Below are 72089 nucleotides of genomic sequence, written 5' to 3' on the forward strand. Positions count from 1 at the left end.
ATTTCTCTTCAACACCACTGCCATCCCCTATTACCCCATGTTGACATTTTATGGATTTTACACTTGTTCATTTGTGTTCATGATTTTTTTTCCCTTCTGGTAGTAGAATGTAAACTCCCTGAGAGCAGGAATTTTATTTCTTTATTTCTCCAGTGCCTTACACATAGCAGGCATTTAAAAATATTTAATTGAGTAGAATTTTCCTTTTTTTGTTTATCTTGAGAAAATATGATGCCCTTAAATCTATAATATCTAGAGCAAATAATGTAATCATGGATATAGGAAGAAGAGTTGTACCATTTTAATTTCTAAGATATCCATATGAAGTGTTGTTGAGATATCAGTCACTTACCTGGTGTATTTGCAGTGATGTTAACAAAGCTTGGATTCTTTAAATTCATCTCTGTCTTTGCATCCTTGATTTTAGAACTCAGGGGATTTATGAGAATTGTGATCACCCTATAATACATCAAGACCCCTAGAGGGAGCACAATACTATTATTGTTGTATCTGAGGGAATCGAGACTTAACTAGGGTTGTGTAGCTTGGGTTTTGTTTTAAGGTGCTGAAATTTAGAGGGCTTTGGAGGGTACTGGTAATACCTGCTCTTCTTTAGCAGAGTAGAAACAACTGAGCTTAGCACATAGTGATCAAGAGTAATTAGGCAGAATGGGAACCTACCAGAATGTGCTTACTACCCGAGGGCACCATACCCCAGGTGAATTTTTCTCTGGCCTGCTTCTTCTTCAGCCTGTTCTCTATTATGAAGGGGAGGGACTGAAAGGATGAATAACCTTTCCAGCTATGTCTCTGCTCCTCTCCACAGTATAATGTCTTGGAGTCTCAGTTACCAATTGAAAGTAACTTTCAAAGTTGATTTGAGGACATATTTAGGCACCTAGCTTCAGACACCCAAATTGCTAATTATCACTCGGTGCCAGGGCATAGAAGGGTATTTAGGAAGGCTGCAGGACATATGTTACTATTGTTAGGAAATCCAAGGCAGGTCCTAAATATTAAGCAGATCTGTTTGCTCCCAAGTAGGTATAAACTTTAAACAGAGGGCAAGACCATTTTTCTGTCCCACTCCTATCCCAACCCCTGTTCTGTCCCTTGGAAAATACTTGGTCTGCTAAAATTCTTGATGTCAACAGAACCTATGGGGATTGTTCCTTTGGAATATGTTATCTCTTTGCTCAGGGCTATGTGGATTTACCTCTTTAAAAAAAAAAAAAGCAAGGTAGAAAATGAAAGGGAACAAGGTTCCTAGGTGGCTCTGTGCAAGGTCTTATGCGGGGAGAGCATAATACATAAGCATTGTTCTTTGTCCTCAAGGGAATCTTTGCAGAGTTCCTTTCCCTCCTTATGCTAGCCTCCTAGTTGAGAGCAATTGTTGTAGCATCCTAGGGAATGGACTTAGATTCCTTCTCGCTGCTGAGTGCCACAGTTGACTTCCCCCGACCCCCCACCCACCTTGGTATTCCAACAATGGATTCCTCCAGCAACAGAAACAAGAAGAGACTATTTTATTAGTGGATTGGCTGAGCCTCTTGGACTAACACTTCCCTTGCAATTCTTTCCTTACATTGTGAGCCTCTAACTTTTTATGGTTGTTATTTTTAAAATAGATATTCTGAATTTATGAAAGTCCCATACTTTGAGAGGACCCTTATTGCTTTGCAAATTAGGCCAATAGAGCTGGCCAGTCAAGTTGAGTCAGGGATGAGAGAGTGGGAAAAGAAGACCCTGGCAGTTGGTGCCAAAAGATCTAAGATGCTCATATAAACAGGCAACACATCAGCCTCTCTACCTGGTTAATGGCACTCTTACCCTTATTTCCATACTTGCCCTTCTCCTTGGCAGCTTCTTTTAATGTTCATTTTCATCAGATTTTATCTACAATAGAAGTCTTATAGTGGGGAGATGGGAAAAGACCCAAAATGGGTCTATCTTTAAACCTTTATGGTATCTTGTCTTCACAGGTTTCTATCATTCTTTCAACTCTCTACCTTTTATTTTTAATAAGATTTATAAATCTGTATTGCTTTTGCATCCTTCATTTGCATTCCTAATTCCTCACTACCTCCCCCCATGCCCAACACACATACCACAGTTGGGGGACCCTGATTCTAACAAAGAAAAAATATTTAAAATTAACTGGAATAGTGGGATATCTAACAATATATACAACACTTTATTGCATAGATCCCTGCATCTCAATCAGAGGTCTTTTTCCCTTAAAAAAAAATTTGATGTGTTGTTTTTTGCATTGCATACATTTATAGATTACTCTGACTTTATGAGAGGTCTCTTCTAACAAAGTAAAAACAGTTAAGTAAAATTAATAATGCAATGATTTCACCTGAAAGTATATGCAACATTTCATATCTCTTCTTGTGATATATTTCATATGCTACTTCTCACCTCTTTATTAAAAAAATTAAGACATCTTTTTCTCTCCCACCCCCAACTTCAATGCAAGAAAAAAAGGAAAGAAAAACAAATTACTTTTAACAAATATGTGTGTGTGTGTATGTGTGTAGATAGTCAAACCAAACAAATTCCCTTCAATGGCTGTATTTAAAATACATATGAATGTATCTCTACACACGTATATACATATATATGCATACATATATACACATACACATACATATACATACATGTCTCATTCAGGACTCTAAATCTGCCATCTCTCTGTAACTGAGCACATGTTTCATCATTGCTCCCTTGGAATCATGAATGGTCAATGTATTGATCATAGTACTTTTAGCTTTTAAAGTTGTTTGTTTTCATAGTGCTATTCTTGTATATATTATTCTCTTTCTTCTAATCATTTCTTTCTTTATCAGTTTATAAAAACCCTCCAAATTGTTCGTATTCCAGATATTGTAACTTGAATTGCTCTTATGCTTCCGCTTACTTCACCCTGTACTACTTCATATAAGTAGGTGGGGTACTATCAGTTGGGGAATGACTGGGCAAATTGTGGTAATATGAATGTAATGAAATATTGCTATTCTCTGAGAAATTGTGAAAGAGACAGTTCCAGAGAAACCTGGATGATTTGTATGAACTGATGAAGAATCAATTCAGCAGAACTAGGGTAAAAATGCGTAACAACATTGTAAAGACATGCAACATGAAAGACTTAAGAACATATTGAGCATAAAGGATTTCAGAGAATCAATGATAAAACATCCTTTCCACTCCTAACAGAGAGATAAAGGCCTTAAGATTCAGAATAAGACATACATTTTTATATATGGTCAATGTGGAAATTTGTTTGCTTGACTATGCATATTTGTTACAAGGGTTTCATTTTTCTTTTTGTTTCTCAGTGGAGTAGAGGGAATGTGGGAGGGGAGAAAATAGACTTTGTTAATAGAATAAATTAAATTTTTTAAAAAAGAGAATAGGTTGGATCATATTTGGGAAACTGTAGTGCTCTCAAGAACAAACGGTGAGCTGGCCCAGGGATGTTGTAAGATTGCAAACTCAGAACACCTTAATATCTGAAGACTCAAAAGTTACAATAGACCTTCAAAGGGCCATGGAAAGATGTGTGGTGGGTTCAGCATATTTCCAGAAATGACCTACGTACAGGAAGTGGCATTAGGAATAATATTAAGGAGAAATATAATTGGAAAAGGAGGTGGCCCAGACACAGCTATCTTGATACAGTGAGAATGAGGAAGTACCAAATGGAAATTCCAAATGCTGCATTGGTATCCCTGAAGTATAAAGAGGCTAAGAGATGTGTTAGGGGGTTCTTCTGTGGAATTTCTTTTGAAGAACTTTAATTAGAACCCCACAGGATGATATAACATGGATGAGTTGTAATCTGGGCTAGGGGAAGTTGATATCTATTATCAGTGGATATAGGTAACTCTTTTCAAATTACTTGGACTCAGGTTTACCTTGTTTATCAATTCTCTAGCATAAAGCAATGTTAGGAAAGAAACCTTAGAGTTTTCTATGACTCTCCCCTTTGTCTCTATCCTCATGTCTAGTCAATTACCAAGTTCTGTCAATTTCACCCAATGTACCATTTCCAGCATCTCAGTCATCACTCTGGTATATGACCCCATTACCACCTATAAGGACTATCACAATAGCATTCAAATAGGTCTTCTCATTTCTTTTCTGCCCCAGTCCAATCCAACTGGACGTGTCACTACTCTGCTCAAAAATTTTCAGTGGTTCCACTGTCTACTGAATAAAATTCCTTCTCCTTTCCTGGCATTGAAAACCTTCTGTAATCTGGCTCCACCTGACCTTTAAAACTGTATCTCATATTACTTACCTCTACATAGGCTACAGCCAATCAAACCACACTGTTCTTTGTTTCTCTAACACACCTGTGCTCTCCTCCTCCTCTGCTCACCTTGTTCCTGAAGGTTGAAATATTTTCCCTTTCTTTGCCTTCTGAATTTCTACCCATCTCTTAAAGATCAACTCAAATACTTCCTATGAGAACCTTTCTCTGATCACCCTGGTAATATAGTAAGGGAAGGCTGCCCTTAATGGGAGCTCTCTGACCTGGACACAGTGCCAATAATAGTGAAGACAAGGGAGCTTCTGCAGGATAGTAGTCTATGGGAAGCAATAACTCAAGATAGGAAAAAGAACTTGCCATTTGGGGACATAAAATTTGTCTCCTGATGTTGAGAGAGATAGAATTTGGAGCTTTACAAGGGAGTACTGTACCTGACCATTACTAATCCTACACAAGTTACAAAAAAGGCAGTTGGTGTGACCTAAGGGACTCTGATTCCATGGTCATGAAGGCATACTAGAATAATTTAGGACAGTTAGATCACAAGAGAGCTTTGTGATTGAGACAAAACAAATCTTATTGGCTTAGAATGGCAGTGAACATATTTCAGAATGTGTTTCCAGTGTTCAAAGTAAAAAATGTTACAATTTATCTGGAGATTATAAGGACCGGCAAGACTTTGGAGCTCTAATGTTTATATGAGCTTATCTATGGAGAGAGATAGGAAGAAAAAAAAGGCAACTCTCTGCTGGTAGCAGACCCTTTCACCTGGTATGCACCCGCCTATAACTGAGAACCCTAATATTTGTTATCTGTTATATGTACATTTGGCCCATGGTATGTAACTTAGCTCCATATTCTTCAGTCCCTCCTTATCTATTGGCTCCTTCCCTACTGCCTAAAAACATACCAGGTCCCTCTTATCCTTGTGTATATTATATAAGGATATAGCCCCTTCCAGGGCTACTTACCAAATTCTTACTCTTACTGCTGGGTCAGGTCCCCATAGAGGCAACTGAGATGTCAATTAGGTAAACCTGAGGGGATGTTTCTAATACATTTGCTCATGAGCCCCCACTGGAATACTTAACATTGACTATCAGATAAATAATTAGCTTTTAGAAAGTATATTTACTAAGCAGGGACAGCAAGGGCAGTTGTTCCAGAAACAGTCCCCTAAACCAGTGGTTCACTCTCCCCTTACAAGGGCCCTAGGGAGAATGGATACAAATTTACTGTAAAATGGTAATGAGGCATGAAGGGAACTCTTATGGCAAAAGGGTAACACAGCTCTTGAATCTTGGAAATCTTTTTCTTCTTCTACAGAGCTCGCATGAAATTCCCCTTAGGTGTAGCTCTGTCCTGGTCTTCTCTAGGGATTTCCTGGGCCCTCAAAGAGTTCTGAAACTATTTTTACTTAGTATATTTAATTTGTCTTCAGTGTGTCCCTCATTTCTTGATGTAAATGCTGCCTCCAGTCTCAGGGATGCTGCTATCAGCACTACCAGTGCTGATGAGACCTTCAAGTTATCCTGTCTCTTAAAGTTCGGAAGGTAGTAATATGGTCAACTCCATCTCTGGACATTAATTTACCTTTTATCAGAACTTTCATTTCTCTTCATCATGCCTCTATTTACTCTCAGATGGTTTCTATTACTAATAGTTGTCTACTTTTAGTCCAGTTTCTCCTATGGTCAATGGGGGAAGGGAGAAGATAGAGGGAGATAATTTTCCTCCTCCTCAAGAGCATTGCCCTTTTAGGCACCTGAATTCTTCAGCTTTTGAATTTGGAATCTTCTCCCATTGGACGGACTAACTGAAATAGCTTGCTGAGTTTTATGTACCCCAAGAGGTGTGATTTAATCTTCTTCAATCAATTACAAGGTGTTTTTCTGAAATATTATTTGTCTTTATCAAAAGACCCAAGTCCCCTATAATCCTTTAACAGTGATTCAAAATTATTCATACCTACGATACTTTTGATGGACTGATTCCGTTGATATGTTGTACTTTCTGTGATTAATTTAAATGGGATTGTACCTTCATCCTTACATTTTTAAAATCTTAACTAGGATCTACCACTCCTACTAGCCATCATCTTATATAACTTCTTCTCTCAAAATTCCTTTAGACAGTCATCTACATTCAGTGCCTAAAATTCCTTCCCTTTCACTTCTCATCATTCAGCTGAAACTGCTTTCTCCAAAGTAACCCCCAATCTCTAATTGCCAGATCCAGTGGCTTTTTCTCAACCCCTATCCTTCTTGACCTTGTAGTTGTTGACATCACCAATCATGCCCTAACCCATTTTCTGCTCAGCCGCCAAGATGATCTTCATAAAGTGCAGGTCTATCCATGTCAAACCCTTCCCTCCCCCATCCCCATTTAATGAACTCCACTACCTTTCTGTTTCCTCCAGAATTAAATATAAAATCCTGTTTGTTTTAAAACCCTTCACAATCTGGCCCCCTTCAGACATAATCCATGGTCAAAGCTTACTTGCACAAGACATTCCTCATTGGTAGAGATTGATTATTTCATGCATCCTGCCTACTTCAGGGACAGAATTGGCAAAATCTTGGAAGAAGAGAGATTAATTAGCCTTGTAACTTCCAGCTCTGAGAAAGAAGACACAGATTTCCAAGTCCAGACCCAGATTTCTCTTCAGGTCTCTGAAAGGAGAGAAAGACTCTGGAAAGAAGCCAAGGTGTAAAGTCAATCATGTCTTTATCCACAGATTATTACTATTAGAGACTTCAGGAAATTTCCCTTTGGGTGAAATCTGAGTCTCTCTTTTGTTTGAGCTGAGATACATGGGATCCAATGGAGGAGCTAATTAACTCTGTGTATTATCTGGTACATTCTCATCTGTAAACAGAAATCTCTAATTTCTTTTGCTATCAACTTAGATAAATGGGGTTTTTTACATTCAATATGTGTGATAGTCTATGTGTAGCTAGATTAGCATTTGGTGGGAAGATTGTCAAACCTTACACACATAACTTGGTGCACTCTTTCTCTATTAAGGGATAGTAATCAGGAGCACCACTTGAATTTAAAAAATATTTTCTTTAGATAAAACTCTAGTCTAGTATCTTTTGTTTGAGAAGAACAGAGTGGTCAGACTCTGGCTCCAACTTCCTGCTTCCTTTCCTGGCACAAATCAGTCTCTTTTGGAGGAGGGTGCATGAAGGAGACTAAAGATTTCTATTCATGCATCTCTTTAAGCCTCCTTTAGACAAAACAATGTGGATATGCATCAACTACATTGGCAACACAACACAGAATTCACACAGCACCCTTACATTACCCACAGGTTCTTCTTACTCTTTAGTTCTTTTCACATACTCTATGATCTAGAAATACTGGCCTTCTTACTGTTCGTGGTATTGGATACTCTACCCTCAGATTCCATTTCTTTTCACTGGTTATTTCCCATGCCTGGATTACTTTCTCTCCTCACCTCAGACTTCTGGCTTCCCTGAAATCCTTCAAAAACAAGTTCAACTCCCACCTGTCCTTCCCTACCAGGTGCCTTTTCCTCTGAAATGACTTTCGATTTATTTGTTCAGTTATTTGCATGTTTGCTCCTTATTAGAATGTAAGGTCCTTGAGGGCAAAAACCTTTTTTTTAAACTTTCCTTAGCACTTAGCACAGTACCTGATACAAATATAGGAAGTACTTTATAAATGTTTTTTGACTCTTTCCTAAATCCTCTACAATCTGACTCCCAAGTTCATCACTCAATTGTTGTCTCCAAAATTAACAACGTTCTGTTATTTGCCAAATCTGATGCAATTTTGTCAATCCTCATCCTTAACATCTTTGAGCCTTTGATACTGTTACCCACCTTTTCTCCTTGGATATTCTCTCTTCTCTGAGATTTCATTAATAACTATGCTCTCTCTCTCTCTCTCCCCCCCCCCCTCTCTCTCTCATTTCTCTAGCTCTCTCTCTCTCTGTCTCTCTGTCTCTCTCTCGTTTCTGTCTCTCTCTTGTTTCTGTGTCTCTGTCTCTCTCTGTCTCTCTGTCTCTCTCATTTGTCTCTGTCTGCCCCCCTCTCTCTCTTCTCTCTGTCTCTCTCTCATTTCTCCTCAAATATGACTGGTTCTTCTCATTCCCTTTTGCTGAGCAATCATTCATGTCATGACCACCAAGGCCCTATTCTCTGCTCTTCCCTTTTCTTTCCATACTGTTTTATTTGGTATCCGCATTAGCTCCCTCAAGTTCAATTATCATCTCCATGCAAATTATTCCAAAATCTATACGTCCATCCCAATCTATTTTCTGAGCTTTAATCTCACAATTCCAGTTGTGTATTTGACATTTCTAATTGGATGTACCGTAAACATTTTAAACTCAACTATTTCTAAACAAGAATCATTATCTTTCCTCCAGATCCCTCTCTCTCCTCCTTTGAATTTTCCTGTTAGTGTTGAAGGCACCACCCTCCTCAGATCTGAAACCCTGGTGTCATCCTTGATGACTCATTCCAACTCACCCCGATTATCCAATCACTTGCCAAATCTTGTTCTTTCTTCCTTCGCAACATTTCTTGGAGATATCTACATTCACATCTATATCTATTTCCTCCTATACTGCCATCACTCTGATTCAGAATCTCCTCGCTTCTTCCTGGACTATTGAAATATTTTATTATTTATCTGTGGATAGAGTGCCTCCAGTGGCCTGGAGTCTTCCTGAGTTCAAATCTGACCTCAGATACTTCCTAGCTATGTGACTACCTGGGCAAGTCACTTAACCCTGTTTGCTTCAGTTCCTCATCTGTAAAATGAGTTAGAGAAAGAAATGGTAAACCACTTCATATCTCTGCCACGAAAACCCCAAATGGGATCACAAAGATTTAGACATAACTGAACAACAACAAAAAATTATTTATCTCTTTACCATCCCACTCATCAATTCCTAAAGTGATTTTCTCAAAACACACTCTGACCCTATCACCTCAACAAATTCCAGTGGCTCCCTATTACCTCTAAGAACAAATATAAATTCCTCAGTTTGGCATATAAGCTTTTTACATTCTGGCCACTTCCTGAATTTCCAATTTACTTACATATTATTTCCCTTGCAGCATTCTCTGATCTAGGCCTACCTGATATTCTTCACGCCCAACACTCCATCTCCCATATCTGCACCTTTATACCAATTATCTCTATACCTGGAATGTTTTCCCTCAACTCTTGGGATCACTAGAGTTCTTGAAGAATCAGCTCAAGTACATTCTGCATAATGCTTTTACTGTTTCCCATCTTTCCCTTTTCAGGCTCCAATGCCTTCTCCTCCAAGCTTACCTTAAATATGATTTATGTATATACTTATATATACACATGTTGTCATATACATTCGAATGAAATCTCCTTGAAGTCAGGGCTTATTTTTTAAATTTGTATCCCCAGTGTTTAGCACTATATCTGGCATATAGTAAGTGCTTAATAGATGCTTGTTCTCTGGCAGCTTGATTGAGCTCTCTATATAATATCCTGTGTACTTGAGGAAATTACCTATTATTATGCTAAATGTAAATTAATTAGTGTTTTTTATGGATGTATATGTGCACCCAGGGTGATTTGTAGGGACTGAAATTTTTTTAGTTGGAGAGAGAATGTGATGGGATAAGATGCCCTTAATAAATATTCTTCTGCCTGGCTTCAGTTACAACAATGGTCGAATCTCAGAGATACTATTAACTTGGAGCCTTGTACTTAGAAAAGGAATCGTTATCAAGTGAACTGAATTTAAAAAGGAAGAAGAGACAGAAGTTCATGGAAAGGGAAATCCTGGGGGTGGGGTGGAGTTTCTGAGCTTCTGTGAATAGAGAGAGCCAAAGTACAGGAGTTCCTGCTAGAACTATAGGATTGTATAGAGAGAGGGTCTTACTTTATTTTTCTTGGTTTTTTTTTCTGTTTTCTTTTACAACTTGACTAATATGGAAATATATTTGAGTATAATATATTTCAAATTGTTTTCCTCTCAAGGAAAGCGCAGGGTAAGGAAGGAGACAACTTGGAACTCAAAATTTTTTAATATGAATGTTAAAATTTGTTTTTACATGTAATAGAGAAAAAATTAAAATAAAGTGAAGCTGCTTGAATTCAGTTTACCAATCATACATTAATCAGGAAGCTACAGGTAGTTCCTAACTATAAGTCAGAATGATTTTTCTGACAGGGACTTTGTCCTTAGTGTATAAGAAGTGGAAATTAAAAAATAGAGGCAAGTCTGTGGGCACTAGCTATCTGGGACTATCCTGTGTTTGAAAGTGCTTTAGTGTCTGGGTCAAAAAATCTTTTTTGGAAAGGAAATGCCTATTTGATACAAAGCTCTGAGAGTAAACAGAGAGAAACATCACTAAACATTTTCTCCTAATTAATTTTCCATGCATTATAGGGTTTTTCTTTCCCTTTTGGTTTTTCATGTCTTTTGTATTAGTTTTCATTATTTTATTTTTAATTTATGATGAGCAGGTAGACTTCAGAAAAATCTGAAAAGACTTATATGAACTGATGCTGAGTGAAATGAGCAGAAACAAGAGAACACTACGCAGTAGCAACTACATTGTTCGATGACTAACTTTGATAGACTTAGCTCTTCTCAGCAATGCAAGGATCTAAGAGAACTCCACAAGACTCATGATGGAAAACGTTATCCACATCCAGATAAAGAACTACAGTCTGAATTCAGATGGAAGCATACTATTTGTTCTTTGTGTTTTGTTTTTTTCTTTCTCGTGATTCCTCCCATTCATTCTAATTCTTCCTTACAACATGGCTAATGTGAAAATATGTTTAATAAGAATGTACATGTAGAGCTTTTATCAGATCGCATGCTGTCTTGGAGAGAGGGGAGAGAGGGAGGGAGAGAAGAGGTAAAACTCAAAAGCTTATGGAAGTGAATGTTAAAAACTAAAATTAAATAAATTAATTAGAAAAGAAAATATAAAAAAAGAAATATCTGCATTGTAAATAGCTCAGACAAAAGAAATAAAAAAAGATGATTGTACATGAAACTGCAAATCTATTACATACAGCTTGTTATTCTTTTTAAATATATAATAAAGTTCTCATGTAAATTAGTTTAAATCTTATGCTTTAAACTTAAAGAGAGATTTTTAGAACTTACTCTTCCTTTTAGGAGCAACAGGAAGCATCTCATCTGAGGACGGCAGGTCTATAATCTCATGCCCAATAGAGTTGAATGGCAATGACTATAAATCCAGTAAAGCATCAGGAGGCAGTAGCCCCCACCCCACCCCCTCTCACACACAACCAGCAGAAACTACAGACCTCACCCACATATCCAACAGAGACTGTGTGTCTAACACAGACTATATATCTGGAAGAGAATAGATACCACTTGAGATCACTGGAGAGTGGGCCAGGCAGGAGCAGCATAGTGACATCACCAGAAGATATTGGGAGTCCATGAAGCATTAGAAACATGAGTTGCTCCCTTCACATCTATGACTTAGCTACATATGTGCTCAAAGTGTATATTTTCTCTATACATGTACCTTGGACTTCCCTGCTCCTTATGTTTGTACTTCTCTATGTCAGTTCCCTATATTTATCTGCCTTTTTACCTGATGGTGTATATATGGATACTAGATTCTAGATTTATGGGGCAAATAATTAACTGCTACTTTTCTTACTATGCTATTTCATTAAAAGCCTTTCTTTGAAATTGTGTTCTCTGGCTGACTTATTGGCAGGATTCCTAAATTTTAATTTTGAGTGTATAGAGACCCAGTGAGTACCTTGAACCCAGGTTAGCCTTGTTTGAGGGACTCATTTTGTGAGTTGAGGGGAATGGGCCTAGAACTATACTTATATGGGGACAGAATGAAGTGATTCGACTTGAGGAAGCTCAGGAAAACTTTAGCTCCCACTTTAACTTCATTTAACTCCTTCGCCATTTTAGGCACCCTCCCCCATATATCTTTTAAAATGAAATCTCCCTGGGTTGGGTAAAATGTTAATTCCTTAGCACCTGAGTGTTAAATTAGATTCCTTTCTCCATAGATGATAAGAATCTATTGGGAGAATGAAATCAGAGAGTTAAAGCTGGTAAGATCATTTGGTCTAATTTACTCATTTTATAAAAAAAGACACTGAGGTCTCTAGAGTTTGTTCACACATGGAATAAGTAGCAAAGAATTTGAACCTATGGTCAGATCTAAGTAAGTGGAAAAACATCTATTGCTCATGGTGGGCTGAGCCAATATAATAAAAATGACAATTCTACCTAAATTAAATTACTTATTTAGTGCCATACCAATTAAACTATCAGATAATCATCATCTAGAGCTGGAAAAAATGATATCAAAATTCATCTGGAAGAACAAAAGGTCCAGAATATCAAGGGAATTATGAAAAGAAATGCTAAGGAAGGTGGCCTAGCACTACCAGATCTTAGATTATATTATAAAGCAATTATCAAAACTGCTTGGTACTGGCTAAGAAACAGAAGGGTAGACAAGTGGAATATGTTAGGTACTCAAGACAGTAGACAATGAACATAGCAATCCACTGTTTGCTAAACCCAAGGACTCCAGCTTCTAAGATAAGAACTCACCGTTCGACAAAAATTGCTGGGAAAACTGGATAAAAGTGTGGTGGAAACTAGGCATAGACCAATGCCTGACACCATATACAAGAATAAATCCAAATGGGTAGACGATCTAGGTATAAAGATTGATACTATGGACAAATTGGTTGAGCAAGGAATAGTATATTTATCAGATTTATGGAGAAGGGAAGAATTTTTGACGGAAGGAAAGATAGAAAGCATTATGAAGTGCAAGATGGATAATTTTGATTACATTAAACTGAAAAGTTTTTGCACAACCAAATGCAATGCAACCAAAATTTGGAGGAATGGAGAAAACTGGAAAAGAATTTTTACAGCTAATGTTGGTGATAGAGGCCTCATTTCTAGAATATATAGAGAACTGAGTCAAATGTACAAAAATAGAAGTCATTCCCCAACTGATAAATGGTCAAAGGATATGAACAGGCAATTTTCAGAGGAAGAAATTAAAAATATCTATAATCATGAAAAAATGCTCTAAATCACTTTTGATTAGAGAGATGCAAATCAGAACAACTTTGAGGTACCACATCACACCTATCATATTGGCAAACATGATAGAACAGGAAGATGATAAATGTTAGAGAGGATGTGGGAGAGTTGGAACACTAATACCCTATTGGTGGAGCTATGAACTGATCCAGCCATTCTGGAGAGCTATTTGGAACTATGCCCAAAAGGCTACAAAAATATGCATACCCTTTGACCCAGCACTACCGCTTCTAGGATTGTATCCCCAAGAGATCATAAAAATTGGAAAGGGTCCCACAAGTACAAAAATATTTATAGCAGCACTCTTTGTAGTGGCCAAAAACTGGAAATCAAGGGGACACCCATCAATTGGGGAATGGCTGAATAAATCATGGTATGTGAATGTAATGGAATACTATTGTGCTCTAAGAAATAATGAACAGGAAGACTTCAGAGAGTCCTGGAAAGACTTATATGATCTTATGCTGAGTGAAAGGAGCAGAACCAGGAGAACTTTGCACACAGCAATGACCACAGTGTGTGAGAGTTTTTTTCTGGTAGACTTGGAACTTCACTGCAATGCAAGGACTTAAAAAAAAATCCCCAATGGTCTTCTAAGGCAAAATGCCTTCCACATGCAGAAAAAGAACTATGTAATTCAATCACAGAATGTAGCAGATCATTTTGTGTGTGTGTGTGTGTGTGTGTGTGTGTGTGTGTGTGTGTGTGTTGCATTTTGGTTAGATGATTTCTCCCACTCATTTTAATTCTTCAGCACAGCATGACTATAGTGAAAATATATTTAGTAGGAATGTATGTGTAGAACCTACACAAAATTGTATGCTGTCTTGGGGAGGGAGGGAGGAGGGAGGGAGAGAAAAATAATAATCTAAGTTATATGGTAGTGATTGTAGAACACTGAAAATAAATAAAATTAATTAATTTAAAAAAAAAAGAATTTGAACCTATGTTATCTCATTCTGAACCCAGCACTCTTTCCACTATAACACATTGAGTACATGATCTTCTGGAGAGAAATGGAAAATTGGAAGGGGAGAGAGAAGCAGTGAAAGGGCCACGAATACCTGACTTATTTGACAATTTTGCCATGGGCCTGACCCCATCTGCCAACTAAATGCCTGGCAACGGAAACGATGACAGCTAGTACTTATCCTGCACATAAGGACGCTTTGAGTCAATCTCTGATTTCTTTGAGGATCTGTGTATGTCTGACTTTGACCTGGTCAATGAATCTCTTTGACCTCCATATTTCCATCTGCAAAATGGGAATAAATAACTATCCCCCTTGCTTCCTGAGGATAATGTGAGGATAAGCAAGAGCTGTAAATAGAAAGTGATTTTGATTCTTCAAAAGACAGAGTCCCATGATTACTACAATTTTCAATTGTTTTTTAAGGTTGGAGCTAAAACTTCAGATATGAAACTAGTTGTTGTTGACTGAAGAGCTTGGAGGAAGAACATTCTTCTTTGGTGAAAGCAAGAGCTAACCTATCAGTGGGCTGATACATCTTGGAGGCATTTGGGTTTTTAAAAGGAGTGGCCAGGCCTACATTCCTGTAAGAGTCCTCGTGGAAAGCCAAAGTGAGGTGTGGTCTCCAGTTTCTCAGAACAATCGAAGGAGATGAGCCCTCTGAGGTTTTCTTTTGGTAATCCAGAATCTCCAGAGAGCTGAGTTCCCATATGAGTTCACAATGAAAGTACTTTAGGTTAACTCATGGTGATAGCTTGAGGAGAGTCTCTGACCTTGGTCCTAAAGGTCACAGACTCAAAATCAGCCTGTTAACGGCAGTTACTGAGTAACTACAGCAAACAGACCTCTTAATGGTGGGGAACTAGGGCAAAAGATCAAGGAGCAACACCTGGTCCCTCCTCCAAGGAATGACCATTTTAAACATTAAACTTTTTATCTAATACTGATCTCCCTAACGTTTTCTAAGTTTGCACCACACAGAAACTGCATTTTCTGCTGGAGAATGGACACAGAAAAGTCAAGCAGCACTCAGTCACATAGCAGGATACCCAAGACAGGGATGTGTTGGTAAATGTTTAACAACTGGCCTTGGGTGGGGGGAATACCCATAAGTTTAATCCACTTTATTAATATTTCTTTCATCATTTTCTTAAGTGTAGAAAATCAACAACACAATAAATCAAACTAATTTGTAGCATTTGCTGATTTAAAAAAATTTAATTAATTTATTTTTAGTTTTCACCATTCACTTCCATAAGATTTTGAGTTCCAAATTTTCTCCTCATTCCTCTCCTTCCCCCACTTCAAGATGGTGTGCAATATGATACAGGCTCTACATATATATTCATATTGAATATATTTCCACATTAGTCATGTTGTAAAGAAGAGTTAGAACCAGTGAAAGAAACCACAAGATAAAAGAAACAACCCCTTGCCCCAAAAAGAGACCAAATAATATGCTTTGTTCTGCATTTAGACTCCATAGTGGGGCAGCTAGGTGGTGCAGTGGATAGAGCATCAGTGCAGGAATCAAGAGGACCTGAGTTCAAATCTCACCTCAGACACTTGACACTGGCTGTGTGACCTTGGGCAAGTCACTTAACCCCAACTGCCTCATCCTGGGTCATCTCCAGTTATCCTGATGAATATCTGGTTACTGGATTCAGATGGCTCTGGAGGAGAAGTGAGGCTGGTGACCTGCACAGCCCTCCCTCACTCAAAACAAAGTCAAGTGCAAGTCACGTCATTATTTCTCTGATGGCATGGTCTTCTTTGGCAACAAAGGACAAACACACACACCTCCTTACCTATATAGACTCCATAGTTCTTTTTCTGGATTTGGATAGCATTTTCCATCATGAGTTATTTGAAGTTGTCTTAGATCCTTGCATTGCTAAGCAAAGAGAAGTCTATCAAAGTTAATCATCGCACAATGTTGCTGTCACTGTGTAAAATGTTCTGGTTCTGCTCACTTCACTCAGCTTCAGTTCATGTAAGCAACTGCTGATTTTTCAAGCACAAAAAAAGCTAAGAACTCAAGCCAAATAAATGGATGACTTATAGGTTCTCTTGAAAGAATTTAATAAAGGCATTGGTATAGTTGGTTTCACCTTGGACCAAAAGCAACAACAAACATTATTTCTTGGAACATTTGATCTATCAGATTTTGAGCTACTCCTGACAAATATTGGCATGGGGACCACTGGAAAGATGATTGTCTCTTATGTATCAATATCTATCGCAGCCAATGAACTAGAGAAATTCTATGAAGATTATTCTACGTAGCAAATTTTTTCTTTTTGTGTTTATAAAATCTATGCAGTATATGTAAGCATTCATTCAGGGGGTATGAGAAACTTCGAAGTACTGTATCCGTGAGGACAAGGACAATGTCATTCATCTTTATGTTCCCAGAATTTAATACTGCCTGTTGCTTAACAGGATCATAACAAAGTTGTACTGAATTAAATGCCAATGTATGTATGTAACCTAGACTCCACTTTTATAGAAAATAGAAGAGGAAGAAGAGAGGACAAAGACAAGACACTTCATTTGAGTATAAGTACAGCTATGTTTAATGACAGTCATGATTTGGTATTCAATTAAATTTCTAGCTCAATGTGCTTTCCCAAATGTTACTACTTATTCATGGGAAGAACTTGTGGTATAGCTGAGACCAGAACAAAGAGATGGCATGGTACAGGGGAAGACCACTGGATTTGTGTCAGAAGACTTGGGTTCAAATTCCACCTGTGTCATTTACCAATTATTTTACCTTAGGCAAGTCTTTCACTTCCCTGGTCTTCAGTTTCCTCATCTGTGAAATGAAAGGGTTTAGGTTAAATGGCCTCTAAGGCCATTTTAAAATCAATGATCCTAAAACCTACCTACTAGCCATGTGCTTTCCAATGTGTACTCTTCAATCCAGTGATGCTGGCCTCCTGGCTGTTCCATGAAAAGACTCTCCAGGCATTCTTTAACGCTGTCCCCATGCCTAGAATGCTCTCCTTCCTCCTCTCTGATTACTAACTCCTTGATTTCCTTTAGGTCCCAACTGAAATCCCACCTTCTACAGGAAGCTTTCCCTAACCACTCTGGATTCCAGTATGTAATGGTAATTTAAATGGGAAGATCTTTCCCATTCATTAATAAGCCAATGTGACCTGCTTAAATCACATGGAAGACTAAGTCACATGTAGTAGAAAGAGCTTGCTGAATGGGTGGAACAGGTAGCATGGAGCAGAGGTATGAGGAAGTTGAGGGGGTAGGGGGTTGGGAATGGGGAATGATTTTGTCCACTGCAGTGTTAATGTGTATTGACTTCTTGGTTAGTATGACCAGTTTGGCTTTCTGGTTTGGGGATTCCACTTTCTGGGGTCTGAATAAATATTTTTCTTCTGCCTTCTATATGGAGAGTCTGTTATACTTTGTGATTCAGAATTATGCAGGCATATTCATGGTTGCCCTTGGTGCTGTGAATATTGCCTGGGCCGTACACAGTGCCTTCCCTCTGTTATTTTCTCTTTATCTTGTATATAACTTGCTTTGTATATATTTATTTTCATGTTGTCTCCTCCATTTCATTGTAAGCTTCTTGAGGGTTTTGCCTCTTTTTGATCCCCCAGCACTTAGCACATTGCCTGGCACACAGTAGGCACTTAATCAATGTTTATCAGATTGAAGGTAGGCTTAGTGACATGATAAGCCTTGTTTGATTTTTTTTTACATAGGTTTCTTTCTTAAATAAAATGGCTTCAGGACTACTCATCTTTAGTGTCTTTGTGGCCATTTCATTCAGAGCCAAGACATCCTTAGGCCAAATTCTGACTCATATTTTGAGGAGGCCAAATACTTACTATCAACCTTTTCAAAAAGTTTATTCAACCTTTACTTAACTCCATCTTGAAAAGACAAAGGATCATGAATTAATGTGTTAATGAGTTAATGAGCGATCTTTCCTGTAGATAGTTTTGCAAAAAAAACAAGATTGCCAATATTTTTTTTTGACATTTCCAAGACTGGCAGTTGACTGGGTTCAAATCAACTTAAGAGAAAGCAGATTTTGGATGCAGGCACATATATAGTACTATTCATTGTAACATGGCATGTTATTGTATGGATTCAGCTAGAACATAGGCTTGATAGGCTCACAGATGGCTATAACTAAAAATGCCCTTAGGGGTCATCTAGTCCCATGCTCTTATTTTCCAGATGAGGAAAACCAAGGTCCATGTCTAAGATTATGTAGTGACAGAGCTGGGACTTGACCTCAGGTCTCCTACCTCCAGTGTCCTTTCTATTGTAACATGGCATGCCTCTAGAAACAACTACATGTAGTAAGCTTTACTTAATACTCATACTACAATACAAGAGACCTCCAATCTTGTCCCCTAATACCACAATCATTCTGGCCTACTACTTGCTGCTACATATACAGATATTCTATCTTTCACCACCATGCCTTTGTATTGTCTCTCCCTCCTGACCAGAATTTACTCTTTTCTCACCTTTGTCTCTTGGAATCACTGGGTTTTCTTCAAGACTCAGCTCAAGTACTTCTCCATAATATTTTTCTTGACCTCAACTCTCTCTAGCTAATAGTATCCTCCTCCCCCAAACAACATTATATTTAGTTTGTGTCTACTTTGTACACACTTACATAATCATATATGAGGCTATAGACTTACTCTCTATAATGGTAATTATGAGAGTTAAAGATCTTCCCCATCCATTGATGGGCCTGCCTATTAAGGGAAGTCTGATTAGGGGAGGCCCACACCTTTTCTTAATTTCTAATGAGGCACTGGTTCTCAAGGGTTGTGATGACCTCTGGCTCTAAAAAGTGTATAAATACTCTGAGGTGAGGTTTTACTTTGGGGCTTACTCATTGGAAGTGTTTATTTGGCCAGATGAGACTCTGGGCAATAGCTAAAGAGCCCCTCTAGCTATGAAAACCCAGATGTTGATGTTTCTCTCTCTGGTAATTAAGTATGTATGGTCAGACAGTTGGATATGTCTATTGATCTGCAGTATATATATTGCTTATCGTCAGATAGTTGGAAGCCCTGTCTGTTGATCTCTTCTCTGTATTTTCTCTGAAGTTCAAGGTGTTGACTTTCTCCCCTAAACTAAGTGAATGATATATGTGCTTGATTAAAATGATTGTTAATCCATCAAAAGTTGTTTTCCTTTTAGAAAAGCAGATCTAAGAAACTGTACAGCAGGCCTTCCTGTGTATGCTGGGGTCCTTGCTAATACATTCTCCCAAATCCCATATGCATTAGCAAGTCTTGTTCCCAGAGCTACTGCTTCTCCTTAATATTCTTGGGGTGTCCCTGAATGGCTGAGGTTCTTCTCTGATGCTATCAGTTTGAACCCCTATTCCAGTGTGTTCATCTCCCTTATTAATGAGCAGTTACAACTAGTATCTTCTCAGTATCATTGATTGATCCAATTATTAGTGCCCTAGTTATTAGTGCCTAATTTAATCAATTAATATTAATTAGCTTTTACAAAGGAATATTTGCTGAAAAGAAACAGCAAGAACAGAAGTACAAACTAGACTCTATACTACCTCAATCCAAAGGAAGATTGAGCTCAAATTTAAAGCAACTGCTCTAAAGCTTCTTACCCCCTCTCCCTGACATGTCACTTCCAAATGCAGCATATCAGAGAGATGGAGTTACTTCCTAGGATATAGGACCTGGAGTCTTGGCCCATCAATGGGCTGGGTCCTGATACTCCTCTCAGCCTGAACCCCTGACTTGGACTTGGCTATCAGCTGTCTACAAACTCTCACACGGACCCTAGCTCTAGGACCTCTGGTGGCTCTCCTAGTCTTTTGAAGATCACAAGGTTAATAGCCTAGTCCAGAGGTGGGGAACCTGTGGCCTCGAGGCTACATGTGGCTCTCTAGGTCCTCAAGTGCAGCCCTTCGACAGAATCCAAACTTCACAGAGCAAATTTGGTACTTGAGGACCTACACGGCCACATATGACCTCAAGGCCACAGATTCCCCACCGCTGGTCTAGTCTGTTCCATCTTCACTATTATTTCACCTAAGGCAAGAAAGAGCAGACACCCTATAGTGTCTGCACAGAAGACAGAGCAGGGCCATGTGTGCCCAGCTTCCAGTCTGCCCAGGTGGGGCCTACCAACTTTCCCTATCCATGCTGAGACTTGAAAGAGTTCTAACCTCCTCACTTGAATGTTGTTGTTGGTCAGTCTCAGTTATGTCTGACTCTTCGTGACCCCGTTTGAGGTTTTATTGGCAATGATACTGGAGTGGTTTGACATTTCCTTCTCCAGCTCTTTTTACAGTTGAAGAAACTAAGGCCAATGGAGATTAAGTGACTTGCCCAGGATCACATAGCTAGTAAGTGTCCGAGGCCAGATTTGAACTCAGGAAGATGAGTCTTCCTGACTCCAGGCCCAGCACTCTATTCACTGTGCCATAAATGAGAAAAATGAGGCTGGGATGATTTAAATGACTTTCTAAGCGTCACAATAACTCTGAGACCACAACACATCCCCAGAGAGCCTCTCTAGAACTGCATAGATCTTGTCCCATATACCTCAATGCATTAGGCTGAGAAAACATATGCATCATCTCTACTCCACCTCCCACCCCCATTTCATATGGAATAGGTTTAGAATTTTGAACTTGAAGAGGAAAAAGATTAGAAGAGCCACTGGGGTGAAGATTTCTCTACATTTGAAAGAATATTGCTTTGGCTAGTTAATATCTTTTGAATGCAAATCAAGTTCCAGCTCACCAGCCAATCCAAAGTCTATTTCTTCACCAGTTATCAAAGTAAATACTCACATGCTCATAGTCCAGGTGTACATGAGGACTGCTTCATGTCTAGCACATCACACATGCTCACAAGGGCTCAGCTCTCATTCACCAGTTCTGTAATATTTATAAAGATAAATATTTCCCTCATTGGAATAAAAGCTCCTTGAGGGCAGGAACTGTATCACTTCTTTCCTTTGTATCTCCAGGGCCTAGCACAGTGTCTGACACATGTTAAACAATTTAATAAGTGATTGATTATATTAATATCATCACATACTATCTAACTCAAAGGAATCCTAATATAGCCTTACAGAAAGCACAGCAATTTATTAGTTGCCAACTTATATGACCTTCATGATGGCATCCACTTATCTTAGAGGTAACCTGAACAAAGCAAGTGTGTATCTAGTTAAATTTTCCTGGTGGCAACCTGGATAGCCACAAGTAGACAACAGAAGAGGGATGATGGTAAGGATTCAGATGCCTCCTAGATGGAATGAAGTGTTTGGGGCTGGTTGGAGGTCATCCTCTTACCTCTTCCTTCTTTTTTCTTTCTTTCTTTCTTCCTTCCTTTCTTTCTTTTCTTCTTTTCTTTTTTCTTTCTCTATTTTTCTATGTATCTATCTGTCTATCTATCACCTATCTATCTATCTATCTATCTATCTATCTATCTATCTATCTATCTATCTATCTATCTATGTATCCATCTATTTATTTATTTGTCTGTCTGTCCATTCATTCGTTCGTTTGTTTGTTGCATTGAATCCATCACTCCATTCACTGATTAGATCTGGCATAACGGTTGAGATAATAGGACACTAAATCCAGAAGGCCCTGCTACTAAAGGGTTGTTGTTTAACTTCTCTGAGCCTCAATTCTTTATCTGTATGTAGTGGGAGATAGAGGTGATTTTTATCAAAGAATAGCTGATTTTTCCCTAGCCCAGTTAGTGATAGTATAGGTCCAAAAGGATTTGTTTTGTGAAGTTTGGATTCAATGAAAGGGCTGCACCTGAGGACCTAGAGGGCCACATGTGGCCTCATGGCTGCAGGTTCCCCACCCCTGTTATTGGATGTTAGGCTGGAGGCTTGAGGCCATCCAGATTTTAAAGGAAATGTAAAGAAGCGTTAATGCTTGTTATTCCTTTTGGAGTTGTGAAGAATTTCTTTAATAAACTTTGATGGAAATGTAGGGAGGCTAGCCATTGACTGGTGGAAGGATGAACCACACCCCCAGAGGCCTTTAAAAGGAAAAAAAAAGGTACTCTTGAGGAAGGTAGTCAAGGTAGGAGACTGCTGTGAGGAGTATGAACTCTAGCAGTCAAGAAGATAGCCAGTTATAGAAAAATCCAGTCCTTGGGAGGGAATCATTCCTTACCATTTGGAAAGATATTGATGAAAGATATTTCTCTGCTCCCAAATCAGCTATGATATCTTGTGATGGATTCAAATCACCCTATAGTAAAAGACTGGATTCAACAGAAATTCTGTGTGTCCTTGGGCAAATCACTTTGCCTCTTTGGGTCTCAGTTTTTTCATATGAAAAAGGAGGAGATTGGACTAGATGGCCTCTAAAGTCCCTTCCATGTCTAAATCTATGATCTGATGAATATTTCACATCATTTTATAAGTCTGCAGTGCTTATAAAGATTGTTATTTCTCCCTTTCCTAAGCTTCTAATGCTGCCAGATGTTCTGTGGCATATTTAGGCACTATATACTCTGTTGTTTCCAGGAACATCTGGAAGACTTCACCACCTACAGGGAATCCTTCTACTTGGATATGGTCCATGACAAGCACTCATGGTAAACATCTCTCTTTTATAACTTCCTTGATATTGACGATGATCAGAGGATCATTAAACAAAATGATTTCTCTTGTTCCATCTGTCAAGGAATCTGGTATGATCTTAACACATGCATGAGAAAAGATGGAAGATGGCCTTTAAAAATGAATTTTGCTCTGTTGAATCAAATGCTCTTTTAAAAAATCAACAAAAATTAACAATAGGATCTTATATTCTTCTGTACCTTTCATTTAATTATGTGACTGTGAAAATGGGAATTGCTATTGAAAATAATTTGTGGCAGCATGTCTTTTTGCTTCTCTTATTTTCATCAACAATATCAATGAAAGTGATGTAGATAATCTTTTTTTAATTTAATATTTTATTTTTTCCCAATTACATGCAAAAATTTTAGTATTCATTAATATTCTTTTTTTCAAAGTTTGAGTTCCAATTTGATATAGGTTATACTTGCACAGTCATGCAAAACATATTTCCATGTTAAGTCATGCTGTAAAAGACAAAAACCCCAAGAAAAATAAAGAAAGTAAAAAAAAATATTCTTCGATCTGTGTCCAGATTTCATCACTTCTTTCTCTGGTGATGGATAGCATTTTTCATCATAAGTCCCTCAGAATTGTCTTGGATCATTGCATTGCAGAAAATAGTTAAGTTATTCACATTTGATCATTATGATTTAAATCATTTTCTAAAGAGAGAAAAAGTAGACATAAAATGGCAACTATTGATTGCCCTGGAAGCATGGCAGAGTGGAAAGCATGGTGGATTCTGAGTCACAGGACCTGGATACCAAACCTGACTCTGCCACTTTGTATTTGTGCTTTCTTAAGCAAGATATTTAACCATTTTGAAGTTGGTTTCTTAGCCAATTAATTGAGGAGGCAACAGCCTATGTTGCCTTTTAATTGCACGGTCTTGATAATCATATGATCAGTGATCATTCTGCAGATGCTTAGAAGTTTATCCTCATTCAGATATCCCAAAAATTGATTTTTCCAATACTTCTATTTAGTATGGCTTTCTTCTGGGTGTTCTGGGTCTGCTTCAATTCCTCTTTCCATCTTCATTTTTTTTAATGCCATTTTTACTTCCCTATCTTGCACAACAGGGTTTCATTGTCATACCATGATGAAAATAGTTTTGTTATAGAAATGCTGACAAGTATCTTCTATTTTTTGTCTGTTGTCCTTTTTCCAATTTCAACTATAAATGCTCTGGGGATGAATTAGCTTAGGTCTTATGTCAAGCTTTCAGCACGCTAATTTTCTTTCCTACTAACTCCTTCTCATTATTTTGTAGAGTGATAATTTAATTTTCCAGCATGATTAGACCTTACTCTTATATAGTGCTTGAAGGTTTTCAAAGTATTTTACATACTGCATAATATTTGATCTTCTCACCAAACCTGTGAAATAGGTGCTAGTGTTATTCCATTTCACAGATTGAGAAACTGAATCTTAGAGGTTAAGTAATTGACCTGTAATCAAACATCTAATAACCATCAGCCTTGGGATGTGAACACAGTTCCCTCCTGACTTCAGATACAGTATTTTTTCCATTCAATTCAATTGTTACTCCATTCAGCTCAATTCACTTCAATTCAGTGCTAAGCTCTGAGCATCCAAATACAAAACCCAAAATTATTGGTGCCCTTAAGGACATTCTACTGAGCTTTTAGTATCTCAGTTAGAAAAGGAGGCAGGGAACTAAACCTGTAATTTCCTGGGTATAAGGAGGTCCCTGATGAACAAACTCCCTTCACCATTACCTTCTCCGCAACGTTTTGTCTAAGAGAATTGTTTAGAGCTCCAACAGGTACTGTTAAATTTCTGCTTTATTTGGGGCATGGCAAATCTCAGATTTCTTACCATCTTGTATCAGAGCTCCTAGGTCCTTTTCCTGAAGTAGACTGCTATGACCCACTCTACATGACCTATTTTACATTCTGGCTTTTTGAGTCCTATCTCCTTACTAGATTGTAAGCTCCTAGAAAAGGTTCTGATTGAATCTGCTCCTTGGGTTTAGAGTTAGAAGAAACCTTAAAGGTAATTTAATTCAATGCTCTTATTTTACAGATGTTGAAACCAAGGACCTCAGAGATGGTGTGTCTTGCCCAAGGTCAAACAGACACCAAGTAGTACAGCCAGAATATGACCATGAGGTCCTCAGATTCCAAGACCTTTTGAAACTTTGCCCCAATTGCCTCTTTTTTCTTTTTAAAAGATTTTATTTAATTTTTAGTGTATGGAAAAAAACCAAGCATTTCCATAATACAGGAGAATAATAAAAAGATGATTGCACGCAAAACTACAAATCTATTATGTACAACTTGCTATTCCTTTTAAATAATTAAGTTATCCTTCCCCTGACCATTAGACACAAAAATGTGTCTCTCTATACGTATATATTGATATATAAAATCATTCTATACATACTGCTATTTATCAGTTCTTTCTCTTGATGTAGATAGCATCTTCCTTCATAGGTCCTTTATAGTTAATTTGTTTACTTAAGAATAATCAAAATGACTTCTTCACTCAAAGTTGTACTTAAACCATATTGCCATTACTGAATATGACATTCTCTTGGTTCTGCTAATTTCACTCCTTATTATTTCATGAAAACATGATTGGCTTCTATATCTTTTAACAATATATTGTATATAATATACTTGTATTAATGAATGGATGAATGTAATTTCCTGAAAATTTTTAATATTAGGGAAAGAGACCTATGATTTCAATGATAAGCATGCCCTCAAAGAGCTTCCATCCTACTGAGGTTTGGGGGAGGAGAAACAAAGATCTTACTTTTTAGTAAGGGCGATGGGCTGGAGTAGGGGACTGGACCAGTGATTTCCTTCCTATCAGGGTATATTCGAGCCAGTTCAAACTCCCCAGCTAATTATGAAAATTTCAATATAAGTATTTATATCTTGGAAATCAACAAATATTAAAAATCAGGACTCAATTTATTGTCTTGTTGATTGCCTAGACTTAAGAAAGTGATGGAGACAATTCTTTAGAACTATAAATTAAATGAATATACCAAGTACATGTCAGATGGGACTTGAACCCAGGTCTTCCTAGCTGTGAAGGTGGTTCTTGATCTACCATGCCTTGCTGTTCTTTCAATGCCTTAATGATTAATTTTATCCCCTATCCTATCCTCTGTCCTCTCCCAAAACCTTGAACTGAAACTGGGACTCCAAGGGGCCCCTGCCAAGGGCTCCTGGACCCTCCTAGCTTTAGAGTCATTATCAATAGTAACTGTTGCTGTTTCCCACCCAGCCTGATGTCTTTGTTTTTCTTGACCTTATTAAAGGGGCCATGCCCTGGCTACTGCTTAAACAGGTCTATTCAATGAATGGGCATTGCCTCACCCTAAGTGAGTAACTGCAAACACCTTGGGCTAAAGGGCCCAAGGTCTCCCAGCGCATCGGTGCCCGTCTCCAGTCATCCTGAGGAATATCAGATCAAAGATGACTCTGGAGGAGAAGTGAGACTGGTGACCTGCACAGCCCTCCCTCACTCAAAACAAAGTCAAGTGCAAGTCATGTCATCATTTCTCTGATGGCATGGTCTTCTCTGGCAACAAAAGACAAACACAACCACAACAAATTTTAAAATTAAGTTTAATGTACCAGCCCCTTATATTTTTCTCCTAAAAGCAAAATTGGGGGGATGGGATGAGATATCCTAATAATTGTGACTTAAGTCGAAATAAGTCACATTCATCCACTTGTTGTCAGGAAAAAAGAGGGGATGAGAATAGGATTCAGTAAAAATATCAGGACAAAAGGGGATACTGAGCAGACCCATACCTAAATAATTACGGGACCTAGCAGATAAGGAGAAAAGCCTTATCATCCCATCAACTCCCCATGCTCCTAACTATAAGGCAAAAGATCAGTCCCTCCCACTTAGAAGATGCCAGACTTCTGCTTTGTGACTTTCTTTTCTCCTTTTAAAACTTCCCTGAATCCACATTTAAACTTTTGACCCGTGCTACAAGACGAGGGTTAGTAAAAGGGGTGAATGATTGGAATAGGAGTGGGATGATGACCCATTATCATTTACTCTGAAGCCTTTTCCCACCCCCACCCTCCCAGGCACTGCCTTGCCTTTGAGTCCTGGCACAGTCAACTTTTACCAAGCTTTCAGGAGATGCCAGGTTGATAGTGATCTGCCCTCACAAAGTCAAACTAATCTTATGTAATCTAGCCCAAATACTGACTGGGCTCCACCTAGGCGTACCCTCTATGGAAGGTTGAGCTGTTCTTCTACACACCCATAGGTGTACCCAGAGGGTAGGTCTTCTTTCTTCTTCTCCCCACCCACCTCAAGGCCATGGCCAACGATAATGCTCTTCTCAGGGAGTGCCTGCACAGTCATTACCAAGCTCTGTGCCTGTACCTGTCCATGCACACACCCATGCTCTCAAATTCCCTTTGCTCTATCATAGGTTCTGTAATGAGGAAGTCTAGGCTAATAGCCGTAACCACTGCTTGACCAAAGCTTTCCCTTCCCTCAGCTAAATTCTAAACAACCAGCTTATCAATGAATCTTTTGGATTGTAAACCATTTTAAAAGTTGAGAACTGATGGTTCCATCTTTGGATTTCAATGTATTATGTTATTTCCTTAAAGATCCTGATAAAGCAAAATCTTACAGCTCCTTCCATATTGCAAAGATGAAATCTGCTATCGTATTTGTCATGACAAGATAGTCACGTAGATTTTAAGGGCCTTGTTTTCCTGGGAAGCCACTGCTGAAGTGTTGCCTTGCATGTGTTAGCAAATATAATTTCTCTTTGCCCTGAAAAGCATGAAACCTTGAGGAGAATGTCAAAATGAAACCTCTGCACTCTTTTTTTGAGACAATTGGAGTTAAGTGACTTACCCAGGATCATGCAGCAAGTAAGCGTCTGGAGCTGGATACTCTCAGGTCCTCCCAACTGTAGGGCTAGTGCTCTATCTACTGGGCCACCTGACATCTGCATATTTAAAGATGTTCACACAGATATCTAAGGCTTAATTTTCATTGCAAGTGGGGTGCATAAGAAGGAATTAAAAGATACATTATGTTATATTCAACCCAAGTCATTACCTGGGACAAGAGGTTCAATCTCCTCTTCCCATGAGAACATCTTTCTCAAAGCTTCTAACAGGTAGCACTGTTGATTAATCTGAGATCTACTTCACTATTTCCTCAAGTAAAAACTATGAGCTTCTCAGAGCCTAGTTTCCTTTTCTATAAAATGAGAGGATTCAGCTGGATTATGTCTAAGGTCCCATCGGTCCTGTCCAACTCTAAATCTATGAGCCAATATTCTTAGAGAAGCAGCTAAGTGGTGAGTGGGATAGGTTTAGTGAAGACTTCTCAGATTGTAATTCTTCTCCCAGGGGTGAGGTAAGGCCTAAAGGCTCAAGGTTACAATATTTTTAGAATAGAATAGTTCCATATAAGGATATAAAACTGTGTAGTGTATTAGGGTCTCAATGATTGGACAAAACTCACATAATTCCTCGATGTATTCATTTCAAAAAGGATTGGTTAGATTTCATGTCTAGAATGTAAGATCATATTCTCAGCTAATGAGGATAATGGTCAGTGGGGGGAGGAGGGACTTGCGTTAGGGTCTATATAAATCACTGCCCATTTCTTTGTCTTGGGCTTTCCTACTCCTACAGGTGAGCCCCGCTTCTCGAGAATCGAATAAATCTCTTTTCTGTCATCACTTTGAGAGGCCTCTGAGTAATTGATTTATGTAGGGACCTGAGCCATCCCACACAGTGGCAAAAAGGATAGAGAACTAGATCTGGAGCCAGAAAGTCCTACTTAACCTATGTCTCTTTTAGTCTCCTCATCTGTAAAGTGGGGCAATAACCGTACTTACCTTCCAGGATTGTTATGAGAATCAAATGAGATAATATTTATATTATCTTAAAGTACTATATAAATTCCAGCTATTATTAGTGCTTATTATTATCATCCTGCTCCTACCTATTAGCCGAGATGCTAAAAGTGGGTGAAAGGGCCCAAAGGAAGGCAGAATAAAAGAGAAGGCAAAGAATTTTACAAAATGGACCATCAATTATTAAATACAATTTGGGACAGCCAAATCAGAACGATTAGTTTACCTGGGTGGACTAAGTGGTGCTTGATGCATAGTCATGATTAATTAAGCTTTGGAGTTCCTATTGACCAAGATCAGAGAAGAGTCAGAGAGTCAAGTGCAGCCAATGTCATATATCCCAATGCAGATGGGTACAATGGGCTCAGTGGCTGATGGAAACCAATATTTACCTCCTTGAAAGCCTTGTAATCCCTAAACATGGTATTACCAACCCACAACACCAAAAACAAAGACACAATCAAGATGTGGTGGGTAGAGCCATAACTCAGGTGGGCCAACTGGGATTTCCCTCCAGGGTACTGAATTTAGAGAACATTGACCTGGCCAGCAAATCTTCATCAGTGTAGAAAAAATAGAACTTAGTTCCTAGAGAGTAAGGTTAATGAATAAATCAACAAGCATTTAATAAACTGTTACTATATGTCTGATATTAGGCTAAGCCCTTAGGATACAAAAAGACAAAAATAGTTCCTACCCTAAGAAGTTCATATTCTAATGAGAGAGACAATACGAAAATAAGTACACGTAAAATAGATAGCGAGTAGAGGAAATTTTCCTTTTCCTTAAAGGGCAAGGAAATCAGCATTTATGAAATATTTGTTATGTGCTAGGCACTATGCTAAACACTTTACAAATATCATCTCATTTATCGGGCAGCTAGGCAGTGCAGTGGATAGAGCACTGAGCTTGGAAAAAGGAAAGCTCATCCTCATCACTTCAAATCCAGCCTTAGACACAGTAGCTATGTGACCCCAGTCAAGTCACTTGGGCTTAACTGCCGTAGTTCTTCATCTATAAAATGAGCTGGAGAAGGAAACGGTAAACCACCCCAGTATCTTGGCCAAGAAAACCCTAAATGGGGTCATGAGGAGTCAGACACAACTAACACAACTGAACAACAATGATCCTTGCCACAACCCTGAGACATAGGTGCTATTATTACCCCATTTTACAGCTGAAGAAACTGAGTCAGACAGAGGTTAAATGATTTGTCCAAGGTCTCACAGCTAATAAGTGTCTGAGCTTGGCTTTGAACTCAGATCTTTCTGACTTCAGACCCACGTTATCCCATTTATTAAATACTCACTATCTGTCAGGCACTGTGCTAAGTGCTTTACAAACCTCTCAATAATAAGAACTGGGAAAAGTTTCTGCAAGAGCTAATCTTTTATCGACTCTTGAAGGGGATCAGGGATTTTGACAGGCAGAGATGAGGAGGGAGAGGGTTTTAGTCATGGGAAATAACCAATGTAAGGATAGTGAGAAGGGAAATAGAGTGTTGTGTAAGAGGAATAGCAATTAAGCCAGTATTATGGCATAGATTCTGTGAAAGAGAGTAACAAGAAAGAAGATTGGCAAGGCAGTAAGGGAACAACAGGTTGAGAAGAGCCTTTAATAAATGACAAAAGACTTTATACTGATCCTAAAGGTAATAGTAAGCCTCTGGAGCTTATTTCAGGATGGGATCACATGATTAGACTTACATTTCAGGAAAACCACTTTGGCAACTGGGTGAAGGATGGATTAGAATGGGGAGAGAGATGAGGCAGGGAGACCAATGGGAACAATACTGTAATCATCCAGGTGATAGGTGACAAGGTCTGATACCAGGGTGGTAGCTATAGGAGTAAAGAGAAGAGGATATTAGTGAGGGATGTTGTGAGGGTAGAAACAACAAGATTTGGCAACATTGAATTTTGGGGGTTGAGTGAGAGTGAAGAGTTGAGCAGGAGTTACAGACTTGAGGAAAGATAAGGAAGGTGGGGTCTTCCACAGTAATAGGAAGTTCAGAAGAGGGGATGGTTTGTGGGAAAAGTTCATGAGTTGTGTTTTGTACCTGTCATGTTTTCAGTGCCTAAGGAACATCCAGTTAGAGATGTCCAATAGACAATTAGAGACACAGGATTGGAACACAAAGAGAGACTAGAGCCAGATAATTGGTAAGGTCTTTGATGGAGTTCTCCAGGGATTTGCCCTTGGTCTTTTGCTGTTTGACATTTCTCTCCGGAACTTGGATGAAGACATCGATAGACTGTTTACAAAATTTGAAGATAACTCAAGAATAGATAATAAGTCGGATGACAGAGTCAAGGTTCCAAAAAGGTTTAAATAAGCTTTATCACTGGGTTGAATTTCATATGATGATATTTAATAGAAACAAAAGAAAAGTCTGATATTTGAATTTATAAAAATCAACCCCACAAATATAATCCGTGGAAGGTGTAACTAAACAATGATTTGTCTAAAAAAGATTCAAGAGTTCTAGTGGACTACAAACCCAATATGACAACCATGAGATATGAAAACCCAGAGAGCGAATGTACAGAATGCAAGAACAGGAGAGTGATAATAGCCTTATGCATTGCACTGTACTCTGGAATATTTGATGCTAATCTCCAAACTGAATCAGGAATGTTTCCTTCAGCTCTGGGCTCCATATTTTAGGAAGGGCATTAACAAGTTATCAGGCATTCAGAGGTAACCAAGAAGACTGGTGAAAGGGCCTCACGATTTCATTGAAGGACCTTGGAATGTTCAGCTTGAAGACAAGGAGACTTGTAGGGATGGGACGACACATGACTGTCCTCAAGTAACTGAAGGTCTGTTATATTGTCTAGCTCTGGTTCCAAGGAGAACTAGGATTAATGGATGAAAGTTATAAAGAAACAGATTTCAGCTCTATATGAGGAAAAACTTCCTAAAAATTAGAGTAGAATCAGCTGTCTTTGAAATAATGAGTTTCCTCTTACCTGAGATTTTCAAGTGATGGTGGATTGTGTCATTCCTTGTGCTTGTATCTTACAATGCCTAGCATAGGACCTGGAACATAATAGGCACTGTTAATAAATACTTGTTGATTGACTGATTCACTGATGCTATAGAAGGGGATTCTTGGTTAAAGATAGGTTGGACAAAATGATCTCTGTGGTCACTTCCAACTCTGAAATGTTGTGTTTCTGTGATTTCTCATTCATTGTCTCCTACCTGTTACACATCCAGGTCATAGGTTCTACTAGGCAAGTTCTGCTAGGGCAATATGTGTTCCTCGTGCACACAGCTATTCCTTTGTTCATTGCTAGACTGATTTCTTTTCAATAACCATCAATATCACTGAGGAAGTCTTACAAGGTTCAATCCAAAGAGAAAATATCATTTGGAGAACTTCAGCATTTGGAGGAAATCTCTCTTCCTTTAGTATTTTATTCAGAACATCCTCTAGCATATTGACGAAAAAAATTTTAGTGACTACATATGCCTGTTTTATATTACTTGATTAAATAAGGATAACTCTATGGTTTTATCTATCAAGGAACTTTGTATGATCTTAAAATTTATGTGGCAGAAACCTTTGGGAGAAAAGCCTCCTTTAAGAATATGTTTTGCTCTTTAGAGTCAAATAATTTTTTGTTCTCAACAAGTCACAACTATAGTAGGGACTAGTTTTCTCAGTAACTCAGTGAATTATTGGACTGTGAAGATATGGGCTGCTGTAGGAAATCATTGGCAAAAGCCTGCCTGTCCTTTTCTAATGTTTTTATAAAGGATATCCTCACTACATGTATAAAATATTCTCATAAAGATTTTATAGTGATGGGAAATTAAGTATTGAGGCATTATTTCTTATCCTTTCCAAAACGCAAGACCTTCCAAGTTATGATCATTGAATTTTTGGCTGACTCTTACAGCAGGAAGAAATGCTTTTTTAGTCTGAGACCAGACTTTCTGGCAGATGTCACTGACTTGCTTATTTAAACAAAAACTAATTAATGAAATGGAGATTCTCCAAGACGAGGCTATCCAAGATGAAGAGTTTTGAGTTTATGCTATATGGAAATTTGGGACATTGCACCTTGAGAAGGGGATGTTTCATCTAAGAGAAGATAACGTGAGTGGAAAGGGGGGTAGAGGTTATGATGCCAGCCTTGAGGTGTTTTTGTGGCTGTCATATTATTCTGCTGAACTCCAGGGAGGAAGAAATAGAACAATGAATGGAAGTTGTAAGGAGACAGATTTCAGTTCCATAAGAGGAAAAACTTCCTAAAAATTAGAACCATCCTAAAATGGAAAGAATTGCTTTTACATGAGGTAGGTTTTCCCCCTCCTTGAAGGTCTTTAAGCAAAGGCTGAATAACTTGTTATTGGATTTGTTGAATAGAGGATTCTTTCTCAGGTAAAGGTAAGCTTAAACCACCCTTCAAACCCTGAAAATTCTGTGATTCTAACTGATCAGGTGAAGGAACAATACCTTAGATTAATAGTTAACTGTAGTTAAGGTTTTTTTGGGAGGGCCCCTCCAAATGAATGTTTGAGATTTATTAACAGAATTGCATTACAGGGTGACTCAGTCTCTGCTCAGTCAGCACCCTATTTAGTCTCCTTCCTCCTTAGTCTGCGTAATTCTGAAGCTGACTGACTGACTGAACTGTTGGTTTTTGTTGTTCATAGAAAACATGAAGGACAAGACACAAGTTGTGGCTTGTTACCCATAGGTGCTGTTGAACTGAACCGCTCAATATTTACTCAACCAGGAAAAGCTCTACTCCTAAGATATCCTGGAGTTTGAATTAGTAGTATTGTAGATTTAGAGTTGGAAAGGACTTCAGAGGTGATTTAGTCCAAACCTCTCATTTTACTGAGGACCAGAGTGGCCCAAGGCCACACAGCTATTAAGGAAGAGATAGGATTTGGACCCAGATCCTCAGACTCCAGAGTCAGTATTCTTTCCAATATAATACATTGCCTTCCTTGACCAAATACAATCAAGGTTAGAATCTTGGACTTGTTTTCCTTGGGATCTATAAAAAATCTTGAAGCAAGAGTTGGCCAGGTCCTCCCCAGGACAATCAGGATGGTACATTTCCCCAACTAAAGAAGTAGAGAAAGATCTAGCCAAGTGACACTTATCAGATTCATTCTTTCCATACCAGCCCTATGTTGCAAGTCACTTCTTGTTCCTTGTCTGCAAAATAGCAAGGCCTATAGACTTGAACTTGATAGGGCAAAAGTTGTGTGTGTGAGTGGGTGAAGTGTTTATTTTCTTAAAGATTTTCCCAATAAGCAATAATTTTAGAACCATTGTTTTCTTTTCTCCCATCACCCTCAAATATACAAACTTACTGTGCCCCATACCCTTTATTAACAGAACTCTTCTTTACCAGCAATTTTAATTACATTAATCATGCCTTCTAAAGCATTTTCTGTTATTTTTTTCCTCTTCTATTCTCATATAGTCTAGGTTGTGCAACAAGAGGTGAGTGATTTTTACCTCTGAGATTGAACTACATGACATTGTACTGAGAGTTGAGGGCACATGTTTCACGTTTCTTGATCCATAAGCATGTATCCTGTCAGACTATCATGTTTGAATTAAATTCTCTAAATTCCTATGTCTTTAAGGAGGCATAGAGTTCAAATTCCAACAAACAAAATCCTTCTTCCCAGGGGACTTGCTAAGAACTTGTGATTCATCTTGTGCAGCTCTCCAAATGGTATCTCCTTGCTTGTGTGGTCCACTGAGGGCTTTTACTGAAGTGTCTGCCAGTGTAGAAACACCTCTTACAACCTGACCTCAAACTATAGAGAATCTTCTGATCCACACCTTTGACAGAGGAACAGTTCTGTGACCTCTGATTGCAAACTTTTACACCTCTAGGATTTAAGTACTTTCTCCATTAATATCTTTGATTCCCTAGCAGGGCTTCAGGACTTGCAGCTGGAATGATAGATGCAGTTGTATGATATATCCATTGGAATGTTTTTCCAAGAACTACTTAGAGACAAGCTGGAGAAGGACTGAAAACTCTCACCTTGCTTCTAGAGTCATTGTGGTCTAGATGTGACCCCAGGGTTTAGGGATGTTTTGGCTCCATGGGTCATCTTCTGTCATTCCACCCTGATTCTGTGTCACTTTTCCTCAGCCACTGTCCCATGTCCACACTACTCCTTGTTTTGAAATTTTCCACCTTTGAAGCTTCCCACCAACCACAGTCCTCACTGGGTTCAGATTCTCATGATCTGGACCTATGTACTACCCAAGCATTGTAAGCATTGTGACTACATAGTCCAAACACTTTCTCCAAAGGAATGATATTATAACTTGGATCTTGAGCATTGTGGGAAATAAAGTTTAAAAGGAATGACCTTCAGGTTTCAGGGGGATCATAGAATCATAGATTCAGAGCTAGAAGGGACCCTCCTCAATTTAAAAATAAGGTTTTCTTCCTTAAGTTCCTCAGGCCCAGACAACCAAGACCCACAGACATTGTGATTTCCCTGAAATCACACAAGTAGTAAGAAAGAATTTGAATGTAGGTCCTCTGACCCCAAGTCAGTGGGTCTTTCTTTGTAAGCTTGAAAGAACTATTTTAAGTTATATTGAAATTACATTTCATTATACCATTACAAGCTATCACTATTTTTATTATGCACCCAAATGTCCTGATGCAGATTAGAAAATGGTGATCTACATTGTTATAGGAGCTAAGGAGTTAACCTGGGTGCACCCTCTGAAATAAGCATGGACAAAAATGAGACCAGGTCCAAATATCACCCCTTGGAAAAGTCTCAGGGTTCCAATTCTTCATAATACTGTTATAGTAAAATCAAGAAAAGATTATTTATTGAGAGGTCATCTTTATGCAAAAGTTAGCCTAGTCCTTAGAGCTATTGCTGAGTAAAGAGAATGAGATTGGGAAAAGAACAGACTAAGGAGAGCAAGGAAGACATCATATCTATTGTACCTCACTGCCAAGAAGGGACGGTTCCAGGAAATACATGTGAATGTATTATAAGTTTTATGCTAATGAATACCATACTCAGGCAAGGCTAAGGAAGGAATAAAATATCTCTGTAATATTCTCTCTAGGAAAAGAAATACACCACAGAATGCTTTATCTTAAGAAGATGCTTTGCCTTTGGGAAGTATTTCTATTTAAAAAACAAAACAACAACATTTTCATAGCAAAATCTTGGTTGGCCTGATTATCAAGGCAGTCCCACTTTGGGACAGTTGGGTACCATACTGCATTGACATATACATTATGTCTGGAATACTTCTCCAATTCCTACTTGTATCAGTGAACTGAGTTCCCAGAGTATAGTTGATGTTACTCTGGAGTATAGAGATAACTGAGAGGCTGAACGGCATTATTCACAAACCCCTATTACTGTGTTCCCCATTAATAATTATCTAGAATTAATTAGCCTTCTAGCAAAAGTACTTACTAAGATGATATAGGAAAAATAGTGCTTATGGGGAGAGTGTGCAAAAACTTAAAAGTACAAAAGTAGTAAACACCGGTTACTGGAGGTCCTTTTCTCCCTTTGTAGAGTCCTCATAAAATTTTTATCTCTCTGCGGGACTCCAAGAGTCCACAGCTGACACTTTTCTCTTTCAAAGGAGGTGACACTTTTGAAGCTGCCTTTGCTTTGGTGACTGTCACTAAGATATATTGTCTCCTACTGGTCCAGGATTTCTGATCCCAGATGGAAGTACTGTCTGTTACTGAACGAGTCTCTTGGAAGGCAAAGGAAAGGGTATTGGAGGAGAGAGAGAGTGAGCAACTTTTTCCTTTCTCAGGAAGTGATTCCCTCTCAACAGTTCTGCTCCAACTCTCAAACTGGAATCTTCATAATTGAAATACTTCACCACTAGATTGACTCATGGCTTAGAATTCAGACTCTTAACTGACTTGCTATTTTTTTTTTAAAATCTCTGAGTTGTTATTTGATTTCAACCTATCACTAGATATTTCCTATGTGCATCTGCTTTTCTTCCAGTGACAAAAACCTGATAATCCTTCCATATTGAGGATTTGTTCACACCACTACTTAATACCAGGTGCCTAGACTTTCAGGATTATATTTATTGGAATAGTGATAGAACCCCAAATTTACTCAGGGCAGGTAGATGGCACAGTGGATAAAGTGATGGGTGTGGAGTCAAGAAGACATCTTTCACAGTTAAAATCTGGCTTCAGCCACTTACTAGCTGTGTGCCCCTGGGCAAGTCACTTAATCCTGTTTGCCTCAGTTTCTTCACCTATAAAATAAGCCAGAGAAGGAAATGGCAAACCATTCCAGTATCTTTGCCAAGGAAATCCCAAATGGGATCACAAAGAGTCAGACACAACTGGAATGACTAAACTACCATGCAATGTTCATTTCTACCCATCTGTCTAATCTTTAGAGAGCGCTCTTAAATTGAAGACTCACAGAATCTCAGAGTCAAGAATTGGACTTCTGAGATCATCTAATCTAATATATAATTAATGGGAGTATTCTCTACAACTTACATTGCTTTAAAGAAATCACTATGTAACTATAATTCTACAACTTTTCTTAGACACAATATGGTTTATCTCCTGTCAGAAAACTTTATTTTTAAAATATAATGGCACAGACAAGAATATTGTCTTGACTTCCCAAGTACACAAAGAATAAATGCTCATTAGTCAAAGCAAAAATAGTTTTATTAGGTGAATTGTTGAAATTATTCCTGGATGGCATAGTGGATAGAGAGCTAGAGGACAAGACAACCTGCATTAAATACTGCCTCTATCCATGCTAATGGTCAGACCTGAGACAAGCCATTTAAGCAACTCAGAGTGTAAATCCAGTAGCTGATCTGCATCAGTGAAGGGAGTTTCCACACCACGAGTCCCATACAGTGCTGATGTGGGTTCAAATTCCACCTTACTTCCCCTGTCCCCAGTTATTTCTATTTGTTAATTCAGTAGCTTTGCTGAAATGTGATTTTCTTATTTGGTACAATTAAGTTAGATATAAGCTCAAAATAAGACCCAATACTAAATAAATACAGCGTTAAAGAGAATGTAAATTCCTTGCTTTTTGAAAGCTGTGATTGAATATACATCTACTACAGGACAAATACCCAGGAGGCCAATGCCTTAAACTTTTAATCTGCTTAAAGGTTAGAAGCAATTAAATATTTATCCTTTCATCTGATTTCCTCAGTGTTGGGACTGAATGACTCTGGACTAACTATAAGCATAATATACAATTATTAGGGAAGTGACTTCTGAAGAAATCACAGTTTTCATCTGAATCAAAACCTTGTCTGGCATTATAACCAAATGGCTAAAACTGTAGCTGCCCTCACTGGCCCTGAAGAAGTAAAACTTCTTGGAGCGGAGCCCTTCTGCAGGCAAATCTCAGACCTCTTTCATTGTAGGATTTTTCTTTTGTCCCTAGAAATCTGAAAAAGCTTCATGGAGCTGAAAAAGCGACTGATACATATTCAAAGTGTATCAGCATGCTTCTGCGATACAAATTCTTCACGTGGAAAGGCTGGGGAGCCTACTTCTGGGAGAACTGTGATGACTTGTAATGGAAGTGCCTTAGTGAGATTATAGTGCTTGCTTAGACAATCCATCGCTGGTTTCAGTCTGCTCACTAAGCGGTCAGGAGAAGCAGTTTTTCTGTTGGCTGCATGGCTAGAACTGAAAAGTACCTTTAAAAATGCCTTAGTTGGCCTGGGTTGTTTTTCTCTTCAGCTGCATTTTGTTTGGTTGTTCAGTCCTGGGGGGTATCTTTTTGACTTAGCTCAAGGTGTCCAATGAGAGAAAATGCTGTACACTGAGAGACTTTGGGCCTTGTTTTCTGAAGGTCTTATGGCCCTGGGAATAGGTGTGAGTTCTTGATCTGTTTCTGCATTTGTTATTTCATTTTAGGTGAAAGTAGAGTGATATCCCAATGTCCCAGTGAGCAGCCCGCTCATCAACGATGCCCCAAAGAGCAAAAATTGACTTTCAGGAGTGACCTTCAGAACCTAGCCCAGAGGTAGCTGAAACAGTGACTCATCTGGCAGTGACACTGTATTTGGACATGGATTGAGTGGGACCAATGTAATGTAGGAGGTGAGCTAAGTTTGAATCTGCTTTCCCCAGAAACTGAGATAGGGGATAGGGGAGAATATGGCCCTGATATGTCTGGGAGGAAATTCTTGTAATTTTGTTACTGCTATATCTTCAAAGTTCTCTTTGTTGAATAAAAAAAGAAAAAAGGAAGGAAAGAATTGATATTACATGGTTAAATGAAACTGCAGTGCTACTTACTGGCACCTGAATGGTGGGCATAGGTACAAACAATACAATTGGGCTCAAGTTAATAACAATAGAAACCTCCCCCCCATACACACACACCTCTCAGGATATCCCCTGGCACTAAGACGATGAACTCAGAGAGCATACTTCTACAGAAAGAATTGCTTTTGAGATGATAGACCTTGAAGGTCAGATAGTATTTCAATAGGTAAAAAAGTTAGGGGGAGAAAAGGAAGAAAAAAGAACACAAGAAGGACATTCCAAGGGGAATGCATAACTGGAACAAAGGTGTGGAAGGGGGAAAGTGTGGCATGTGTTGGGAAAACAAGAATTCAATTTAACTGCACAATAGAGTATATGTTAGCTGAGAAGGGAAAAGAGGTATGTGATCCTATTAAGTTGATCCTATTAACCAATTCTCATCTTGGAAGGCACTAGGAATCAGAATCCACTGGATTGTAAGCTCCTTGAAAGCAGGAATTTTCTTTTGCATCCTTTTTTTTGTGTCTCCAGCATTTAGCACAGAACCTAGCACAGGGTTGGGGGAAAAAGGCATATTCAAAAGTAACTGTAGAGATGCAGAGCTTTTATTAAGCATCCCAAGAAGGCTGAAGCTTTCAATCAGGCTCGCAAGGAAGAAAGGTACCAGTTAATTTTTGCCCCAGGTTGGACTTATTTAACAGGTATTTAATGGCATATAAAAAGTACTGATGAGAGCCACAATCAATTATTGGTCGGTGGGTTCAGCCTTTGTTTAGACTTGTCCAGAGGCATCCTAGACTTACTTCAGACCAACCTTACCACACTTCTGGGGAAATCCATCTATATCATAAACTAAGCTGGTAAAGGCAGTGGTACTCCAAGATGGTGGAGTAGAAGGACAGACCTGTTCTATCTCTCTACCCCCACAGCCCACAAAATACCTGTAAAAAATGACTCTAAACAAATTCTAGAGCAGCAGAAACCACAAAGTGACAGAGTGAAGGAGATTTTCAGCCCAAGACAGCCTGGAAGGCCAACAGGATGGGGTTTGGAGCAGAGCTCAGCCACACCACATCGCATTGACAGGACTGGAGCAAGGAATCAGGGGTAGCAGCTGCAGTTCCCAGATTTTTCAACCCACAAACACCAAAGACAGCTTCAAAGATCAGTAAGAAACTCTTTCTCCTGGGTGAGAAGGGAACTGTCTACCCCAAGGCATCAGCATCCACTTTTGGCCTAAAGACTCTGGAAGAATCGAGTGGCAGATCTGGGTCTCAGTTCTGAGTGGTGGTCCTTAGATGAGGAGGAGCACTGGCATGGTGGAGCTCACGGAGACTCTGGAGAGGGAACCCTACTTGCAGATCCTGGGCAAAATAGAGTGCTTGTGGTTGCTCATAGACAAGAGCACAGGCCAGGAAAGGAGTAAACTCCTGTCCCTTGATTGTGCCACCTTGGGGGAATTGAGAACTTACAGGTCCCTAGAGCATACCCTCCACTTGACAAAGGACTCAAAAGTCAAGTAACAGGCTGGAAAAATGCCCCAAAACAGGAAAAAATAAGACTATGGAAGGTTACTTTCTTGGTGAACAGGTACTTTCTTCTCCTTTTGGATGAGCAAGAACAAAGCATACCATCAGAGGAAGATATAAAAGTCAAGGCTTCTGCATCCAAAACCTCCAAAAAAAATATGCAATGGTCTCAGACCATGGAAGAGCTCAAAAAAGATTTTGAAAATCAAGTAAGAGAGGTGAAGGAAAAATTTGGAAGAGACATGGGAGCAATGCAAGAAAATCATGAAAAGTGAGTCAGCAGCTTGCTAAAGGAGACCCACAAAAATGCTGAAGAAAATAATACCTTTAAAAATAGGCTAATTCAATTAGTAAAAGAGGTCCAAAAAGCCAATGAGGAGAAGAATGCTTTAAAAAAGCAGAATGGGTCAAATGGAAAAGGAGGTTCAAAAGTTCACTGAAGAAAATAGTTCTTTAAAAATTAGAATGGAACAGATGGAGCTAACGATTTTATGAGAAACAGAGAAATTACAAAACAAAACCAAAAGAATGAAAAAATTGAAGACAATATGAAATATCTCACTGGAAAAACAACTCACCTGGAAAATAGATTCAGGTGAGATAATTTTAAAATTATTGATCTACCTGAAAACCATGATGAAACAAAGAGCCTAGACATCATCTTCCAAGAAATTATCAAGGAAAACTGTCTTGATTTTCTAGAACCAGAGGGTAAAATAGAAATGGAAAAAATTCATGGATCATCTCCTGAAAGAGATTCCAAAAGAAAAACTCTTAGGAATATTGTAGCCAAATTCCAGAGTTCCCAAGTCATGGAGAAAATATTACAAGCAGCCAGAAAGAAACAATTCAAGTATTGTGAAAATACAATCAAGGTAACATAGGATTTAGCTGCTTCTACACTAAAGGATTAAAAGGCTTGGAATATGATATTCCAGGGGTCAAAGGAAATAGGATTAAAACCAAGAATCACCTACTCAGCAAAACTGAATATAATACTTCAGTGTAAAAGAAATGGAATTTCAATGAAATAGAGGACTTTCAAGCATTCTTGTTGAAAAGACCAGAGCTGAATAGAAAATTTGACTTTCAAATACAAGAATCAAGAGAAACACAAAAAGGTAAGCAGGAAAGAGAAGCCTTAAGGAACTCATTAACGTTGAACTGTTTACATTCCTATATGGAAAGATGTTATTTGTAACTCATGAGACTTTTTTCAGTTTAAGGGTAGTTAGAGGGAATATATATACACATATATATGGATATGGGTATGTATGTATGTGTATATATGTGTATAGGTATGTATATGTACATGGGTTTATATATATATATATATATATATATATATATATATATATATATATATATATATATATATATATATACACACACAGAGGGTACAGTGTGAGCTGAATATGAAAGGATAATACCTAAAAAAAAATAAAATTTACTGTTGAATGGAATGTACTAGGAGTAAGAGAAAGGGAGAGGTAGAATGTAGCAAATTATCTCACATAAAGGAGGGAAGAAAGAGCTTCTACAATGGAGGGGAAGAGGAGGGAGATGAAAGGAAATAATTGAGCCTTACTCTCATGGGATTTGGCTTAAAGAGGATTGGATGTGGATATGGAAATCTATTTTACCCTGCAGAAGGCAAGGGGGAAGGGGATAGGAGAGGGAAGGTAATAGAAGGAACAGCAAATTGGGGAAGCCAACACTATTGTGGGAGGACAGGTCAAGGGAGGGAATGGAATAAATGAAGGGCAGGATAGGACAGAGGGAAATGTGTTTAGTCTTTTACAACATAACTATTATGGAAGTACTTTGCATTGTTACACATGTATGACCTGTATTGAATTGCTTGTTTTCTCAATAAGGGTGGGTGGGGAGGGAGGGAGAGAATATGGAACTCAAAGCTTTAAGAATGAATGTTAAAAATTGTTTTATGCATGCAACTGGAAATTAAGCTATACAGTCAATGGAGTATAGAAATCTATTCTGCCCTACAAGAAAATAGAGGGGAAGGGAATGGAAGAAGAGTGGGTAATAGAAGGGAGGACAGACTGGAGGAAGGAATGGATATGGTGTATGCTCTCTTGGGGTAGGGGGTGGGGAGAGATGGGGAGAAAATTTTGAATTCAAATTCTGTGGAAGTGAATGCTAAGAATTGAAAATAAATAAATTATATATTAAAACAAACAAAAAAAGGCAATGGTACTCAGCATTGGTGAAAGATGAAGTGAAGTGAGTTAGCAAGAACTCTGCCAGAAGGTTTGGCCCCACCCCTCAGGGCTTCCAAGCAGCTTTCTGGCCTGCCAGTGTCCTCACTCAGTCAGTCAACTTTTTGGATCCATGCAATTCCCATGAAAGTCCAAACATCATCTGCTGCTAAGGCTTATCAGGGCTGGTGGCTGTGATGCCCTTTGCAGGGACGTATTGATTATGTAGAACAAGGGGAAGCAACAAGTCACAGACTAACCAAAGAGTCCTGGAAATGAAGGCTACTTGTTCTCACTTTTTATTTCAAAAATTAATTTTGTCTTTAAAAAGCAGTACATAAGACTCAAGACAGCTCGGTTGTTTTATGGGAGAATCTCCCAGGTCCATGTAGTGCTTTTCATGCATTTTTCCTCCCTAGAAGAACCTTGTGCCTGGCAGAGAACCCTGTGAGACTGTATTGTATGAGATTTCTATTTAAAGGCAAACCCGAGACAGAAAAATAGTTACTGTAAATCTCAGATATGACCTATGTTCTTTTCTGACACTGAGGTCACATTGCTCAAGGCAGCTTCTTTCCTCCTTAATTAATGGTTCACTCCAAGAAAGTCCCTATTTCATCAGTGCTCCTAGTGCTACATGGTCCTGAACAGCTATTTATCACTAATAACTGAAAAGATTGAGATCTTTTGCATCTAGATGCAAAGCTGGGAGTGTTGGAGAGCCTCCCAATCTCCAGATCCCTTGTCTCCATTGCCTTGGTCTCTTTTCTTTTTTAAATGTGACATATCATGGGTTCAGAGGCAAGCCTCCCCTGCAGAGGAATTCTCCAATAAGCTGCTTGTAGGTCACAGTAACATCCAACTGTTTCATTAACATAGCCATTGAAAGAAAGAAAAGGAAAGGCTAGGCCATTTCTGGGTGAATGCAAAGCCTTAAAAAAAAAAAAAAATTCCTTGTTGGAAATTCGTGCTTCAGGGACCTCTGCAGGCTAGTGCCAGAGATGTGAGTGCAGCATTTACAAAGCAACTTCTTGGAAAACCAAAAGAATGCTAATTAGTTATCTGCGTGGAAATCTGTGCCTCGTAAAACCAAACAAATGGATCCCGGATTCAGGAGGGGAGGTCCCAAGTGAATTTATTCAGTTGGGGCCATAAACTAGTTCCAAGGCATTCATGGGCATCTTGGGATTCTCACAAATGATTTATGTCTCTTTTCTTGGGACGGGACAAAGTGCAGTGCTCTGGCCCCAGCAGAGGGAGGGTTTTTTTCCCTGCTCTGTAACGGACTGGCTATGCTTGTTATACACACCTTGAGTTCATCGTCGTTTGGGCTGCCTGGGAAGCCTAGGGAACATCCAGTAAGAATGAAGGGTTTTTACCATTTGTCAGGCACCGTTGAATTTCTTCCGAAGTTGCGGTGTGGGGTCAGGAGACGTCAGGAGACGTCAGGAGACGTCCCTCCTTCCTTGTGGTCCTCTCCCCACTGCTCTTGGCTACCCTCTGGTAGGACAGCGCATTCACTGAAAGGCCTTCCTTGACTCTCCCAGCACTAAGAGTAACTATGTTGTCCCTGGGAGTAGGGTCTGTCAATCGGGACGCAGCATCCTTAGCGCCTTGTCATTGTCTGCAGATACGTGGCTGAATTTTGTTTTTCAGTGTTGGGAAGGGATAAAGATTAGTGAAATATGAGTTCCTAGACTAAGGAAATATGTTTATTTTAAGAAGGCATAGGCTAGTGAAGTTATATGATTCCCACTTCATTTCAGTACCATTTGAAGAACCCTTTTCCTTTGCCCAGGCCCTTCCAGTGCCCTGAGTCTGCCAGGAGAACAGATGCAAAGTAAATGAGAAGGTTACTTCTGGAGGCCGGAGTATTGGTGCCTCTTTGATGCATCCCTTTGGAGGAATGTAGGCTGTGCCCACAAGTTTAATGAATTGGATGTTGAATCTGAAAAAAAGAAAGGTTCCCTTTTAGGGGTCAGTGGCTGCCCCACCTACTTTTCTTTTTCCTTTGGCAATATAGCCCAGGAAGCTTCTGGAATTGCTTATAGTAAGTCTAAGTCTCATTTGGAAAAAAAGACTTAAAAGCATTTTTTCCAAAGTCATGCACCTTAGCCAATTCCTTTATAACACATAATAGAGTGCATTTTACAAGCACTGGGGATGGATTTTTTTTTCACAAACAAATCGCTAAATCTCCAACCCTGTGAATGTATATGAATAAATTGATGAATTATCGTACTTGAACCTTTTGCCTTCAGATTGGTTGGACCCCTTTTTTTTCTTTATTTTTAAAGTGATGATGAAATGTATTAATGAAGCTTTCTTGATGAAAGACAACATGGTCTGTGTGCTCTTCTTGTTTGTTTAAAGTATCTTCCCTCCCTTGAGCAGTTTAGCAATTCAAGGGCCTGGATGGGCTGACCTCCTTAGGAGCCACTCCCTAACCATCCCCCATCCGCCCGGCGTCTGGGGATGGGAGGTTCAATTCATTACTTGTGAAGTCCATAGAAAATATGCCTTTACCCTGAAAGTAAGAAGTTACATGTCACTAGCTGTTTGGCTCTTCAGGAATCTAAGGACCAGGAAAGATTTTATTTTCTATAATGCCACAGATACTTGGGCTGGGAACAAGCAGATTGAAATGGGCATTTTAACAAGCAATAATATTTAAGATTCTTCCCAAATCTGTAGTGCAGGTAACCTAGAGAATATGTTTTTGGCAAACTTGGGACCATAGGGTTTGGGTCTGTCAGGGGATATCAGGGCAATAACTGACAATTCTGGAACCTAAGGGATTGTAGGGAATGAGGAGAGAAAGCCCTCTTGGTTGTTTGGACACAAATCCCAGAGAGGAAATAAGACCTGGGATATAGCCTGATGGGGAGAAAACAAACCAGAGACCCCAGGGCACCCTGAAACTCTTGATGAGGAGGCCAACACTGGGGAAGAAAGCAGGCTGGGGCTGGGTCACTTGCCCATTGAATTTGGGGGAAAGGTAATCTGTCTCCCAGAGAGTTCATCCTTGGTACAGCCTATTATCCTCAAACCACCTAACATCTAGGTAGAGGTGTGGTTAGGAGGGGTAATGAGTGGTTGGGGCCAGGATGGTGGATAGAAGGCACTGTGACCCTCTCTTGATCTCTCCCTGCAGTAGAATATGTGTGTCTTCAGTACAGTAAGTCAGTCACAAACCAAGAAGAGGGTGAGGATAGGACAGGTGTGATGAGCTGGGGCCAGGCAGAAAACAGATGGACATGTGTGTGTGTGTGTATGCGTGTATGTATGTGTGTGTGGAGGTGGAGTGGAGGGCAGTGTGTGATGGCAGGACAGGAAGAGGATCATGGAACTCAGGATGATCACTGGGAGGAATGCTATTTGTCCTTTCTCAAAGAGGACCATGGCATCAGGGAGGTGATGCCATGACTTGCAAGTAAATTGGATTTGAGTGAGAGAGGGCTGTGCAAACATTTTCTCCTCTGGAGTCATCTGGCTCCAGTAGCAAGATATAGGTCAGGACAACTGCAGATGGCCCCGGACTGGGAGGAATGTATAGAGGCTAAGAGAAGGAAGTGTATCTCCAGGATATCAGGACTACTGGGGCATGCCCTGATTCCCCACCCCACCCCACCCAATCTAGTTTTGATTTTGAGAAACTGAAATGCAAATTTCTTTGCTCAGTTCAAAGGTTTCATATAATATAGTGTGGAAGGGATCAGAGAGATCATTTATGATTTCATTTTACAAATGAGGAGACAGGCCTAGTGAGTTTAAGTAACTTTCTCATGATCACTCATTTTGATTCAATTCCATAAAATGAGGGAGTAGGATTAGATGACCTCTAAGATCCCTTTTAATTCTAAATCTTAGAAATTTGGATAAAAATTTGTTAAGCGCATGCTGTATATGACCCTCCCTACCTGCATCCCAATAAGATACAAGGTATCAGTCAGACAGGACCCCAGTTCTCTTGAAGCTTAGAGACAAGTAGAGGGAAATAGCTAGAGTATAAAATAATATATGATTGGTATACAAAAACGGTACAACAAAATGCTTTAAGACACCCAAGGAAGAAAAGGTCTTTCTAGACTCTCTGTTATAAGAGAAGACTTTGTGGAGGTAGTGTTTGTGTTGGACTTTAAAAGACAGGCAGAAAATTCAATGTTGAAAAAAAGGAAGGAGGACAGTCAGGCACAAGGAATAGCCTAAGAAAATGTATGGAGGTAAGAATGTACACAATGTGTTCTGGGGTAGAAAGTTGACCAATTTGGTTAAAGTTCTAAAGGTCATTGCTAGATTTGTGGAAGGTCTTGAATACTAGCCAAAGGGATTGACATTTGATTTAATAGGTATTAAAGAGCCAATGAATATTTTTGAGTAGAATGATATGACTAGATTCAGTTTAATCCAAGTTATCTAACATTTCTTAAGTGTCTGTTATATAAATGGCATAAACGGGGATACAAAATCAAAACCAAAGTAATCTTTGCCTTCAAATAGCTTCCATTTTACTGGGTATCTGGGTGGAGGCTGGATGCAGGCTTACCAAGAGACATCACTGCAAGGGGATTTGTAGAGCAATATTGATTAGTGAAATCAGGAAAGATATCCTCTGGCTTTGACTGATTTTTTTTAATTTAAATTTTATTTTATTACCTAGCATATATCTTATATAAGTGCAATAATTTAAAAAATACAAATAGTATCTATTTTAAACCCTTTTCCCTTAAAACACTTTTTCCCCAGTAAATACTCTCCATTCATTATCAAGGACAGCAATATCGACAGTAGTCCTATGTAAGTAGGACAGCACAGTGAAAACCTTTTTTTTTTTCACTAGTGTTAAATGTAGTCATCAAAAGGGGCTACCTCCATAACTGGAACAGGTTCAAACCAGTTGGAGCAAGGCTCCTGGTATGTCTGGAAACTCCCCTATTGTTGCACCTGGACCCTATTGTTCTGACCAGATGTCACTGCTTCCCAGTCCTCCCCAGCCTTCTCTAGGGACTTTCAGCTGTTTGTAACAGCTTCACCAGCCTGTGCCTTCCATGTGACACCCCCCCCCCCCCAGTGGAAGTGCCCCTTCTACCCTCCAAGCACTCCAGGACTTCACTGCTGCCCGTTGTCCCTAAATACAAGTCCCTTGCCTAAATTAAAGACCCTTGCTGTTGCTACTTTGGTCATCCTCTTAATTTCAGGTTGATGTTTCCAAGATGATAAAGTATATTTTCACTGTACCTACTTGGCAGTGTGGTTCAGTGCCTGGGTTTTAATTCAGAGTAAAACCACTGCATGTAAATAAATAATATTGAAATAAATATGGTATATCATAGCAGAAATATACATACATGCACATACACACACATATGTAATTCTCTTTTTGAAGTAATATGTCTTCCCATTAACTCCCCACTCCCATTCTACCATTGAGGGGGGAAAAAAGCCCTCAGTACATAGGTATGTACTCTGGCCAAACGAATTCCCATGTTGGTCATGTTTGACAATGGATGACTTTTTGCATTTTAAGTTCATCACCCCTCTATCAGGAAGTGAATGGTGTGTGTCGTCTTCATTCTTTTGAACTTGGTGGTTTATCATTGCGTTGATGAGAGTTCTTAAATCTTTCAAAATTGTTTTTCCCATTAATGGCACTTTTCTTGTATAAATGGCTCTCCTACTTTGCTCTGCATCAGTGCAGAGAGATCTCTCAGGGAAAATTTCTTGGATGAGGTAGCACCTAAGCTGGACCTTTAAAAAGGATAAGGAAAATTTTAAAGAAAATAAGGCGGAAATAAGAATTATTATTATTATCAATAACCAGCATTTATATTAGTAACTACTATGTCCTGGCATCTAGGTGGCATAGTGGATGAAGCACTGGCTTGGAGTCATGAAGACCTGAGTTCAAATCTAGCCCTAGACACTAGCTGTGTAACTCTGAGATGTCACATAATCTGCTTGCTTCATCTTCCTCAACTGTAAAATGGGATCATAATAGTACCTTACACACACACACACACACATGCACACACACACACACATTCCAGAGTTGTTTTAAGGATCAAATGAGGATAAAATGCTTGACAAACCTTCATGTATTCTATCAGTGTTATTGGCTCCACTGATGCCAAACTCAAGGATTGTCACCCATTTTTATTTAAACAGCTGAGGCTGACTCTGTATATTTATTACAAAGATTTGTTTTCCTATTTTTTTTGTGGGGAGGGGGCATTGGAAAAATTCAAAATGCTTATTAATTGAAAAAACAACTGAATTTAAAAAATAAACATCAATGGTTCTGAGGCAAAGTAAAGCATACTGATGGAGTGGATGAAATTGAACAGAAAAAAAAGTCCCAACCTGGATTACATGAAAACATTTCTGATACCAGAATCCTTCTGGGCACAGCTACCTCTGTGTGCCCATGATAGAGCTTTTACCATGCAGCCCAGAGCCTGAGTGAATTAGTTACTTGGGAAACAATGACCTCCATGACAAACCAACCCACCATCTTGAAAGGGCTAAATGACTGTCTTAGTCTGAGAATACTGAAGCTTGCCAAAGGAAGTGGTAGAAGCCGCATTACTCAAATCCTTTCAAACATGCCTGAATGGAGCTCTCTCTCTACTCAGTCCTGCACAGAATAGGCTTATGCTGACCCCGCAGGGCATTGACAAGATGACCTCATGAATTTTTTTCTATCTCTAGTTTCTATGAAGGGGAAAGTCTAGGGCTGTACCAATGAAACAAAGGGGTAAGCTCAAACTGTCAAAGGCTTTTCATGCTGAATCTGAGTCTTATTTGGGAACATATACCAAAGAACTTTAAAGGCCCCTTTAGACAGATCATTACAGAGCATTATGCCAGAGATAATGCCATAGGATCATAGAGCTGGAAAGGACCTCAAAGCTAACTCAAACCCTCTCATTTTAGGATGAAACTGAAGTCCAAATTGGGAAATGATTTACCCAAGGTCACACAGGCAATATTTTTTTTTCTTTCTGTCCACTAAAGCATCTGGACTATAAAACTCCTTCCATTCATTCTGTGAAAAAGACTACATGAGTTGTCATGGATATTCTCTCATAATTCTTGCAGCACCTCCTGATAATTCAAATGTCTTCTGTTATACAACAGGATAAAATAAAATGCTATTTTATTCGCTTAAAAGGAAAGGCTGCTCAGTCAAGCTTGTTTCCTGTTTGGGACACAAACACAATCACATTGCTCTCTCGCAATCACCAGATAAAGTGCAGAGGAAAAAAAATGGAAGGAAATGAGAATCTTCCTTAAGATTTATTCATTTTCAATTAAAGAGGCAGTTTTGCTTTTGTTTTTTATTTTTTTCAGCTGATAAGATGGGCATTATCTATTATGAGGGACGTGTACATTAGTTGCCATGGCAACTCATGTTACTGTTAGCACTGTATGTGGCCAATTAAGGCCCTTCATAATACTTATCTTTTTTTTTCTTAGAAGCTTGGCAAAGTCACTCAAGCCAGATGTAGATAAGTATCTTATAAGCATTGGACACCAGGTTTTGTTTTCCCTTCTATTTACTTTTCTGGAAATCTTCATATAGTATATAGAGGAAATATGTTTGCCTTCCACTGCTGAGTACAGCCTAATTCCCAGACTGACACTTTCTTCTGGCCAGATATGTCTGCTTGACACCATCTAAGGGGCTCAGTTTTGACTGACATCCAATTCAAATACTGGGCAGGGAATACATAAGACCCCTTAGATCTGCTACCTATCTATCCTACTTTGTGAGTGTTGCTCAAAGAGCTGGTGGCACAATAGATAGAGCAGAAAGTTCAGAATCAGAAAGACCTGAATTCAGATGTAGCTTTGGACATTTGCCCAGCAAATGTGTGTGTGTGTGGGGGGTCTGGGCAAGTCACTTAATCTCTTGAACCTTAGTTTCTTCATTTGTAAAATCAAAGGGGTGATTAGGTATGATTCCTCATGCTGGACATCAATCTTTGGCATATGTACATGTCTTCCTACCTGTTTCTGGACTCTAAACATAAGCTATATACTTGAAAACTGTTTCTTATCTGTACCTTCCTGCCCAGTATAAACTCCTAGACCAGGAGTGGGGAACCTGTGGCCCCAAGGCTACATGTGGCCTTTTAAGACCTCAAGTGCAACTCCTTGACCAAATCCAAACTTCACAGAACAAATTTGGATTTAGTCAAAGGGCCGCACTTGAGGACCTAGAGGGCCACATGACATCGAGGCCACAGGTTCTTCACCCCTGTCCTAGACTGTGATTGTAATCATTTTTCATATGAATCCTTACTGCCTAGTCCAAACCCTTAAATGCTGTAAAAGCAAGGTCTCCAACATACACAGGAGGACCTGCTGTGCAGGTTTTTTGATCTACTTTTCTAAAAAGAAAGGCAACTTTTGAGGGGTCAACAATCACTTTAATCAAACACATATATCATTCATTTAGTTCAGGGAAAAAAAGTCAGCACCCTGAACTTCAGAGAAAATCAAACAGAGAAACAAAAATCAACCAACAGACAGGGTTTCCCTGTCTGACAGATCAACAGACAGATAACTGTCTGGCCAAACATACATAGTTACCAGAGAGAGAAGCACCAGCATCTGGGTTTTCAAAGCCAGGTTGCTCCTTAGCAGGTGCCCAGAACTAGCCAAACAAACACTTCCAATGAGTAAAACCCAAAGTAAAACCTCACCTCAGAGTATTCATTTTTCAGAGCCAGAGAGCATCACTACTCGAGAACCAGTGCCTTATTAAATAAAAGTGTGGGCTTTCCTGCAAACCTCCCCTAATCAAACTCCCCTCAATAGGCAGGCCCATTAATGGGTGGGGAAAATCTTTAATGTCATTAGCATTACAAATGCTGAAGACAAAGCTGGACTTTATACTCTAGTCACTCAATCTCATGTGGAGATCATCACCATCGCTTTCCAGTACTCCCTTGCTCTTTGACTGATTCCCTTTCCCATCTAGAAGCCCTAGTTTCATCAAACCCTCCAGTCTAATCTTAGTCCTTTATCTGTCTTGATCTATAGGCCTCCAGGTCCTAGCTTTAATATCATCCTAGTTCTCCTTGTGTGGGGGGGAAAGCACGAACCCCCCCTTAGTCAAATTAACTGCTCAGAGGGATTTCAAGGTAAAAACAGAAAATATCCTTTATTTGGTTCTCATGAGAAACCAGGTGCTCCCTTCACCAGTAAAGCTGGAGTAGGGAGGCGCCTTACAGAAGCAGAATGGTAATTTATATAGACCCTGATGCGAAAATCCCCCTCCCACCACTGACCATTATTCTCATTGGCTGAGAAGCAAGGTCTTACATTCTAGGTGCGAAATCTAACCAATCCCTTTTGAAACCCGCTCCTGGAAGTTACAAAGCCTGCGAAACTACACAGTCATTATATGCAAATTACACATTGAAAATATATGCAAATGAAGCATTGACGACATGCAAATTGGGCATTGAGAACTTATGCAAATCAGGTGGACCTGTGTGAGGACTGCAGACTGCATGCGCATATGCAAATTAGGTATTGAGGAGTTAGTGAGTCATATCCAATCATTGATCATAAAGCAATACATAGCCTTATATGGAAATCACCCAACTATGGAGGAATGGAAACTTGGGCCCAAGGTCTCTTCCACTCCAGGGAGAAGACTCCATATTCCCAGAAGTTTTCACTAAATTTATTCCCATTCAGTCTCCTACCTGTCTGACCATTCCCTTGGTTTACTTTGCTAGACATTCACCCAGGTCATCCCCACTAATAACGGATATTCCCTGAGGATTTTAACCCAGGCTCAGGCAGGCACCTTTGCCTTCTCCCTCTATATTATTTTACTTGGTGATCTCCTCAGTTTCCATGAATTCAATCATAATTTCTACGCTGATGATTCTCAGATTTACTTCTCTAGCCCTAACCTCTCTCTTAATTTCTAGACTTGCATCTCCAGCTGCCTGTTGGACAGCTTAAACTCAGCAGGCTCATAACTGAACCCATTACCTTTCCCCAAAAACCCTTCCCTTCTTCCTAAATACCCAAATATTTTGAGAGCATTGGCCTCCTCCTATTTACCCAGACTTGCACCTAGGTGTCCTCCTCAACTCCTCATTCTCTCTCACCCCCTGTAACTAATCTGTTGTCAAGTTTTGTTGCTATTAGCTTTATAACACCTCTCATGTAAGTCCTCTTCCATACTAGTACAGGCCTTCATTGTCTCATGCCTAGACCATTGCAAATATCCTCTCTAGTTGGTGTCCCTGACTCAGGTCTCTCCCCACTCCAGTCTCTCCTTCACTCAGCAGTCACACTCATCTTCCTGAAGGAAAGATCTGGCCATGTTCACCTGAGCTCCTCCAAACAATAAACTCAATGGATCTCTACCATCTCTAGCATCAAATAGAAAATCCTCTGGTGTTCATAGCTCTTCCTAACTTGTCCCCCTCCTACCTTTCTAGTCTTCTACCACCTCACCTCAGTGTACTCTTGTAATGCCAACAGCAATGCAATACCCACAGCAACCTATGGATATACATGTATATCCCCAGGGTAAATTAATAAAATATAAACTCTCTTTCTCAAAGATGAAGCCCAAGACATTTATTCAAATACCAGAAAGACAAATCCATCATAGTAACAAAAAAAACTATACATATGATCAGTGCAGGTAGGTCTTCCCACAAACAAGCTTCCTTAGGCAAAATCCCTCCCTCTGTCACTCATACTAGCTTTTCTACTCCGTCTGCTCTCTCTCAGCTCTGCCCTTCCTGCTCCACCTTTTCAACAAGCTTCTCCCACCATCAGCTCCATGTAACTCAGGCTGTAGACTGGGCCAGAGCTCAAAGCAGGTTACAAGGGCCTATTAAAGGGCAGGAAGATCTTCAAAATCCCTTAACATTACACCTCTGTAATGTAACCTATTGTAATGTAATATAATCCAATGACAATGGCTTCCTGGCTGCTCTTCACACTCTTTTTCCTGGTTTCTGGCATTTTAAAAGTCTGTTCCCCATGACTCAAATTCTTTGCCTCCTCTCATCCCTTCCTAGATTACTTAAAGTGACAGCTAAAATCCTACCTTCTATGAGAAATCTTTCTAGATCCCTTTAATGCTAACTTCTCCCCTTTCTTAATTATCTCCAATTTATTCTGCCTATATCTTGCTTTTATGTATTGTGTTTGCATTTTTTCTCTCTCATTAGACTATGAGCTCCTTGAGAGGTGAGATGTTTTTTACCTTTTGTTGTATCTTCACCACTTAGCACAATGAATGGCACAGGGTAGGTGCTTAACAAATACTTGTTAACTGACTGGCCTTAACACATGCTATCTTTCTTTGTTTCTTATTTCATGATTCTTAAGTATTCCAGCTATATAAACTATTTGGAAAAATAGTCGAGCCCTACCAAATTCCTCTCACAGTACAAATATGGTGCTGATAACTAAGCCAGGAAGAGTGGAAACAGAGAAAGCAAACTATAGACAAATTTCCCCAATGAATATTGAGGCAAAAATTTTAAATAAAATGCTAGCAAGGAGATCATCACAATATATCATAAGGATCATGCTCTATGACTGAGTGGCATTTATACCAGGAATACAGGCATCATTCAATATTAGCATAATTGACCAAGTCAACAACACCAAGACAAACCATACAATTGAAAACCATATAAACTATCTGGAAAAATTTAGGTCACCCAGCATGAGAATTGAATCAGAAAGACAATAGCCCAGAGTTCTGCTTTTCAGATGCCACCCTGTTTTCCTCTTGCTGTTTCCTATCCATAGACACTTGTCAAACTTTCACTGAGATCCTCTTATCATAGACTCATTATGTCTCCAGTCACCTTAGAGCAGTAAGGACCTCATGCCACACTTCAACACAATCATTTAGGCATGACACCTTCAGCCTAAAAATGAGCATTTGGCTCATGGGGGGAAATTCTGCTCCTTTCTTTTCATGTGAATCCGTAGGATTCTCTACTGAGTTCTGCAGGGGAATTTGCAAATGCCCAATGTTCTCTCCACTTGGGCACTGTCCAGTGCTTCAGTGGCTGTGGAATGTTAGACTTGTGAAAGCTGAAGGTTGGGCAGGAAGAGTTCAGTTGGGAGCAGCAGGCTGCATTCCTTTTCTGGTACAGAAACAAAACTGTGTGTGTGTATGTACACAATATACATACATATATATAATATATTCATATGCATGCTATATGCATATATATATATATATATATATATATATATATATATATATATATATATATATATATAGATGTGTATGTATGAAAATAAGTGCTGCTCATTGAAATTCCCAAATTGTTGATCATGACCAAGCAAGTTATGTGTACAGGAAATAGCCACTTCCCCTCGCCCTTTGGAGAACTTAAAAAAAAAATTGATCTAAGATAAACTGCCATAAATAATTACATAACCAGTTCCCCCATCCTTTGATTCCTTTTCCTTTAATCCTGACATGGTGTTTTAGCAGTTAACACCTAACACTTCAATTTCCTTTCCATTTTCTTAGTAAGTAGAAATAGTAGCAAAGCTTCATATAGACAGAGGATGGCTTTTAAATCTTTAATTATGAAGAAATATTGCTTTCAAGACATTGCTGAATTTTACTTCAAAACTGCAATAACCCAGATTTTATTGGTATGGATGCTCCCTCAACCACTTCAGTTCGATTCAATTCAATTAATTAAGTTATTAATTTATTATATATACGTCATGTACATGTATTAATTAATTCAGTTAAAGGGGCTATCATGTGCTAGATGTTGCTGATCCAAAACCAAGATGGAAAAGAGCTCTGAATATAAACTTGAATTCTATTGCATGATGCATACAGATAAATATATAGGCTAATTAATATAGAAAAATACATGTGCCAAGTAAACTTGGAATGAAAGTAAATATAAATTATTAAGTAAATGCAAAAACATTAAGTAAATACAAAATAATTTTAAGGAATTGGAAAGCATGAAGAACTAGGAGATCCAGGAGAGACCTTGTGTAGGAGGTGGTACTTCTGGAAGTCTTCACTTAATGCTTAGGATTCCAAGAGACTGGCAAAGAGGGCAAGCATTCCAGGTATGGGGGTGAACCCAACTATGCAAGGGCTCTACATGCCTTAGAACAGTGGTCTTGAAGCTTTTTTAATCTCATATCACGACAAGTAAAAAAAAAAAAAAAAGCTAATGTGTTGTTGATGGAGTTGTGATCTGATCCAGCTGTTCTGGAGAACAATTTGAAACTATAAAACTGTGTATACCTTTTGATCCAGCCATACCACTGCTAGGTTTATATCCCAAAGACATCAAAAAGAGAGAAAATGACCTATCTGTATAAAAATATTTATAGCTGTTCTAAGAATTGGAAATCAAAGGTATGCCCAACAATTAGGAATGGCTCAACAAGCTGAGGTCTATGATTGTAGTAGAATATTATCCTGCTATAAGAAATGACAAGCAGAATGATTTCAGAAAAACCTAAAAAGACTTACATGAACTGATACAAAGTGAAGTGAACAGAACCAGGAGAACATTATACACAGTAACAGCAGTATTGTTCGATGAAGAACTGTGAGTGACAGCTATTCTCAGCAATACAAGATGATCCAAGACAATCCCAAAGGACTAGCAATGAAGCATATTATCTTTCTCAAGAGAAAGAACTGATATTGTTTGAATGCAAACATAAGAATACTATTTTTCACTTCCATTTTTTTCCCTTTTGAATCTTCTTGTACAAAATGACTAATATGGAAGTGTTTTACAGGATTGTGTATGTGTAACCTATATCTGATAGCTTACCATATCAGGGATTGGGGAGGGGAGGGAGGGAAGGAGGGATAAAATTTGGAACTCAACACTTCAAAAAATATTAAAAAATTGTTTTAACGTAATTGGAGGAAAATATAAAATTTATTTTAAAAAAACCTCTGAACACACACTCCTAATATATTAATTTATACATTATAAATTCTATCTGTGTGCCTTTCTTTGAACCAGATCTGTGATTTCTTTTTTAAATTCAATTCTATTTAATTTTTGGGTTGGCATTCTCTTCCTTTCCTCCCCTTGTACCTCCCCACACACCTGTGATTTCATTGACATAGAGAGCTCTACCCATACAAATCAGCACCTGCTCTGCAATTTCTAAGCTTCAATGCAGTGGTGTCAAACTCATAGAAACAAGACCTATGGCTACCTACGTAAGGATCCATGAGGGCCCTATATTAACTTAGTTTTAAAAAGTAATATTGTGTTTTCTTATATTTTATATTTATTTTGTTAAGTATTTCCCATTTCCATTTTAATCTGATTTAATCTGGCTGTACTTGGAGAGGTGCAGGCCACAAGCTGGTCCATGTGCAGCATTTTTCACACCTATGAACTGAGAAAGTTGACTGGGGCAATTAGAGGTTAAGTGACTTGCTCAGGGTCGTATAGCCAGTATATGTCAGTGACAGAACTTAAACCCAGGTCTTTCCGAGGCTGAGGCTTACTTTATAACTAGTATGCCATGTTACCTCTCCTACACAGTATATCATACTCATTTATGAAATATTAGCAAAGCTTAATTTCTTCCATTTAGTGAAAATGAAAGTAAAAAATTAGAAAGCAGACTTTTGGAGCTATACTTAGCAGTGTCGACTACTACTGCTCACACAGTGATTACAAGCTAGAGTGAGTTATAAGCTTGATCGTTTTAAGTTTTTAAAAATCCCTGTGTATATTCTGGGGGACAAAGTGGACTAATAAATAGCAATTGTTTGCTAATAATTATGCAGTTAAATTGATCATATAGGTAGTCAAGTAGGTAAATTTCAATATTGAAAAATCACTTCCTTTTAATGAAAACAAGCCTGGGCAGGCCAGATTCTTAACTCACTGGGTGGTCCAGAGTGCAGAGCCAGCTAAGTCATTTGAAGGGCACCAATCATCATGATGCCAGCCCAACTGCTGGGTGTCCAAGCCACTATTATGACTATTTGTAATCCAATTTTAGGGGGGATGAGGTTGGGAAAGAGCTTTGAGCAGCCGTTGGGTCCAGTGGATCAAGAATAGAGCAAAGTAGGGGAGCACTGGGAAATAATGGGTGGGAGGATTAGCTAGGGTTGTATTTGAAATATGCGGGGCAATTGGCTATCATGGTTGGAATATCTTCTGATTGGTTAATCCCACACTCCAGTGGGTAGTCTTGTATACCCTTTGTGGCCTGCATGCACCCCACTCTGGAGACACTTCCTTAGAAGCCAGTGTCATGAGTTGCTGTGGCCCCAGATATTCATTCCTTGGGGGCCAGTCTCCAAATTCAGCCAGACCTATTCTTGGAGAACAGATTATGGCCAGATTGTACACAAAGCCTTTCCAACTTGCTAGAGTTTTGTGCCTTATTGAAATGACCTTTGAGAATTTTTACTTCTAAGATCCCTTCATGCTATGAATCTATGGTCCTATGGTAAAATCTATTTATCCTAAGGAGGGACACCTGTATTCTAGAATGAGGCACAGGAGGACTTTAGTGAAGCTTATTCAATCTTGATATTTTCTAATTCTATACCATTTAACAAGTAAAAGCAAGCTTTTCCTTGTCAAAGAGGAAAAGGCAGTTTTTCCATGAAGCACTGATAATCCAATATTCTCTAGCTATCTGAAGTCCCTGGATTGCCACCAAGGTCTTGGATCTGACCTGAATCTGTCAGTTTCTGACTTAAAGTGTTTGACCTTCAGCTTTTGAATTTTTAGGAAGCTAAAAAACCTCTAAGCACAGGTAAGGCTCTTCTCTAGATCTGGGACCAGATCTTTCATGGGACCAGAGCAGTGGCAATGGTTTTTAAAGATATATTTTTAAAAAATATACAAGAAAATTAACTGTAAAATTTTTCCTCTAAATACAACACAGAACAGTATTCATCCTATATAGTATTCTGTGAGAAGTTAGAAAATATTATTCTCTCAACCATAAAAAATTGCACACATTATTATTGTTAACAAATGATGTTTACTGTGCCTTGATTGAATGTACTCCCTGGGAGCTTTCAGGATCAGGGGGCAAGGAGTCATTCTCCCTCAGAGGAAAGGCTGTGGTCTACTTACATGAGAAAATGAGTTTTCTTGGATTCTCAAGAACTAGAAACTATTGATGTAACATTCATGCTGGTACCATATGCATTTGAATGAATTCCAACCCAAGTTAATAAGCTATGTAGTAGACAGAGTCTTGGGCTTGGAGTCAAGGAGACCTGGGGTCAAATATCATTATAGACTTAGAGTTCTATGACTCTGGGTTGATCACTCTTGACCATCCCCCACACCCCTGCCCCGAGTTTTCTAAGATTATATATTGCTGTGAAGGTGCCAATCTATCTTGGTTGAGGGAGTTCTTCCTCAGGAGCCACTATATTGACAAAATCACAGATTAGGTTTAGAAACACATTTTTATTATATGTAATGTTCGAGATGGAGACTTCATTTAATGTTGTAAAAAAAAAAAGTTACTTTTTAGCCATTTTTCCTCATAGCAAGTGAATTAGTACAGTTACATGTTACAATGAAAAGGACATTGCCTGAAGATTCAGAGGGCCTGTCCTCTTCCAATACTTACTGCCTTTGTGTGGCCTTGGGCAAATTTCATGACCTCCCTAGGCTTTAGTTTTCTCATGTATAAAATGAGGGGGGTCAGATTAAATGATCTCTGAGTTCCTATCAAGCTATAGACCTATGAGCCTGTGATCTTTTCTCTGTAGATTTGTCTTTTGCTGAAAGCCCTGTGCCTGTATGCTCTGGAGATAGTGCATCCAAATTTCTCCTGCTGAAGTTTATAACAGATTACTTAGGCATGTATGCAGCAAATTGTCTTCAGTTCTTTATTTATTATTACTATTTATTATTTCACCAGTTTAAGGTAGAGTTAGCTAAGAATGGAATAATGGCTGATATCACTCCAGTGTCTTTCTTCTTAACAACAAATAGATCTCTAATGGCATTAACCTTTAGAGGAAAGGAGCTGATATGGTGAACCTCAATTGTGAAGGATGCCCAGGCAGGACTTACAGCTTACCCTGCTAATGTTTCGTGAAAATCAGTGTCAGAAATAGTAGTATGACCTTTGGGATGTTGTCTTCATCTTTTCTGACTGCCTCTTTCCTAAAACCATACCTAATCTCACATCTTCTGGAATGTGGCCATGAGCAGTCATAGCCCCACATAGCTTCTGAAGCAGGAAGCAACAAGAAAGGATTTCTTTAACATGAAAATCCCTTTTCCAGTAAATCAGAAAAAGAAGGCTTTCAAAAAATCATTTTGTTATTAGACCATTCTCAGCACCTCAGTTTATCTATGAAATACAGTGTCTACGATTAGAACTTTATAATGATAAAGGACAGTGGAGAATTTGGAGATGGCTCAGGGGAAATTGTAAAGGCAATTAATAGATTTGGAGAAAGATGAAGGGGAATGAGAATGAGAAAACTGAAAGGGTTTGGATCTTCTCCTCTGGAAGTCTTTTAAAATAGCATTAGTCCACATCTTGCTCAGATAAATCAGGAATCGCGCTGCCTTGAGGTTGCAGTGAGGATAGATTGTATGAGTTTTCAGGGGTATGATAACAATCACTAGCATTCATATAGCACTTTACCTATATTATCTCATTCAATTCTCACAACAATTCTGTGAAGTAGCTGTTATTATCCCCATTTTACAAGTAAGGAAAGTGAGACTGACATAGTTTTAGTGATTTGCCCAGGGTCACACAGTTAGTAAGTGTCTGAAGCAGGATTCAAATTCAGGTCTTCCTCACTCTGGGTTCCAGTGCTCTATTTACTCATGATGACCAATGATTCTACATTTGCTTTTCCTGCTTCCTAGACAATGTTTTTCACAGGTTTTCAAGTTAGAAGGCATGAACTTTTTTCTTTTTTGTTTTGCAAACTCATCCACATATATTCTACAAAGAGGTGTCCCATCATTCCTGCCTAAGATGAAGAAGATGAAACTTTTGGATGCTGATGATGTATCTTTTTTGGTGTCACTGATTGAGACAGAATCCTGGATTGGATGGAGCATCCAGCCATACTCACTCCAACGTGACTTTTCTTACCTTCTTAATGTAAAAAGTAAAGAAGGTTGCCTTGCTACCTTGTCTGACAAGTAAGTTCAACTACCTTCTAAGATCAGTAGCTGCTCTCCAGAAGTTAGCAATAGGATTCCAGAAATAAGCCAAGTCAACGGTGACATCCTCCTTCCTACTTATCTAGAGCTTGATCCATTTCTTTATGGAAGGCTATGGGCCAGATTGGTGCCAAACTTTCCCCAACCTCTCATGGTCAGAAGAATCAATTATAGTGACTATCAGGGGCTACGAGTCAGGGGACTTAGACTTGTAACTTTCATACAATAGAACATTATTAAATGCAGATCTTCGATAGAGCATAGAGGTACCACCTGCCTGAGGTCACAGACCTTGGAGATACATGTCCTTCCTTGTCCTGTATTCTACTATGAGATCCAGTACTGGGTTCATTACTAGGGAAACCTTTTTCTCCCTAGGAGAACTGGGCTTCCCATTTTCCCATTTCTTGAATTTATAATAAACTTCCACACAACTACCTCAAACAAATTATACAATTGGTTAAGGTTCGTGGCTAGGTCTCCCTGAGTGGGAAGTAAAAGCGATCTCCAATACACAGTATGAATCTGGTATCAAGCAGTTCCTTTCTTCCTAAATGGAAAACAATGCTAAACCTAGAGGCATCAAAGAGTATATTAAAAGAATGATTAGAGTAGCATTCCTTAATATAACTATGGTTACAATCATTTGGGAAGCTAATATTCTAAGCCTCATAAGAGCAAAACACAGCTGTGCAAATATTTCACCTTGGCACTGGCACCATTCATCCAAACAACCAAGCTTGGTCTCCTTTCTAGTGACCTCCTTCTCCAGAGCTAAACTTTTACTTGCTGCCAGCCTGCTCATGCTATTACTACAACCACAACTACTCAGATGATACTACCACTGATCATAGATCTGTAGACTTTTCAAGATAACAAAGTTGCCTCTCCAAGAAAAGGAAAAGAGTCAAGGACTGGCAGGGACCCAGGGGCAAGAATATCTAGTTTTAGCTCCTAGTACTAGCTGGACAGGATAGATAGACATGAACTTGGAACAGAGAATAGAGTTTAAACCATCCTGCCCTATGTCTTGTTGCCTTTCCACCTGCAGCAAAGAACCAGCCAATCAGAAGCTGCCTCTTCTTTTACCAGATGTGGCACTCTGCCCCCGATGCACTCATGCAAGTCAGTCAGGGTTTATCACATTATTCTAAAACATCTAGTTTCTTTCAGTTGGCGATCAGGAACAGCCAGGAAGTTTGTCACCCCAAAGCCCTAAAAAATGAGTCACCTTACTCTCAGAGTCCTTGGAAGTTTCCAGAAGAACTTTGGAATGCTCTGTACTAACCTTCATTGCATAAGGTATATGAATAGATTATTGCTTAAGCCCAAGAGCTGCCTATATATCAGACTTTAGCTTAATAATGCCTGAGTGTAATAATGTGGGAATCTCCAACCTCTCCACTCCATATCTCACATTAACATCCTGTAATTAACATCTTATGCTGATACAAATCAGCATAAGAGCCTCATGCACCTTCATGAGGTGAATATTTACCTGGCACTCTACTGAGATACAGCATTTGTTTTGAGGAAGTATCACTGAGATGGACTTTATTCCAATTCAGTTCAATAAACATTAATTAAGAGCCAGTGCAAGGCATTGATCTGGGCCTTGAGGAACATACCTGCTTTCAAAGAAATTATGATTGGGTAATTGGGACCAAGTCTGGGCCTGCTTTGGGACTTAAAGTCCACATGTGGTGGTTGAGTTCAATTCACCAAATGTGATTAAGAGCCCATTTATGTATCAGTCCATTTGCCAGATTATGGGCACCTCAGGGTAGCCCAATACCAGAGCCAAGTCCTAGAAAATATGAAAAATGCCTGGGATAAACAGGTCATCACATACCTCATGGAACCTACTGACCCAACAGAGATTTTCAAAATTTTACAGGCTATGGGGAAAGCATCATGACCACCAAACTTTTACTCTGAGTAGACACTACACACACGCATACATACACACACTTATCAAAGGTAATTTTGTCTTCCAGGGTTGGCCATGGGCATGGTTGTTATTACTCTATACATTCTTACAGAAATCATTAGGAAGATACAGTATGGTTGCATTACAGCCTTTTATTTTACTATTACAGATAGTTTGGGGCTAATTCCATTCATAAAAAAGAATCTATGATCCCTCACATTTATTATTTCTCTGAATATGCCATGTGTTGGAACATGTGGTGTTTTTTCCCTACTTTCCACAGGTCAATTCTGCCTTTATATCTGAGAAGTCAACCACAAAAATAACAGAAGAAGTGAGAAAAGATTTCTGTTGTAAATGGTCTATTTTTAGTGACTTGTAACTTTCTCAATATTCTTTTTGGCCTGAAGTGACACATACTTGGGTGTCAGCCCAAAGGGAAGTTATTTTGGAAAGTCTGAGCAAAATTCACTCTGTGGCTGTTTGAGTTGGTAAAGGAGAAGGAAAAACTTGCTTTGGAAAATTACGTTTTTGTTCTTCTCTGGCCAGGAACTTTGCTGCCTAAATCCCACCTAGGGTCTATTTCATTAGGAAGGTGGGGAGTGGACAGGATAGGGATGAAGAAGAGAAAAGGGCATTCAGATCGAATAGAAAATGGTACTCTCGTCATTCTCCTGATAGCTTTGCTGCACTCAGAAAAAAATTCTGATAATGATACCTATACTACTGTCAAGTAAGAAAAATAAAATATTCCTTAGAAGCAAAATGGTGAAATAGATGAAATGAATTTCCCTTCCAGGGAATCTGCTATGAAGAACTAGTTTACTTTACAAGTCAAGATTTTCCTGCAGACCCTTAACCAATATTGTCTTGTTATCAATGTGTCCCATCCCTCCTTATTTAGAAGGCTCTGAAGTCTAAGCACATGGAGTGATGGGAGATTAACTGTACTAACAATGAAATTGCAGCATGACTCATAAGTATTAATGCTAGCTTTACCCTACACAAAGCTAGAAAGCAGAAAACAAACTAGAGCTGGAATAAAGGGATCAAAGTTTGAATTCCAGTTCTGACATTTATGAGCTGTGGGACGATGAACAAGTCACTCAGTCACTCTGAGTCTTATTTTGTGAATTGAATTGAGAATAGTAAAACTTTCTTTATCTACCTGAGTGTTGCTCTGGTGAAATATTCATAAAAACTAAAGCTCATTTTTTTTTTTGTTCAGTAGTATCGATTCTTTGTAACCCCAATTGGGGCTAGTCTTGGCCAGGATACTGGAGTGCTTTGCCAATTCCTTCTCCAGTTTTATTTTGCAGATGAGGAAACTGAGGCAAATAGGGTTAAGTGACTTGCCCAGGGTCACATAGCTAGTAAGTATCTGAGAATTTGTACTCCAGAAGAGGAGTCTTCATGATTCTCAGCACAGTGCTCTCTATCCATGGCATCATGAGGTCAGATTTGAACTCAAGGTCTCCTCACTCCAGGGCTGGCACTCTATCCACTGCATCATCGAGTTGCCCCCAAAACTCTATAAATGTGAGATATTATTTATAATAACTCACCGATTTGATTTGGTGAGACTCGAGTACATTTTCCTTCCTCCTAAAGAAAAAGACAGTAACTTGGTACTGAAAAAAGATTAGAACTATTTAGAGATTGTTCTTCCTCCAACAACCTCAAAACCCTTTACAAATGTGAATTCAGGGTAGGCCTCACTATACATACTTTAAATTGGGTGAGTCTTTAATTCTATTGCTGTGGGTACTCCTTCCATTAGTGCAGACAGTGACTGTTCCATGGCATCTCATCCTGGGTGATTTCTGTCCACATCCTGCAAATGCTCTAAGAACCATGTATGTACTTGCTCCTGTGTATTGAGACTAAAGGTTTTTCTTATCTCTCCCAGTTTGAAAGTACAGTAGCTACCCTGCAGGTTTCTAGGTAGGAAGGTGGGTGGCTCAATGGGTGTATATCTATATCCATTGAGCTAGCTCTGGAGATTAGGAAAACCTCAGTTCAAATCCAGGCTCAGATTTCAAATCCAGCTGAATTTCAAATCTAGCCTTACTAGTTCTGTGACGCTGGGCAAATTGTTTAACCTCTGTCTGCCTCAGTTTCCTCATCTGTAAAATGGGCATAATAATGATAGCATTTGCCTCCCAGGGCTGTTGTAAGGATAAAATGAGCTATTTGTAAAGTATTTTGCAAATCTTAAAGTGCTATATTAATGTTAGCTTTAATTAGTTATTCTTATTACTTATTCACATACCTGATCCCTCTACTAATCAACTTACTAACCTTAAGTAGGCACTTTGACCTGCTCTACTTCTAACCTGGACTGCTTCACCCCTCATTAGGCAACCCAGTTGCTCCTCTTGTTCCTGAGACTCATCATATGGATGCCAGATTCAGTGCAGACAACCAATTGGCTTAGCCCCTTGCAGCTCAGAACTGCCAAGTTTAAGAGATCCTCCGGCCTTAGCCCTACTGTGGGTACCATACAACCATAGGCCTCTTTCTTACCACTGTCCTCATCAAATCACTTGTGCAAGAAGTACAGGGGAACCATACAGGATTAAAGGAGGCTTTATATTTTTTAATTGTTTCATGGATCTACTTGGCCAAAAAAATTCCTCCATTCTATGTCTAATCTTCTGGTAATGAGACTTTTGTACCTAGGCAAGCTGGTCCATGGATTGTTGAAGCAGTCTGCTCCCAGGCCTGCAGCCAAAACCACTCCGTGGAGGTTGTGTGCTGCAGCGGGGAAGGCAGTGAAGTAGATGTCAGAGTACCCATATATGAGTCCTGGCCTCTTCTTACTTTCTGAGTGATGCAGGATTAATCATCCCAGCTCTCATGCCCTAAGATTCTTCAGATGTAAAATGAGGATCAGGTTATTTGTCCTATGTGCTTTCATGCAGCTCAAACAAAATAATGCATGTAAAACACTTCCCAGACTGGGAAGCATAATGTCAATTTTTAAAGAGAAAGACAGTAGGATTTTTTCTAAAGTTTGTTCTTTGACCTTTGAGAAGGAAGGCAGCCTATCCTTTTTTGGGTTTCCTTCCAGGTTTAAGCAAACCCATTTTCAGCTCCACAGGTTGGAGAACAGGTCTTGGAGTTTCTTAAATCTAACAAAAAGTTCTACATTTTTTCCTTCCCTGACTATGGTTGTTTCAATTTAATGACACAAAGTCATGGCAAATGGTCCCAACCCACTAGAAGTGAGAGCCAGAAAAGCAAAGAGGTTGGAGAAGAATGGGAGAAGAATGGGGGAAGGCAGGGAGGTGGTCTGTGAATTGGAGACTCTTTCGCTTTATTTCCTCAGTGCTTAGTACACAGTAGGTGTTTAATAAACGCATGTTGACTATGAGCTGAGAGGGGAACTGGTTATAAATGTAAATAGATGGTGAAGCAGCAGCACTGACTGTGGAAATCGGCTCTCTCTCTGGGGTAAATCTACAACATGGCCAATGTTGTATCAATATCGTTTACTTGGAAAGCAAGGCGCTCAAATTTGGTGCTGTGCCACCACACCTACAAAAACCATCTTGCTCCTTTGTTGCTGCCAATGTTATGTCATTTCTTCCCATGGGAATCCCCCAGTTCCCACACTTCCTCAGTCAGGAAGGTCAGCCTGGACACATCTGTCTGCATCACTGAGTTGAACCAGATAAGCTGCAGCTGCTAGACTGTGGGGTATGTCCTCCCCCATATCCCCTGCTCTGAGTAGAGCCACAGGCTCAGCTCCGCAGTGCTGCTATGATCTTATAACTAACTTTCAAAAGAGGAAAACCAGTTTGGCAGGAAGTCCAACTGGGCTCCTCACTGACCAAAGTAGACCTGGTTGTAATTGCTTCTGTGGAGCAGTAGGGAGTCTGAAGACAAAGAAAGAGGTCTCTTCTCCTCAATTTTTGAGGTGACTCAAAGAAAGCTCTCCCTTGAGAGAATTATCCTGAGGAACCTTGGTAGCCTACTGAACTGGTATGCAGCATCAGATATTGATCAAGTGGAGGATTGAATCAAGTGGAGATTGAAAAGGATGATGCCATCGTTAGATCTATACCCAAAAGAGATCAAAAAAAGAGGAAAATGTCCTTCATATACAAAAATGTTAATAGTAAATCTTTTTATGATATTAAAAAAACCTGAAAACTATAGGGATGCCCATCAATTGAGAAATAGCTAAATGAGTTGTAGGATATGTTGAAGTATTATTGTGCTGTAAGAAATGAGGAAATCGATTATTTCAGAGAGAGACCTGGAAAGACTTATATGAAATGATGCAGAGTGAAGTGAGCAGAACCAGGATAATTTATATTATAAAATCAATACTACAAAACAAACAATTTTCAAAACTTATAAATTGATGAAGAATGAAACGGGTAGAACTGGGAGAAGAATTTATGAATTATTCTTTTTGACAATTGTTCTGAAATTCTGAATTGTTCTGAAAGACAAATTTGAAAGTTCTAAGAACTATGACCAATACAGTGACCATGCATAATTCCAAAGGATCAAAGGTGAAACATACTAACCACCTCCTACTACAAAGGGGACAGATTTAGGGTGTAGAATTTTTTAAAAAATCTATTTTTTTATATACAGCCAACAAGAGAATTTCTTTTGCTTTACTATGCATGTTTGTTACAAGGAATTTATTATTGTTTCCTCTTTTGTTACCTGATGTGGTGGTGGAAGGGAAAAAGAGATTTCTGGTAATTAAAAGAAAAATATTTTAAAAAGAGAATTGGAGTGCTACATTCACTTTCAGATAAGGTCATTGTGATGATAAATTGTACCTTTGTGCAAAGAGTCCTGTCATGGAGTGGGAGGGTGGCTAACTTATAAATGTTTACATTAGAGTAAAAACAAAATGTGCCAATAAAACTTCTTAAAAAAGGATTATGGAAATGATCCCTTTCATGAGAACTGGATGAAAGAGAAGAAAGGCCAACGTTTCTTAATTATCCTACCTTTTATTGATCAACCTTTTCCTGAACACCTACAGCATTGACCAAATAACACAGGCCACACAGTTAGGCTCTTAATTGTATACCATGTTGCATTGATCATTGATGGATATTGACCTCATAACTTTAAGTAGACCATAAGCTCCTTGAAGACTTCCTCCTTGATGGACCAGGTCTTAACTTTTTACATCCTACTTATGGCTTATAATTGTATTGGGCACAGATTACATTCTTGACAAATACTTGAGTGAAACAGAAGCTTTCCGCATTCCTGGATGGCCTCATACCTCCCTGTACCATTGCTTTCTAATAGTTTTTCCAGTTTGCTTTTTACATGTAGGCAGGTTTGAACACCTTCACATAGCATTCTCCATGTACCTTTCCAGTGCCTGTAACCCATGTCTGGAATATTTTTCCTCATCACTTTTGGATTTCCCTATTTCATTCAAGACAGCTCAAATCCCACATTCTGCAAGAGCCCTTTCCCAGTCCCCACTGCTAGAGCCTTCTCTCTCACTTACCTTAGGTACTTCTTGTATATACATAATACCTTGTATATTGTCTCTTCTGTTGAAATATAAGCTCCTTGAGGACAACTGACTATATATCTGCCTTTATTTGTTTTCTCAGTGCTTAGTGTAATACCCGGCACACATTGTAAACATCTAATTCATGCTTGTTGATGAAGCATCAGTTCAGAACCTTTGGGTAATGACAATAAATTTTAGTATCTTAATATAATGATAGGAATAAGTTTGTCAACTTGGAATAACTAATTCCATTTTATTTTAAGGCTCCATTTTTATAATTGAGCTATTTTCAGTAAGTTGATTTTCTATAAATTATTTTTCAGTAATATAGACAGGCACTTGTGTGGTACAATGTAGCAAACAAAATGTGTGTGTGTGTGTGTGTGTGTGTGTGTGTGTGTGTGTGTTCCTAAGCAACTGATGAGCATATGTGGATCCTCTGACAAGGCAGAAAAAAACAATTTTATCAATAACTGATTTAATAAACTACCAATAAAATTATGTGATAAACAATTTAGGAACACCCATAGCTGGAATAATAAAAAACTCATTGGAGGCTTCACCCTAGGTCTGAGATTGGCTTCCATATTCTCTGCATTCAAGATCAGCAGTCACTGTTTTCCAAGGGCAGTGCTGGAAGGGAAACAACCTTATTAATCCAGTATGAAAGAATATTGAGACCTCTAAAGGATGGTGTTTTGTTCTTAGAGGAAGGTATTATTTGCGCATATTAATAAAACATTAATTTCATTTAGAAGTATAAATCTAATTAGTGTTTCCATCCCATCAGTTAGTGTAACCAGAAATTGGCTATAAATGTGTACTGTGTTTTACATTGTGTTTTATACCGTGTTCTGTGGGGCATGTTGGGTATGGTAAATAGAACATTGCCTTGGAGTCGGAGATCCTGGGTTTGAATTTTAGCTCTGATTCTTACTAATAGAAAAGTCCAGGTCTTGGTTTGATTTGATAACCTTCCCACTCAGTGTCTTTAGAATTGTTGGTTTCCTACCTTTGGATCCACAATTTCCGAGTGGCTCCAACTGACCAGAGGTGGAGGACAAAAGGCTTGTAGATGCCCTTGTTCTTTCATGTTCAACACTTCACGCTTTCGGAATAAAAGCAGCACATTTAGGATTGTTGTTGTTTTTTAAGGGTCAGGCCCTTTCCTCAGAAATGCAGTTGCCTCTTTGGAAAGCTGACACTCCCTCATGAGCCCTTACCAGCTGCCAGCCCCCAGCAGCAGAAACAACAATTAGTTTGCAGCCTTCATGTGAAATTCCAAGGGTTCTGACTCTCCCTGCCAGGGATCGGGAATGTCTGCTCTTTGGTGGGGGCAGGAGTGGGGAGGGATGCACCCACCTGGGGCCTTCTTTTTCTCTTCTCTCAGTATTATGTGCCCTGTGAGGCTTTCCAGCTGACCTTCCACAGCTGGTCTCAGGAGGGCCATGGGGCAGTCTAGAAGTCGTTTTGCTCAGCTTCAGACCTCATGTTTTGTACCTTAAGTATAATAACAGGTTGAGCCCATAGTGAAATATAAAGATCAACTTTGTATGCAAAAGCCATTAGAAAAATGCAGATGGGGAGTAGGTACCCAGAAACACAAAAATGTTAAGCAAAGATGAGCTATTTTTGTAAAAATGGTTACTGCCCCTATTTACTGTGATTATCATCTACCATGGAATAATGTTGGACTGGAAGTTAGGGTCCTGGGTTCTAGTCCTGGGTCTTCCTCTAGTGTGACATGATAGAAATCACTTTTCCAAAATTCAGTCTCCTCATCTGTAAAATAAGAAAGTTGAACTAGATATTTTAGGTTTCCTTTCAGCTTTAAAAGCCCATCATTTTATGTATTACTTGTAAACAGCTGATCATACCCGAAGAATACTGCCAAATGGAGGAAATTAATTGAAGCTATTAGTAAGGGTGGTACCAGGTTGTCAGGGTTTTTTTCTTTTTTCCATTAGTAATCAGGAAGAAACTGCATTTCTCCTTTTATGGATTCCTCTCCAGCTGACTGAAAGAGCATTTAAGTCATTTCTCCAGTTTATATCTTTGTTTAACTTTCCAAATAATCCCAGCTTACTTCCATTATCTTTTCTTTTTTAAAAAAATTTTATTTATTTTATTCTAGACTTAAGAAATAAAACAAGCATTTCCAAAATATAGTAGAATAAAAAAAGATGATTGTATATGAAAATGCAAATCTATTGGGTACAACTTGCTATTACTTTTAAATATATAATGTTATCATGTAACTTCTTTTTTTTCCTTTCCATTATCTTTTCTTAGACTTTCCAGGGCTATAGGTGTCTATTTCCTGATTTTCTTCCTTAAAGCATTCCCAGCATCCCTGGGACAAGAAGGAGATGCGTACAGAATGTTCTAAATCTAGACTTAGGAGCAAATAGCTGGACATGCCTTACCCTTGGTGTTAGCCTCTCCCAGTCCATTCTTCTGTGATGGAATCCAGCCAGCTCTCCCCAGCTGACCAAAGAACAGGCTTGACTCAGTAACTGAGCTCACCACCAGCCTCCAAAAATTTCTTTGCAGAAAATTAAAGGCTGTTTTTGTTTTTTTTAAGTGATAATCCACGGTTCTCATTTGGTTTATTCATATGGGTCTTTGTACCTTTTTAGCTCTGAAAATATCCATACTCAAATCACATCTTCATTGTCACAAAGAAGTTGGTTTCTTTAGACTATTATACTCTGATACAAAAAGTCACCTTGGTTAACAGAATTAGCGTACTTTTTTAATGTTTGTCACTGACTTTTAGTGACTTTAGTGACTTTTTAGGGGAAATAAAAAAGATAGTGGTGGTGGAGGGGTGGTGGGCACTAGGTGATGAAAGATGTTGAGATGTTAATTGTCTAGGCCAGCAATGGAGTACATATCTGAATAAGCCCAAAACTTCAGTCTGTTATATCTAAGTGCAAAGTCTAGAACCAAATTCAGACCTTTAAGTGTCAGCACCATCACATTCTTGGTTAAATCAGTATCAGATACAAGGCTCCAGAGAATCCTAGGATATCACAGCTCTCATGAAATAAACTCTGATGACTTAAACACACTCAAGAATCAGCAACCCATGAATTCATTAATCTCTTGAAAAATATGCAGTACAGGAAACCAAAACTGTGAGAACCCTTTGTTTTTCAGTGAACACTGAGTATTTCAAATAATTCAAAATTATACTTCAAACAGCTGGAGTATCATATTAATGACAGCATAGCCTTTGATTTTATTAGCACTAACTGAACAATGGAGAATTCTTGGTTGTAGAAAGCTAGTTTTCTTCAGCTCTTCTGTGTCAAAAGGACCTGGATGCAGATCTTGACTCAGATATTCACTGGCTATGGGACTCTGGGCAAATCATTTCATTTCTCAATGCCTCAGCAGCTATATGTTTCATAATATGCATTGGTAAAGTTTCCTCATCCAGGAAAACAACCCCTATGGGTTGCAGCTTAGCAATTGCTTCTATGGACACAGTAGCCACATCTGCTGTTTTTGTCATTGTTGTTGATGTTTGTCTTTCATTCTCCAAGATGACCGATGTCATCATGGAGT

General features: G+C 38.9%; 1 long non-coding RNA gene across 1 annotated transcript; it reads left to right on the forward strand.

Moving 5' to 3' along the window:
* Positions 1–15346: 15346 nt before the first annotated feature.
* Positions 15347–25298, forward strand: LOC140509105 (uncharacterized). The gene is made up of 4 exons (XR_011968571.1): positions 15347–15420; positions 17401–17467; positions 22885–22955; positions 25033–25298. It is a non-coding gene; the product is annotated as an uncharacterized lncRNA (long non-coding RNA).
* Positions 25299–72089: the final 46791 nt, after the last annotated feature.

The sequence above is a fragment of the Notamacropus eugenii genome, chromosome 5 (genome assembly GCF_028372415.1).
Source record: "Notamacropus eugenii isolate mMacEug1 chromosome 5, mMacEug1.pri_v2, whole genome shotgun sequence".
Lineage (NCBI taxonomy): Eukaryota > Metazoa > Chordata > Mammalia > Diprotodontia > Macropodidae > Notamacropus > Notamacropus eugenii.